This window comes from Hirundo rustica, chromosome Z (assembly GCF_015227805.2).
Source record: "Hirundo rustica isolate bHirRus1 chromosome Z, bHirRus1.pri.v3, whole genome shotgun sequence".
In the NCBI taxonomy this organism is placed as follows: Eukaryota; Metazoa; Chordata; class Aves; order Passeriformes; family Hirundinidae; genus Hirundo; species Hirundo rustica.
In genome coordinates this window covers 13,077,625-13,149,713 of record NC_053488.1, presented here as the reverse complement: position 1 = coordinate 13,149,713, position 72,089 = coordinate 13,077,625, and the positions used below count along the sequence as shown (strand labels likewise).

At 40.1% G+C, this 72,089-nt stretch overlaps 1 protein-coding gene across 1 annotated transcript; it reads right to left on the bottom strand.

Annotated features, from left to right (window-relative positions):
• Positions 1-34,508: 34,508 nt before the first annotated feature.
• Positions 34,509-71,344, bottom strand: LOC120765713 (chondroitin sulfate proteoglycan 4-like). The gene is given in 11 exon segments (XM_040090860.1): positions 34,509-39,001; positions 39,003-40,141; positions 40,640-40,823; positions 45,103-45,275; positions 49,371-49,502; positions 53,473-53,671; positions 59,315-59,491; positions 60,596-61,066; positions 61,910-65,467; positions 66,065-66,228; positions 71,303-71,344. Coding segments are annotated over 10 exon segments (7,074 nt in total). The 5' UTR covers positions 66,194-66,228; positions 71,303-71,344; the 3' UTR covers positions 34,509-38,089.
• Between the last annotated feature and the right edge of the window lie 745 nt (positions 71,345-72,089).

Below are 72,089 nucleotides of genomic sequence, written 5' to 3'. Positions count from 1 at the left end.
GGTTTTCTGATTCTTAAACCAAATTCTTAGAGTGTCACCATTACCATAGAGTATGTTGTGATAGGAAAGAGTCTGGCAACAATTTAACTTTAAGCCTAACAAAAGCAGGAAGCAGGGAACATAGACACCACATATTCCTAGGCCTGCCAAAGCATTCTTCCGGAGATTTGCTGGTGAGCAGCAGGGGAGTCTGGCCAACTACACTGATAAATGACCTCTACAGGGAAAATTAATGTTGCTTGGAACAGGAGATAACCCCCTTTCTTTTAAAATACAGACCATTACCATGAATTTAGCCAGTTACTTTTGTAGGTGTGTTTCCAGACAGCACTTGTGTTTAGCATCCTGGCACTGAATTATTCCCTCTCTGCCTTCCTGGCATGTAAATGGAATCTGTTTAACTGCTTTTGCTGATTAGATAACAAAACACTCTCTAATGAACATTATGAAGCTAAAGGTTATTTGTCAGAGCTGGTTGAAATCTTTCCAATGAATATATCAACAGGGTTTAATCTAAGATCCCCTTTCATAAAATATTCACCAACAGTGTAACTCTTCAAAAGGATATGTTGTGAAAGTATCCTAGAAAAAAAAAGAAATTCTTAAAGAAAAATGTCTAATATCTTGGGTTTTTAAAAAATCTCTCCTTTTTTCCCCCTCTTTCTCTCTTTCTAGTTCAATTTCCTCCCTATTCCTTATTGAAAATGCATTTAAAATATGCAACATCTTAACTGCTTATTACTGAAGCACACAAAGCAGTCTCTGAATTAAAGCTGACAAAAAAGAATCAAAACTGTTCTGCCATGCAGTTTACCTCCTTTTTTTTACTTTTTTGTGCCTCAAAGGAAAAAAACTATTTCAATGCTGGGTTTTTTTCCTCAAAAGACTAACACTAAGATACTGTTAAAATATAATTAATTTTCTCATGAACAATTACAATATTTACAGAATTTTAAAGAATATAAGAAATTAGGAATTCGCATAGAAAAAGCTATCCCTCTGCTGTTCACTAACTCACAAGCTTCTGACAGCAGGGGAGGCTTTGCATGAGGGTAAACCCTACTCTTCAAAGACAGGGATCCAGTAAACACAGGGTTATACCCAATCCTCTGCCTGGATTCTTGCCTCCATCTATTGGCTTATGTTGAGTAACCAAAGAAGTCACATTTAGGTCCAAAAAAGCAAAAATGTGCTAGTTGCCCAAATGCAGATCCAAGGAAATCTCTGAAAGTATAGGGGTTTATCAGCTGAGTTTTAACAATCTCCAAGGAGAGAAATTTCATGGCTTTTCTGGGAATGCTTAATCATTCTTATCATGAGGATTTCTTGTTCCTTTAAGTCCAATTGCCATTTGGATATTTGCTTTTTGCCCGTTGTGCTCTGGCTGTGCACTTCTGCTCTGCTGTCTTGGTTTGAAAAGACAGGTATCTGCTAGGGAGGGGCAGGGCCTCTCTAGGAATGGGGAATTCCAATCCCTTCCCTCCAAGTTATCATGATTTGGAAGATTAAAAAGGCTTTTTCAGTCATAGCTATGGGGAAAGGAATAACAGTCCTTCACTAGTAAATATAACAGGACAAACAAACAACAACAACAATAATAATAATAACAGAACCAAGAACCCCGAGGGGCTTTGTCTCACGAGCCCTGGGCAGTCGGATCCCTTGGGACCCCGAGAGCACCAAACCGAAACCGTGGAACCTCGGGGGCTGGTGGCTGGAAAGGGTGGGGTGTCCCGGCAGGCAGGGGGTGTCCCGGCAGGCGAAGTGAGCACTGCTGGAGAAGCTGCGACAGCTGGACCCGGGCTGACCCAGCTCCAGCAGGGCAGGCGAGGGGCTCCGAATTCCTGGGTGCTCCAGCAGATGATGGAATTCCCAGGACCAGACCCTCCGTCAACAGGCGCCCGACCGTCCTCTCCGAGAACCGAGGGCAGAAGAAACCACCCTCAGCCCCCGGAGCGCCCGAGCCTTTCCCTCCCCGCCAAACTAAGTGATCTACCGCCCTCAGGACTTCTTTTGTGGGGGTCAAGTACCCTTTAAGTATCAGTATTTAGTCTCTTAGGAACTTATGGGGGAGGAAAATTCTATAGGGAAAGGAAAAAAAACAAAACTAAACTTAACCCCCAACATCTGCCTTTTCTATAACTTCGCTTTTTGTAGGATTATACTAGAGCTTTTTGTTTTTCAGGATGAGCACTGAAAATAATTCTCCTCAATATGTACACTTTTTTACACTAATACTGTTCAAACATCAAAGAATAAAATTTTGTCTGTTTCACAATCCCATTTTTTTAATTCAATGGAATTTTTCTTGTATAAAGTTTTTGAGTCCTCTTAAAAAAAAAACAAACAAAAAACAAACAAACAACAACAACAAAAAACCAACAAAAAAAAGTTCTTTCAGGGTGTTGTTTTTATTTCACTTCTTTTCCCCCCTGTCTCTCACATTTATCTGAAACCCACAGGGTCAGCTGAAATTCTCTTGTAAGACTGAAGATTGCTTGGCTCCAGTTAAAGTCCTGAAAACCCTTGCTTTTTTGCTTTGATAGCTAGAGACAATTTTTCTTCTTTGTCATCTTGGCTCATATTTTTTTGCCAGGGGATGTGGGCTTTTTTTCAGGGCTTGTTCTACATTCAATACTTGAAGTAGGCAAGAAGTGGCGTGGCTGAATCACTAAACCCACACTGCTGTCCACAGCTTCTCTGTACCTTTGACATCAGTCTGGAAGCCATCTGAAGGATGGGAGATCTGCCCTGGGCTGCTGGTCTAGAAGTGGAGGAGTCAGCACTTCTAGAATTGTTTCAAGAGGCCCCTGGATGTGGCACAGGGGTTTAGGGTGATTGTGGTGGGATAGATGATCTTGAGGGTCTTTTCCAGCAAGGATGATTCTGTGATTCTCTGGAAAGGAAAATAATAATAATAATAATAATAATAATAATAATAATAATAATAATAATAATAATAATAATAAATGTTTGCATAAGTTACTCCTGCAGACAGAGTTTTTGTCTCAGAACTCCCTAACAAACTTTCTGTGTGTCATGGTATGTAGGTTTCTTCCTTATCCTCCACATACAAACTAAAAATTGACACACTTCCCTACCACACACTGCCAGAGCTTGGAAAGAGTCATGATGTTTCTGGGAAATACAGGTATTGTAGTAATGTTGGAAAGGAACAGAACGAGAAAGGAGAGGACATGACTCTTCCCTTTCTATGCCAGAAACCCCAGGACTAATTCTACTTCATTGCAAACAGCTGAGATTTCAAAGATTGATTTTTTCCAAAGCTATTCCTGAACCATGAAACTCGTCTGAGTGTTCTGAGCTGTACACAAATTCTGATCCAGCACCAGTCTTTAAATGCATGGCTAAACCTGGTCTTTGAGAATAGAAAAGCCTAAGCTTGTATTTTAACAATTATAAATATGCGACAGAGGGGAAAAGAAAAAAAAAATTAAATTGTTTACGATGATAACATGGAAGTGTCTCCTTTGTGTACTTCCTTGGGGATGAGGCGCATGTATGCGTATGAAACCTAATGATGCCAGCAGGCAGTGGACTGGAGCATCTGACTTAGTTCCCTTTGAAGGAAATCTGATAAACACATGAACAACTCAGAGGAAAAACACGGCACATGGCAAATAAAGGAACAAAAATCTCCTCAAAAAAAATTGCTAATACAGACACTGGCTGAAAGATGTGTAAACACAGTAGGTACTAATGTCTTTTTCCTGATGAGTTTTATGAGCCAATTATTTCCTTGGAAACTGCTACAGTTATATGTCTAAAAGGAAAACTCTGCAGCTTTCAAATTCCAGCGAGAAATACACATTTGCCAGGAAACAAATACATAGGAGAGTGACATGCTTTAGTTAAAAACTTGCAGAAGCTTGAAAGAAAGAGGACTTGGAGCATGAGAGCTCCAGTTCTGCCTTCCTTGGTCACAGAGACTGGTACTGTGACATTCTTGTGAACAAAACACATTAAATTAACCAACCTATTAGTGAACAAATCTTTGGGTTGACTTAAATAAAACCAACTTCTATCAGAAGCCCTTGTAAGTGTAGAAGGAAATAAGGAGAGATTCTCATGTTCTCTACTGTCCTGTATATTTTGGGCAGTGCAGAATTAACTGCAGTTATTGAAGATAACTCCTTAGACATATGAAAAATAGTAACCCTGTTTTTGTGAATAAGAAAAAGCAACCATCCGTTGGCCAGCCAATGCTATCTACCTGGACTTCTGTACGGCTTTTGACGTGCTCCCAAGGGACATCCTTATCTCTAAATTGCAGACACATGGGTTTGAAAGGTGAACGGTTTGGTGCATAAGGAATTGTCTGGATGGACACAGCCAGAGAGTGGTGGCCAATGGCTGTATGTCCAGCTGGAGGCTTGTGATGAGTGGTGCCCCTCAGGGCTCTGTCATGGGACCGGTGCCTTTTAGTATCTTTATCAGTGACACAGGCAGTGGGATCAAGGGCACCCTCCACAGGTTTGCAGATGACACCAAACAGACATGTGCAGCTGACAACAGAAGAACAGGACACAATCCAGAAGGACCTGGACAAGCTTAAGAAATGGGCTAACAAGAACCTCATGAAGTTTCACAAGGCCAAGTGCAAAGTGCTGCACCTGGGTTGGGGCAATCCCAAACAGGAGCAGAGACTGGAGAAGTCACTGAGAGCAGCCTTGCCCAGAAGGACTTGGGGGTGCTGGACATGACCCAGCCATGGCACTCACAGTCCACAGAGCCAAACATGTCCTGGGCTGCATCCAGAGCACCAGCATCCATCCACTACATCCATGTGCAGCAGGTGAAGGGAGGGGATTCTGCCCTCTGTTCTGTCCCTGTGAGACCCTACCCAGAGTGCTGTATACAGCTGTGGGGCTGCCAATAGGAGAAGGGCACAGATGAGGCCACCAAGATGATCAGAGGGTTGGGACATTTCTCCCATGACGACAGGCTGAGAGAGTTGAGGTTGTTCAGCCTGGAGGAGAAAAGGCTCTGGGGACACCTTGTTGAGGTCCTTCAGTACTTAAAGGGGACTTCGGAAACTTAGGAAACAAAGGGAGAGGAACTTTTTACATGGGCAGATAGTGATAAAACAAGGGGAAATGTTTTTAAATTGAAAGAGGAGAGATTTGGATTAAATATTAGGAAGAAGTTCTTTACTGAAAAGATTGCGAGGCAATGGAACATGTTGCCCAGAGAAGTTGTGATTTCCCCATCCCTGGAAATATTGAAGGCCAGATTGGATGGGGCCCTGAGCAACCTGACCTAGTGTGTGGCATCCCTGTCTGTGGTGGAAACAGGAAATGGGTGATATTTAAGGTCCCTTCCAGCTGAAACCATTCTAAAATGTTCTGATCTCTCGCGGAAGCTTTGCAGACTTAGCCATGTATCCCCAATGTGCTAGATTTCATAAAATCTAAGATCACCCCAGCACATTAGAGACACTTTTGTGACGATGACAAGAAATCAGTGTGTCCAGATGGAGAGAGTGCTGCCTATTTCCAGCTGGTGAACTGCCAGGTTTGACACATCTCATTCTTGCGAGGCATCCACACTGTGCTGTAAACTGCTGCTAACAAGGCGAGAGCTTTCCAAGAGCATTGGTTGATACCCACTCTATCTAGGATTATTTTTGCTATTACACTGGAAATATATTCTGGCTAGGAGTAGCATGAATCTCCTCTGAGAATGAGCAAGGCATTCCTCTGTGTATCCTCTAAAGTGCAGAATATAAGCCAAGTGTTTCAGAAGCATATCCATTGCTTCACACTGGGAATTGCCACAGTAAAGTATTAAACACAGTCAGGCTGAAATAATAGCTACTCTAAAGGACTCCATTGTGTTATCAATCAAATACAGAGGGACCAACTAACGTTATGCAAACTCAATATCTAGCCAGAAAAATTTCTAGTAGCTAAGGTCACAACAGAAAATGCCTCCCAGAATATAAAGGATAATTAGGCTAAAAAGGCTTAAAATCTCCCAAAGAAAAATTGCAAATGTCAATTAAAAATATAGTTTCATTGCAAGCTCTAAAAGTTGGGGTTTTAAAATAAAAATATTTGGGACTCCTAATGAGCCTAGTAAAGACATGTATTTGTTGGACATTGTAAAGAAATTGTATGATGTGAGGAAAAAAAAACCCAAAAAACCAGGAAGGAAGGTCCAAACACATACACATTCATACAACTAACTACACAGTTTAAAAATTCTAGTATCATTCAGGATTCATATATGTTTTTCATATCTTAATAAAATCTAGAAATCTGACCTCCATTATGATATCTTCCTTGGCTGTATGGGCTACCTCTTAAGCTTAACTAAAAACACAGCATGAAAAGTAAACTTCCTCCAAGGGAAATTGAACATTGGATGCCTACAATGAATAGGTCTTCAGATGAACCAATAATCCTGAGCTCCTTTATAACACTAGTGAAGAGAAACACATTTTAGACATAATTCACCTTGGCCACCTCAGGAAGTGAATTAAATCCAAAACTTGTCTCTTTCTACTCTGTCATTTATTGCTATCTATACAGGGTCATTAGCTCAAACCATGGCAAAAATGAGATTATTCCCATCAACTACACTCAGACTAGCTCAATAGGTTAGAGAATCGTGTTGTGAATCTAATCCTTGTATTCACTCTCCCAACTCATTCACTTACGAGCTGAGCTTGATGATCCTTCCAGCTCAGAGTGTTCTGTGATTCTGTGTCACCAAGGGTTTCAAAAGAATTATGTCAAGGCTGGAAAAAAGATGTCTTAAAATAAAAGGCATTAATTATACACTCATGGATTTACTTTCTCTTCCTATTATCTAGAAAATTTTCCTTAGGTCTCCTGACCTGATTTCATCAGGTGCTTGTTTGTTCTGCTAGCTCTGACATGTAGGAATAACTTGCCACTGGATTATAGAGTGATAGAATGGCTTGAGTTGTAAGGGACTGTAAAGTTTTCTCATTCCAACTCCCCCTTCCATGGGCAGGGACACTTCCCTCCTACTAAAACTTGTTGCTCAAAGTCCCACCCAGCAGGGCCTTGAACACTTCCAGGGATGAGGCATCCGCAAATTCTCTGGGCAACCAGTTCCAGTGTCTCACCACCTTCACAGTAAAGAATTTCTTCCTAAAAATAATCTGAATCTTTCCTCTTTTAGTTTAAAGCTGTTGCCCCTTGTCCCATAAATTTCCTGTTAAAAATATACCAAAAGCCTCTCTATGAAAAAAAAATTAGAAATAAACCATCTCCATGAGCACAGCATTATAAATACAAACTATACCTGGTAATGTCAGATGGAAGTCTTAGCATCTGCTCCAGTCACAAGAAGGAGAAACTTGCCCCAGAGTGGCTCCCAGGCCACTTAATCTACTCACCAGTAGGTCCCACTTGACACCTGCTAGTGATCTCCACTCACTTGCTCCAGTTGCTGGCCCCATGGACACACAAGCCCAGTGACCAGGGCTCTGACTCCAGCTGCTCATGATCAGACCCCAGTCCACACAAACACACACACACACACAAACACACAGAGTAAATTGAAATGGCACCAGGGGCCTCTGATGGTGCTAAAGCACTCACAAATAGCAAAACTTTGCATAGACTGTTTAAATCTGGACACTAAAATATCTAAAAGCACTGTATTAGTAAAACACTACAAGTGAGGAAGCAGTGGCTGGAATTGCCTTTTTTGTGTGTTTAATTCCCAAGCAGATGGAGCGTAAGATGCATAAAAAGGTGAGTGACTTAAGATGAATTATTATTTGGCTATATCTAATCACAGCCTACTGAATTCAACGCAGGCTATCATTATCATCCTTACAACTGGGTAATACTGTGGCTACTCTACCAAATGAATAAGCTATTCAAGCCTGCCACAAGAGCTGTAAGAAACTGGCCCTTGATATCAATCAGCAGCAGCACCACTGGCACGCTGACTGCCCGTTCCCTGCCTTCCCTGCAAATCCACATTCCTCTTTTGCTGCTGAGCACATCAAAATAAAAATCTATTTACAAAGAGTAACAACTGCTCTTGAGATATGCATGCAGAGTGGTGATAAAACTACTTGAGAAAGCAGGGTAAGGCAAGCTCGGTAATCTGCTTGTTTTATTTTTTTAAGTAGGGCCTGTTTCTCTGCAGTGCATCAAGACAACAGAAATCTTACTCCCCATGAAAATATTTCAATAAAACAGCCTGTTTGTTCTGTGTATGTCTCACCCTGCTTCACAAGAAAGGAAAAATTTATGGATGTGTAGACCTCAGTACTGCAATCAGACAAAGAGCCTCTCAAAATTATGTGACCTTGCCCTTCACTTCCCTCCACTGCAGCAAATATTCCCATAATAACATGGCACAACTGCTCTAAGGTGTGCTCAGCTGCTTGACCAAGTGTCCCTCCAGAAATGGTGATGAAAACAGCCAGCAATGCGTGCTGCAAACACTAAATTCAGGAAGGTTACAGCCAAAAGGTCCCGCCTATGCCAGTGTATTGGGCTGAGCTGTGTCTTTCCTTTGGGAACCTGCCAGTTACATTCCACAGCCTTAGGAGAAGAGAGAGATTCTAATAAAACACTTTAGTCTCTTTCTCAATTGGTTCTTAAACTGTCTCCTTGAAGGATTTTGAGATATACACACTCATCTTGGCTACATGCCAAGTGGGTGGATTCCCAGCTAGATTCTCCAGGGCTATAATCATTCAAGCTATTCCAAATAACCATGATGCTGCTCTTGAATTTTCTTCTGTTGTCATGAAGTTACTTTTTCTTTGCACAGGTTTGTAGAGCTCTAACACAAGGGTCAACATCCTTCTTAATGCTTTGTTCTTCTAAGTAGAATAATCCTCTTCCACCATCCCTTTTAATGCTTTCTTCTGGCATTAGCAATATGCAAATATTGGGCTGAAGATTACTGCGTTCTATTTTTGCTGGCTATTTTCCTGAGAAAAGTATTCTATTTATGGCACATGTTGACACAGCTGATTCCAATTTTCTTTCCAGGGGAAACTTGCCATACTGCTGTATGTAAAAGCAATCATGCCAGGGCTTTGTTTCGGAGAGCAAATGGGCCCTCTCTTCTGTCTAGGGAGGCAATCCTTGTTTCGTTTGCCAGCTTGTCCTCAGCTTCCTCAGCAGATGTCCCCAGATCTATCACCAGGGTCATGGCCAAGGATAATACTGAGAGAGAATGACAATGCTTCTCCAGCTTAAGGACTTGTTCTCCACCCACTATTCTGGAATAGGAGTGTCCACACATGGAGTTAATCAGGGGTAAGTCCCTTACAGACAAGCCCTTACACTTAACACGCCACTCTGAAGGATGCTGAGGCTTCTAACCACATCCTGGGTACTAGATGTTGATCACAGAACCCCTCAGCACTGTCCCTTTGTGCTCCAATCTATACCTGAGCCTTCAATCTTTGCAAAGATCAGAGAGCGCATACCTGCAGTTCTGCTATTACATTTTTAATTAAGAATTTTTACAATTATTATAAATGTGATAGCTGTCATAATTCACCTACACACTTAAAAAGCCTTTGAAAATAAGTAATTCCTCTGCACAGTACTACTGTAAAGCAAGTTATCAAAATGTCTCACACTGCAAATGTTTCACACCATTTCACACCTACATTCAATAACTGCATGCATACATCAGGAAAGTCTGTGTTATTTTTCTCTTGATAGCTGAGCTGACACAACACTAAGGAATTAGCTGCCCTTTTTTTTTTTTTTTTTTTTTTTTTTTTTTTTTTTTTTTTTTTTTTTTTTTTTGTGGGAAGCAATTGGGAAAAGGATTCGATGTGATGACCCTCTGAATTCCTGTGGGACTCCATGTTGAAAGCACACTTTTTTCTACTTTGCCATTTTTGGACAAAATTAAAGGCAAAGATCCAGGTTCAATTCCCAGTTACTGTGGTGTAAAACTGGAATAGCCCCACCAAAACCATGGGTATTAAACTAGATTTATGCTACTTTGAGAGCAGACTTTGGATGGCAGACTTTGTGGTCAGTGCTTGACTATAAAGCTTTTTGACTAGAGGCTTTTGTAATCACGTTTCCCAGAATTCTTTCCAAATGAACTTCAGAAGTCACTTTGACAATGCTGCGTTTTTTCTTTTAAAAATTTTTATTTTTATTAGTAAGCAAATGCACTTGTAATCTTACAAGTACAAAGTAGAATGGAACTAGAGCAAGGAACCAGCAAGTCTGAGCTACTTTCATTTAGTCCCTTGTACTTACCTAGGGTCGCAATCAGATGGCCCCAGTTTCTTTGATAAGGCAAAGGGTGGCACAAAAGGCTGAGTGTGAGAGGGGGTATAATGGGTTGTCCTGTACAGGCTTGGGTGTCTGTCACCCATTTGGCTGACCAGAATGGAGAACACCATGCACATCACCATTACCTGTGTTTGCAGCCCTGGTACCAGCCATGGGAAAAGCAATAATTGATGTTGTTTTGTGGTGTTAAATCATCCAGCTGTAGACCAGTGTGCATTAATCACCTACCCATTGTCACAGGGCTGTAGATGCAATGTCTGTTGGTTCTTATGCCCTTGCACCAGCAAGAGCTGTACTCGGCAGCATCCTGCTCCTTGCCCAGGTGCTGGTGGACACAATATCATGCTGCCTAAGGATAAAAACATCCCAAGGACTGTAGCCCAGCTGCTGATGCTCCGTGCAGAGTCGTCACAAAGTGCTCTATGTATGTGCTGTTGGAGTGTTGTACAACAACTCTCACAGTGGAAGGAGCTGGAGGTGTTATTGTTTTATTTTTTGTGGTCTTCAGATAGGGTAGAATAGGAAAACGGTGAATCCCATTTGGGTTTTTAAACCTCACATGTAAGAACCCAACTGTAGGTTTCATTTCTACCGCTGTGACAGTCAGCATTCTTCACATTTTTGAGCTGTCAAAAGCACTCCAGAGTTTATTTATATATACATTATATTATACATTCCTTTCACTCTTGCCCCCTCTCTCACACATGAGTACTCCCAGATCATGTGAGGCTATCTTTAAACTTGTAGGCAGTTCAAGTAGTTACTGGGAATCACCAGCTACTTTAATTTTAATCTCAAGTCTAAAAAAAACCCCAACAAAACACTGTGGACCAAATTTTAACATATCACAAGCTACCAAAAGTGTATGAATATCTGTACAGTTTGGAGACTTGTGACTTTTCATAAAAGCTTGAGCAGCTTAACATAAGCTTTTTTCTGAAAATTTTACTGCTATCCCTGCTATGCATTACCACCCTGCCAATGGAAACGGCAGAAGACGAATAAATTATAGGAAAGACTGGAGAATATCTCTAATGTGGAAAATGCAATAGTTCTATTGGATATGCATCACAATATCCACACCAACTACACTATTTAGGAATGGAGGAAAAAGGCAGTAATGCCTATTGTGGAATACCCTGTTGTGAAATATCCCATTTTCATTCAGCAATCACCTCTACTCTTGGGTAACAAACATGTTATCAAAGGTGCAGAGCAAACCAGATATTGAGCTGTTCAACTAGACAGAGCTGAGTCAAATTTTGCATGTTTATATAATATAAATTAATTTGAGTAAGTATTTTATTCTCCATATTTTCTAGCATAGGTACTATATTAGAACCCTGACGTGGGCTCTTCTAACCAACATTCAAAAATTAATATGTACAGGGTGTATTTTAAGGGTGACATATGACTAAGCAATTACATTTAACTGTCTGTGTTGAAAAATTACTTTTTTAAGAGCACTGAGCATATCATCATGAGGATGATATCCACATCCAAGCTTCTTTGTAGCCTATTCCATAGTAAGGATATTGTCTTAGATTCTTGCTTTACTGCCAGGCTCCATCCGGCTCACATCTTCCCTATGTGAGCAGCAACTTTCTACATGTATTTTCATCAGACGTGTTGCTGTATGGCCTCATAATTTTAATTTCTTTGCTGTGAACTCAGTTTACTTCACCATTTCTTTTTCCTCACTGGGGAAATCTACACTCACATGCAACATCTGTCACCTACTGACTTCTTGGGAACAAAGGCTGATGTCATTACAGTTTCCACCCAAGTGTCAAGCTGCCAGTCCACTTGTGCCTGTCTCTTACCCACACCTCATTTTCCTTTTTATGAGAGTGATCTGTTCTGTACCTCGCCACAGGAAGTGGGATAAATCCTTTCCCTAGAACTAACACAGCTACAGCCTGTGCACCTCTTTCCCAGAGACAGGACAGCTCCTCAGAGAAGGCCATGGCCCCAGCCAGTATGGAACAATGTGTTCCTTCAGGCAAGGTGAGTGTGAGGCATCCTACTGTGGCTGATTTGTGCTTATTGCTGATGGCAGATCAGGAGGAAACTAGCTGAATGGTAAAGCCTGAATTTAAAATTAAAAAGAAAAATAAAAAATAAAATAAGATAGTTAAGATAGTTAAGATAGTCCATCAGCCACTTCAGTTTTGCTTGCAAGGCAAGAAGTTCCTTCAAATCCTGATTAGGATACAGTTCTCAGTGCTTGTTCTTGCTCCACAAGCAAATCTGTGAGCTACATGTTAGTCTGTGTTCTACTCTTGTCCAGGATTGCCCTGACCCAGGTGCAGCACCTTGAATTTGTCTTTTTTTTAAAACCTAATGAGATTCCCATAAACACACTTCTTAAGCTTGTCCGTGTCCCTCTGGCTGGCATCCCATCCTTCAGGTGTGTCCACAGCACCTCTCAGCTTGGGGTCATCTGCAAACTTGCTCGTGGATGCCCTTTGTCTACATCATTGACAAAGACGTTAAATAACGCTGGTCCCAATACAGACTCCTGAAGGCACCACATGTCACTGACTGAGATTCCGAGTCCTTGACCAAGACCCTCTGGATGTGACTGCACAACCAATTCTTTATCCAAAGAACATTCCACACATGGAACCCATCTCTCTCCCACTTAGAGTAGGATGTTGTGAGGGACTATGTCAGAGGATATTTCAGAAGTCCAGGACATCCACAGCCCTTCCCTTCTCACTGATGGAGCCAGTCCACCACAGAAGGCCACTGGCTTGGTCAGGCAGGACTTGACCCTGGTGAAACTGTGCTGGAGAAATCAGGATCTCCCTGTCCTCCATGTGCCTTAGCACAGCTTCTAAGAGGATCTGTTCCATGATATTCTCAGGCACAGAGGTGAGGCTGACAAGTCAGTAACTCCCACTGACTCAAAAGGTGAGGGAAGAGATATTTTTGTCCCTCGAGACATTTTCTCACCCTTGAAGAGGGAGACAAAAAAAGTTGTTGACTCACTCAGCCTTGTCCTCATCTGTCATTACGAGTTTCCCAGCCTTGTTTATCAGGGGTGGTATCTCTTCTTTGTCCTTCCTTTTCTGGTTAACACACCGGTAGGATCCCTTTTTAATGTTCTTTGCATCACTTGCCAGCTTCAGCTTCAGCTTCATCTTCAGCTTGGCCTTTCTCACCCCATCCCTACACAACTGAACTTCATCTCTCCATTTGTTTTTTTCCCTTTAGTATTTCCAGCAGGTCTCTGCTCAGCCATGCTGGTCTCTTGCCTTCCTTGTCCAGATTCTTGCTCCTGGGGTTTGTTAGGCACTCTGTGGAAGCTTTCCATAGAGTTGTTCCACTCCCTTGGCCATCAGGGCAGTTTCCCAGGGGATCCTCTTCACCGTCTCCTTGAAGAAATGGAAATGTTCTTAGGTGAAGTTCTGAATCCTAACTTTGCTCCTTACCTGACCCATATCCCTCAGGACTGCAGATTCCACCAGTGCATGATCACTGCAGCCCAGCCTGCCTCCAGTCTTAATGTTCTCAATTAACTTCCATCCAGAGTATCTATGACAGGAAAAAATTAGTCTCTTGGCACCTACAATGATTTAAATTTTGACAGTATTTTCTGAAATCATAGGTGTTTCTTCTCCTCTTTCCTGGTCAAATTTCCATTTAGACAGCATGCTGCCAGCTTTACTTTATGTAAAGTTTTCTACAGATTGGAATCTTTTCCTTCATTTTTGCTTCTCCCAGATGGAACAGTTCCAGTACTCACCCAGTACCATCTCAGAGGTGTTCATGGTATCTGAAGACAACAGTAACTACTCACATTGCGGTCTAACTTGCAACTTTTTATTCCTGCAGCGGTAGTACAACTTCAATACAAATCAAACCTTCTCTCATATTAGCCCCTCAGGGGCCTTCATATATCTTGTTCACCTCCTACAAAACTTTCTGCACCACTGACTGTTAGAACATTTTACTGTGGTTGTTCTTGCTCCATCCAAAACTCAAAAGCAGGGTCCACAATTGCAAATAAAGGGAATTACAATGTTTGGCAGGTCAGTAGAGGGTGAGATGAGTAACTGTGTGATGCTGCAAAGCCACTTGCTGAGCTCAAAGTGGCCTTGTTGAGCCAGAGTAAGATGGTTTTGGCGTAAAAGAGGCACATTTTTCTCTTGGGTTCCTAACTTGAGATGGTTTCTTCAGTATCTAGGTGTTTGGATGTGAAGATTATAGAGCTGAGTCCGCATCCTACCCCTTAACTGCCCCCAGGCCCACAGGGGCAGCTTAACATCCTTCTAGCACATCATAAATGGGTCTCACTCTCACAGGAATGTCCCAGGGTCTCATCAGCTGGGCCTGAAGTTTACGGACTTCATGATTGATTATGAAGTGGTTTTGTTGCTCAAATTATGTTGCAGTCTAAGAGATGTTGATCCTGTCAAAAGGTAATTACAATTCTCTGAAGTTCACAGAGGAAATAGAATTTTAAAAAATTATGGTTTGTAGATGCTACTGGTGGAACAGTATCCATTTCCCTACATTGTGAAAATATGGATACAAAATAAATCAGCTTGACAGGCATCAACCATTACATCATTACATGCTTCTACCACTATCTCCAGATTTCATGGTTTTGTGGTTTTGCTTACAGACACTCAATAGTGACCTTTTCCTATTACTTTTTTGGTGTTTGCCGTTTTTCTGCTGGTACTATTCTTCCTGTTTTCTCGTGAGGCATTAGGTTATCTACACATGACTTCATATTATTTCCTCCTAATTCACGCCATGCTTATTTTAGCTGTTTTTTCCTTCCTCTTACTTTTTCTACCAACTTCCTATGTATATCTATGTATTACTTGATTTTTTTTCCACACTTCAAGGAGCTGACTCCTCAGAAACCTCTCATATTTTGATACTATTATGTGAATGTGATTAATCGAAAACATTCAGAAACAAGAAAATTTTCAGCCTCATAAACAATGCTCTTATTTGATTATGCCAACCACAACTTTTGCCCCTATTTCAACCATCTGTTTAACCTAAAACAGAAAATCAGGTTTCTGACTCAGTGCAGCACATGGGAATCATTAGGGCAAAGGAAAGCAAAGCCACCAGGAAGGCTGGCGGTGCCTCTGACCAGGTCTAAGCCAGCAGGGACAGCTGAGGCCAGCCTAAACTGATGATGAAACCAAAGCTCTGCTCAAGGTGACTTTTTTGCTTTCTGTGCCTTGTCATTTCAGTAGACACATGACAAAATGGAGCTCAGGCCCAGGACTCTGACTTCTCAGCTGAAAGCTTGAATATTCAATACTTTGATTCCACTTTTGCCCCAGCCCCAGTCAAAGCTGCATCTGCCTGGAGTTAGCTTTCAAACCAGGTCAAACTCATAGTGACTTTTCTATCAGTAGACTATTAATAGACTGCATGCATTACTTTCTTCACATAAATGCATTTCTCCTCTACCTTTCTACATAATCTTGCACCTAGTTTCCATATTTACCCGCTTCCTCACTACAAATATCAAAACTTTATATGGAGCAGAGTGAAATAAATTAAAGAATGCAGAGTGCACATAAAGCAAATCACAACTGTGGTAACCATTTTACCAGGCTGTCTTGTACTCTACACAGCAAGTTAAATAACAACCACATAAAAAAGGTCCACATAAATTTAGGATAAATTGTTATTTTCTGTAATTTGATTCTGCATTTCAGAATTTCAGTGTTTTATTCCTGCTGCCCCACTTCACTGGCCCTGCAGAAAATGAGAAGGCTACACTAAATCCCACATATTGTACAAAACCTTCTATACAGGCTTACTGTTTACCTTAGAAGTAGAGTGTGAAAAACTTTTTACAGTGTAGGGCAAATTTTTTTCCCAAGGAAAATAGCCATGTAAAGTATTGTAATACATCCACACTGCATGCAACAGCAGTATTTTTGAATATATAGCATTTAATTTCTTATAAACAAAAATCATTCAAAACACAGCATTTTGAATATTTTTTTAATGGGAAAATATTTTTTTTTTCCCCTTTCTCTACCATTCTGGAAAAAAAGGAATAATTGAAGGATTAGATTAACTATCAGATTATAGAGGCTTTTTCAGTCACCAGCTAGAAAGAATGTTTACCTTTTCAGGTTAAGATTTCTCCTTTTCACTTGAGCCCTTCTGCTAGCCTACTTTGCAGTGTCCGATTATGAACCCAGGATAATTCTCCTTCCCCTACTTGGCTGTTGTCTGGCATTTTTTGTGTTGTGCTATTCTTCTTCCAACTTGAATAATTCTAATGTTTGACAACACACAAAAATTAGAAATTTTATTTACATTACTTTATAAGGGTTATTACATTCATGTTTCTTATTGGTGTCACTGGAAGTGAAGGATGAATACACAAGTAGTATTAACCAAAATATTAACCAAAAAAAAGCTATGCAGAAAGTATGTATAATATTATTACCTATGCAAATTCAGACAGCTGAAGTCCCCATGTCAGGAAGCTGGAACAAACAAATAAATATGCATGATAAATGAGGAAATGTGGTGGGGTTTTTTAGCATACTGGATGGTAAATATCTGGAGGAAATTATCAGGAAAAGTGATACAATCAAATGAAATGATGTGTCCTGACAGTTCCCTGACGGAGTTCCCTTACAGTAAGACAGGAATACTTGTCACATCCTGTAGGACCAACCAGATCTTCCTAGCTCTGGAGTGGGATGGCACACCCCACTGATGACAGCACACAGCCATAAGGGCAACCACTGATCCTTGCTCTGTAGGACAGGGCCACAAACTTGGCAAAGGATTCACCATACCATCTTGACCCTACAGAATTTCTCATGTCGGTAAGAGACACAGAATCAGAGGTTCAAGATGACAAGTGATTATTGAAGAGGTTACTGAAGAGGAGAACCTGGAGGGGTTCCCAAAAGCAAAAAGTACAGGCAGGGTTTAGAGCTGCTCAGGTGGCTGGATTGCAGCCAGGACATAGCCAGACTCTTGCATTGTGCAGGGTGTGGCACTACATCCCCAGCCTCACCACATCTCCAGCCTCACAACGTTCCCAGGCTCACTGCATCCCTGGCATTGCCTCTTCCCAATGCCAAGGAGATCAGCACAGCCTCACAAATAGGTGTTAACTTAGTCCTGGGTGGGAATCCCAAGTGAACTGCTTGAGAGCTGCCAATAACTTAGGAGACCACTATAGCCCTTCATTGTTCCAACAGAAGGGCTTCCTGTGTTATCCACTCAGTCCCAAAAATAGAGATAAATCTTTATCTTAGACATAAAAAAATAGCAGATACTGTGTGGGCTGGGCACACATAAATAGGGCAAAATTCAGAAAGATGCACAGGTTAATGTGCCATGTGAACCAGATTTCCTTTCAGATTACATTTTTGCACGGTCTGGGCTTTTAAGGTCTTTTCCATCTGGGACGCTGGATAATTAAATCAGAAAATTCACTTCCACTCAAGACCTCTTTCATCTTTTGGAGGTAGCACAGTAAATGACAGCCCAGTGAGCCACAAGACAGTGGTTCTACCTTCCACCTTGCTCATCCATCAGACTGACAAGAGCACATCAGTCTCCAAGGTCTGGAGTTCGTCTTTGCTCCCCTGGCAGTCTGGCCCCAGGAGTGTGAGCAGGAGCCAAGCAGCTGAAACAGAGATAACACCAAGCAGGGAACAAGAAATCTCCATGCCACTGGAAATGCACATGCAGAGAGCAATCATGTGTAGCCTGCAATTGTGTTTGTGAATAAGTATTTCAGCTATTTTCTTAATATGAGTTTATTGCTGGCAGTGGCCTTGTGATGAGCAGTGGTGTCACTGGAACTCAGCTTAGTATTCAAGCTCAGCTGAAAAATCACAGCAATGCATGTTTTCTGCCAATTTTAATATGAGCTCAGCAATTAAGCGCAGTATTGTTTATAGATACTGCATTTGTGGAGCAGAGGGGTGGTTTTGCAGAGCAAGTTAGATAATTGGGATTACCCAGGCCTCTCTACCAGCAAACGTATTTTCTTTTACAGGCATTCCCCAAGGGCTAAACCACTTGAATTTATGTGTTTGTGACATGCCTTTGTTCTCTAGCCGTGACCAGGATTGCCTGCTTTGAGGGTGGCACACCCTCCAAATGCATTCAATACGCATTTCAACAAAGAGTGCTATCCTATGAATAAGATCCTGACTGAACTCAGATGACTGAAAATACTGAAGAACCATATAGACTGGGACTGGAAAGTGGCAAATCAGAAGAGCTGTTAAAGACTTTGATAAGCTCATGAATACCATTTAGAGATTTAGGATCACACTCTTTTTTAATAGCTCAATGAAGTGCTAGTTGTTTAGTCATGTACCACAGAAACGTAAGCAAAAAAAAAGGAAAAAAAAAAAAATCACATGTTTAAGAAGCAACTAAACGAAATAGCAGAGAAAGCCACCATAGATTTCATAGATTTTAGGAGCACATAAGCAAATATTATTTATGCATCCTCTCTTGATTTACACTTTGGGTAGGTATCCAATATCTTGTGGCCAGTGGTGGACACAAGATAATGGGGTAAATGGAACTTTGCACCAGTATGGCACTTGCTACATATCTACCTTCCAAAATTGCCATCGGAATTATCCCAGTCTTCATGGGTTTGTAAATCATGTGTGGATTTGGAGCGCACAGGATATCTTGATAAATTGGTGATAACATGGAAGAAACTATTTTTTAAATTATCAGCACTATTTTCAGCACCATTTTTTAAACTGTCTGTGGGAACTACACCTCTAAACATCTTAAAATTCTTACCCAAGTGAGAAATTTTGAGAAGATACTATGTCTCCATCATGTACAACACATTTATCTATAAATTAATCTGTTTACTCAAAAGGAAACACTAAAAGAGGCCTTCTGAATTTTAGAACTAATCTGACTTCAGAGGAATACTAATGTTCAAATGGCACATTCTGCCCTTTGTCAATTTGTGTAATGCTTGTAAATCAATATGTCACTCTGTCCTGAAAAAGGTTAAGTGCAGGTAATGGATTAATTGGATTATTGGCTGTAATGAAAATAGTCCCAGGAGGGCACAGATGTAAAGACACATGAGCAGGATTGTGGACTACCACAACAGCTGAAAATACTTTCATTTCAGACATGTAGCTCGTGACCTGACTTTTAAGTGTAGTGATCCAGCATATGGTTTACAGCGGAGTCTTGGAGGAATAATCACCACTGGTGGTTATTTTCTGTAATGTCAAAGCAGATACATAACTCCCCCAGCATCACCAGCATCATTCAGCGTGAATATTTCAGTCTTCCTGGATTAGCACCATAGCTTTACTGGTGACGAGTATGACACCGTGAGCACTCTTCTCCTCCTTTTAAGTAACTCAGACATTATATCCTACCGATGAAATGACGGAAGTAATTTAAACACATTTTACCATGGTTTACCATTTTTAATTTATGATCTGTCAGCTATTACTATGAGGTTCACAAGCAGGAACAGAAAGTCAAGCCAATTGTCAGCAGGCTTAAATTCCCCCTAAATGAACTGCATTTTTCCACGCAGTGGAAAAGACTGGTGACATCTGCAGATGAACAAACAAAATGGAATAATTTTGTGCCATTTCAGATAGAGCTTTTTAAACACCTAATTTTTTCCAAAAGCAGCCCCAGTTTTATAAAAGGCAAGAAGGAACTTATTTTCCAGTTAATTCAATACTACCATACCTCTCTGCAGAGAAGCAGAAAAGGGATGCACTGTGCTTTTGTTAAACATTGCTCAATATATGCAACTGCACACAGAAATTGATGCCTTCCCTGTGTTTTTACTGGTAATGCATAAACCAGCACAAACTCTCATGACCTAACATCTGCATGAGGAACTTTTGTGTTCTCTCACTTCTTTCTTTCATATTGGGAGTCATGGAGGGGTTTTTGTTCACACTACCTTAAAATATTATAATAAAAAGAAGAAGGAAGAAAAATCAATTTAGGCAGTCAATCTGATATAAAAGATCCTTTTCTTCACACTTTTTGAAATGTCTAATGTATGTAGGGCCAAATTCTAAGCCTTTTAAAAAGTGAAGGCAGGATGAATAATAACAATAACAATAACAATAACGATAATGATAACAATAACAACCATAACAATAACATTAACCATAACAATAACTTTTAAAATGTCTTATTTCTACACAGAGAAATTTCCATGTTGCTCAGATTAATTACTCATAATTAAAAAATCATCCATTTCTATTAAATAACTTTAAATCATTGAATCAGGCTGTCCAGATACCTCTCCTAGGCTCCTAATCACACTAAAATGATGTGATCATCTGCAATACTAGTTCTGAATATTTAAAACATACTTTTAAAATTCTGCCCCCAACTAAGGACAGAGTAGCCAGTATGGAACCAGGAACCAAATATGTATAAAACAGGTTCTTTCCACTGAGGTGAAATAATCTGAATTCCCTAGGAAGTGTCTTCAGTTCTTCATTTTTAAATGTGGGTCCTCATTTCTAGGAGCAGGACTGTTAGATCATAGTGCAGATGTACTCCATCATTCAGTTCCGCTGTGTGCAACTAAAAGATCAACTTCCCTTGTTTCTTCCAGGAATCACCCTGTCTATTCTCTTCCAGCTGAGCAAAATTACTCTAAAAGCCCCAGGTTTTAACACTCAGTTAGCCAGGTTAAAGTGAACCTTGCTGAGAAACTGAATTTAGGATAGGTAGCCTCAGTAGCTCTTGGGATGGCTGGTAATTGAAGGATCAGACCTTTCTTTCAGGAGACAAACCCCAAGAATTTTGACAATCCTTTTACAAATATATCAGAGCTAAGCCAGTAAATTAGTTAACAGTTCCTGTTTGCTGGCAAAGAAATCTTTTCAAACTTAGTCAGCACTCTGTGTCAGATGCTGAATGTCTGCGGTCATAATCTTAAATTCCTGTTTGTTTTCAGTCAGCTGTTTTTTCTTTTTTCCATAAAAACAAGTCATTTCACAGGACTCAGTTTCCCTAGATGTCATACTTTTCACAAACAGGGTGTAAGCCCGTTGTCTTCCTCAATGCTGAGGTCATGAAAATCACTCTGATCACTCATTTCTCTCCTGTTTCCTTCACACACAACATCCTCTACAGCATACCTGCCTACTAATGGCTTGTTTCACAAACACAAGTACAAAAGTCATTCCCTTCATGTTCTGCACAATAATTCAGTGCAAAGACCATCAGGAAGCCAAACACTACATATGAACACATGTATTTTTGAAAGATTGGCTTCGACAACTCATTGATGGAAGCTATATATGACACTGAAGTCACTGGAATTCTATATATTCTATATATTCTCTTATGATCCACTATCAGTTTAAGCATTTTGTCAGTGTATTTTGCTGGCGTAAACAGTCTTTACACTTTTTGATGATGAATTGTGTCCCAGATTGATTTTATATGTGGAAATCTTTCTGGGGATTTTGCAGTCACACAGAAGGTGGGGCTATTTTTCACACGACAGTGCCAGAACAGTGGAATATACAGCTGCAAGCCACAGGGCACAGCTATACCTGTGCTGTCATCTCCTCCAGTGGAGTCTTCCAGTGCTCAGGGGAAAAATCTCTCTTTAGAAGTTGCTTAATATTTTGGAGCTTATATACTTCTTTCAACATAAGGTCCAGGAACAGAAGCATTGCCCAAAAAGGTGATGTAACCTTTTGCAATAATGTGTACTGGGGGTTAGCGCTGCACTGAAGCTCAGGGAATGCAGTCGTGCTGAGCAGGCCAGTGCTAAGGAATTGAACAGTGATGTGGGATTTGCCTAGGCAGTGACACTCAATAGTGTTTGATCATTAGGATCAGCCTCAATGTGGTCTTAGTTCAACAAAACAAACAGACTCCCAAAACCTCCTAGATACGGTAATTTCCAGTTGTGGCCATCATGTTTAGAAACGTATGTGAGGTCAACAAGCCGTGAGCTCAGAATTCTAAGAGGATTGGCCACTACACCATTAAAAATCTGTTATTATTGATACACAAGCATAGATGTAATCAACAAATGGAATTCTTACTTCAATTATTCAATAATTGTGATCTTTGGGTTTTATTATTACAATAGCTGGTATCTACAAATCATACCATGACTCCCAAATCTGTCCCAGAGCACGCATAGCAGAGCAGGGTAAAACCCATAACAGCAATGCCTCGTCACCTGCAACACTCCTGACTTAACGTTGGGTTAAATCAACCTTTTCCATCTTCCTTCTGAGGCTGACACTGATGATGTGAGACCTTGTCTCTCCATGAGTATGTTCCAGTGAAACTGATAACTGCACTGGCAGGACTTGGTAGCCCTAGTACACATCCTTCTGGACAGCTAACATCCTGGACATCCTTCTGTTCCAGCTAACACAAGAAAATGGAATTTGTCTTTGGGGGGGAAAGAAAAAAAAAAAACAACCACCCACAACCTGACAAATTCTTGTGCTTTTGGAACGAAATTTAAAAGTATTTTTTCCTGGAGGGGAAGAGAGAACAAATACCAGCAATAAGAACTCAGTCCAAAGAAGCCAATAGAAATTTTACAGTTGGTATTTTTATGATCATACCACATATGAAAATAACCACTCATAAAAACTGGCTGATATTTTTCTCAGTTTTGCTTTTCAGATATAATCACAGCAGCAGCTCCGCAAAATGTCATGTTATCAATTTCTTACGTCAGAATAAAGAAAAAGAGTACAGGTTTCAGGAAAAAAAGTGAATATCATGTGGGTGGTCATCTTTAATCATTGTATCATCCCTCTAAGCCAGCAAGAGTCCTATAGAAATAAGTAACTTGAAAATAATAACAGATAAGGACTACCTTATTCTTTGTGCACTTTGAGGCTGCCTTGTTATTTAAGCACTGGCACAATTACTTTTCCCACTATACTTTTTCCCCCCTGTATTTCTCTTTCATTATTTGTTTTGTCATCAGACCAGTGAAAAATAAAATTGGAAAGCATAGGTGCCCATGGAAAAAAAGGGAAAACAAAGCACTGTGGAGTGGAGAACAGAGGGAATCTACAGTAGTGGATTTAGTGTAGTTTGCAGCATCATCTTTCCAGACTGTCCAGCAAGAGGTCAATTGCTCAACTCATCATGTTTCAATGAAAGAGAAACCCATGACTATTGCAACGAGGAAGTGCTGACATAATGGAGTTACTAAGAAAACCCAAATCTTAGTCATTCCCTGTTTTAGACACATTGCAAGCAAAGTTACACAAGTTTTATACTCATTAGTACCACCACTTTTTTTTGTTGTTTTGCCTTGAAAGGCCTTATGATAGTCAGGCAAAATGTTTTTTTGCCCTCAGCACACAAACATGAGTTTTCCACAAACAGATGAAAAAGAACATGTTGAGCCTGTAGCATGGTTGCATCCTTGCAATGTTTCCAGCATCACTGCAAGGAAGGGGAACTGCCAAGAACTGCCACGAGGACAGATTCAGACACTTGTAGGTATGCCTGACTCCAGTTGCTATCATTATTGCACGTTTAATGGTCTTGAGGAGATATTAATCCTGTACTCAGGAATTCTCTCTGTATTGAAAATTCTGGACAAATGAGCGGCCTATCAGACTACAGCACTACTCCACCACACTTTGAAAGAGTCACTAGTGCAAGTAGCAGCAGCTGGATATACAGAAGACTGAGCCAGTTAAAAACTAAAGGGAGCTACAATTTAGGCAAGGGCTCTATGGCATAAAGCAAGCAGGAGAAAGGCAGAGTTAGCTGTGTGATTTGAGCAGACTGAGCAAGGCAAGGAGAGGGATGGAAAAATACATGAGCAGGTGTGGGACCTCATGCCCTTGTATTACAGGTGTTCCCACTGTGGTGGGAAAGGAGGGGGTGGATGGCACTGCAGGGCATGGACCATCTGCCTGCTGCCCACTGGGGTGATTTGCACGAGAGGAAGTGAGAACATGAGTTGCAAAAGGCAGTACAGCTGTGCCTGTGCCCCTCCCTTGGCACCCCAGACTGCTGTTAAGTCCTTGCAGGGGCCTTTGCTTTCAGACCACATTCAGATCTCCCACTCTTATCTTCTCCTATTAGCAGCAATTCCCTTTCCATGCTCTCCTCCTTTTCTGAGATTGCAATATGGCTGAATTGCATAGATTTAATAAAAAATAAATGTTAAAAATTATTTAAGAAACATTAATATGTAAATCTTTGTGTCAAGTCAGTGAAGATGATTATCATTATGAGTCAAGAAATTTTTGGGGGGACAAACAAAAGATAAAGTGCAGGCGTTTATTTAGCTATTGTTTTCTGATGATCTTCATTCTTAGAAGATGTGTGCAAATGGTCTCCATATGAATGAACTTCAGATAAAGACATCGACTAAATGAGAAGCCAGGATTTCTAAAATCTTGAAAGGCGTATTTAGTCTTATCTATTTCCTCTTACATACTTCCTCCTATTCAGAGCAAGTGATCACAGATAAATCACAGATCTACACATTTTGCACATGATTTAAAAATTGTGGAATTAATTGAACTGAAATATGAGGAGCATATAAACAAAATTTTAATTGCCTGCCTGCTGCAATTTGAGTTTGAATCCTTGAATCCTCTGCTCTTCTAATCAATACAGGAATACAAAATGTGCCTTTGGTTTAGGAAGTCCCTAGTATATACTTCAGCTGAAGTAAGCAGAAATGAAACAAAAGCTTATGTTTTCCTGAAAAACTGAGTGACCAGCAGTAAATTCTGGGTAATGAAAGGGGTTTGTTTCATGACAGAGAGATCTCAGGCAGAACTAACCACAAGTATGTCATTCTTTATTTATTGTGAAGTTGAGAGGGAAAGCTACTCTGCCTCTAACATTTGAAAGCTAGAAGTCACATTCGAAGTATTTTCAAATTATTAGTAAAATTATGGTCCTTACACCTAATATAATTTCCCAAATATATAAATACTCTGCTTTGAATAGGTACCTCAAATATCTTGCCATTACTAATGTAACTCAAATAATTTGGTACTTTTTAAAACAACCCATTAGGAGTCTTTCTAATTGATTGGCAAAGAGGTTTCTGCTGGGATGGTATCACAAAATGGCCTTAAAAAGCATAAAACTACTGAATTAATTAATCTAATTTAAATTCTACTAAGAGGCAGAAAACCCAAAACAAACCTGTTCTTGATCAAAGTAATTTTTTGTTGTGAATTTGCAACTTAAATGTCTAAAAAATTTTCTGAAACCTGATTTTATTTGTCATGCTTGTAAGATACTGCATATTTTTATAATGGGAAAGGCTCGTGTAATTTACTTACTGAGATGCAATTAATAGTACACCTGTTATTTCTCGTATTGCAATAATTTTCAATGTTTTCACCCTAATAGTTTAGCTATTATAATTTAAAATAGTAGTGTCAAAAGACAAATAAGAAAAATGAGCTTTCTAAAAATAGTTCATTTTGGGCTTATTTGTATTTTCTATCATTTAACACAAATATTTATTTCCTGATTAAGATGCTCAGAACAAGCACACAGCACTCACCATGTGGGGCTCTGAGCAGCTGGGTCCAGTGGAAGATGTCCCAGTCCATGGCAGGGGCAGTGGAACTATGAAACTTGAGGGCCCCTTCCAGCTTGAGCCATTCTGTGATTAGAAACACAACAGTATCAAAAACTTGGCATCACAGTGTTTCACAACATTTTTGTCGGGGAAAAAACAAAGCCAAAAAAACCAGAACCCCAACTAAAAACCATACACAGTTTAACAGTCTAAAAAATTAGCGAAGGAAAGGTTACTTACCCTGCATATCCCCAGAGATTCTGGCCTCTTTATCAATTACTTTGGTAATTTCCACTGATATGTTCTTTGGATGCCTGTTCAGACTATTGTCCTTTTTTCACTGAGGAACTAATCAGCAGCTAGGTGTTATAGATTAGAAATGCCTTTTAGGAAATTGAAAAGAGTGGGAAGCTTATTTTCTTCATTTTTCCAAGAATGTGAGCTGTATACAGTGTGAAAATGCAGGACAAAACATGTAGAATATTTTTCTTCAGTATCGTAGACGCTTTCTGGCTTTGCTCATTGAGGTAGATAGGCTCATTTTCATGCTAATGACATTTCCTTTTGAAAAGGAGTAGTGATTTCTTCTGTTGAAACATGGGGAATGACCTAAAGGTCTCTGCACTGGTCAGTAGGAGAGCTGCTGTGCCCAGGGAGCACAGCACTGTGAGGACTGTCTGCTGGGCTTTGAACAGGCACCCAGCTGCAGACAGATGGGTACTTGACCCTTCCAAAAATAAGTATTAGTTAACAAAAGCCTAAGGAAGTACAGGGCAACTCTTCCAGCTTTGCTCGTTCCTTCCAAGCTTCCTTCCCAACCCAAAACTTCACTAGTCTTTGAGAAAAACATCTGCTATGACAGAGACTGAGTGCTCTAGGGCCAACATTTAAATTTAAGGTGGCTTTGATTAGATTCCAAAATGCCTGGTGGAATAGTTACACCATAGACACCAAATAGTTACACCAAAGAGGTAAAGAGCATACCATGGCTCTGTTATTTTGGGAGAACCTTTGACACCGGCCTGTTTGTCAGAGCAAAGTGTGAAATAGTGAAGACCCAAATGATCACCACACCACTGCAGAGATCCATGTGTTCACGCAGGCAGTACTTACCTTCACTGCATCCAGAAACTGGAGATTGTTGGGATGGGTGCTGTGCCCACGAAGATGTAGTCAGGTATCGGGACAGGACAGCCACTCATTTCCTGCTTCCTCATGGAGATGAGGTGAATAGATCTCTTGGCTGCTGGTATTCATTTTTACTTTATTCTTTCAGAGGAGCACTTCAGCTTGACAACATTTTACTCTGTCCTTGAGTTCATGATTTTTCAGACTTTATGTCTGGTTAAACATGTGAATATCTTCAGGTCTTAATTTAAGAACGGCTTAATCTGCAGGTTTAATTTGAAGACTTCCAAATAAACAACAGTACAATGATGTTTCCACGTATGTTTTTGCAATACTTAAGCTGTGCACCAGAAATGTTTTCTATTTGCTCTACCTTGTTTACTTGTTAACCTACCACAAACCATCATCAAGACCGATCTCAGTAATTTTCTTGTAAAGCAAAACATTTGCGATACTAATCTTCTCACAGGAGGGGGAAATTTGATTTCCTCAATTATCTCTTCTCACTGTAACGTTCTGGTTTAGGTTCCTTTCCTATTTCAACAACCTTTTCAAACATGGACATCAGTATCAAAAAAATCTGCTTCAATTTGCTCCCATCAATGCCGCATGGAGACACTTCTTTCTTAAGCTACTAGAGTCAAGGATTATCCTCTTTGATCTAAAAGACTGGACTAGTGGATCAGGTTGAACTGATGAGATTTTCTGCTGTCATCTGCATCCATGTGCAGTTCCTGTTCAGTATCACTGATTTCCAGGAAGAGAGAAAACTCCATTTTGTCTTTTTTTGGTCTTTTTCCTCAGATATAGTTATGTGTAAATACGCTTGGAAGTTTTTCCAAAGCTCACTCTCCTCTTGTAACCAAAGTATAGAAATTTAAAAATTGAGTCAGAGAGGGAGAAAAAAACCAACCCAGTAACTAAGAGTACCACACAAAGAAGAAAGGGAGGGAAAACTGCAGCAACATGTTAATAACATCTATCTTTGACAATCACAGAACACTCCTTAAAACACAGTTCCTCACTCTTCAAATATCTACAAAAAATCTATCTGCTAAGTTATTTCAAGTTCATTGGAAAATTAACAGCCTAAAAGAGGAAAGAAGCCCAGTCTAGTATCTCATAGTGAATCAAAGACAGACCTCAATGTTTCTATTTGAAGAGGCAGCAGCTGTCTGGCCAGTGTGCGGGGACATTTTGGCTGGTTCATCAAGACACGGAATCACAGAATCACAAAATCACAGAATTATTAAGACTGGAAAAAATCTCCAAGCGTGATTTTGACTGATCACACCTAGGGAACGAGACAGTGGTACTAAGTGCCATGTCCACTCATTTGTTGAACACATCCAAGGACAGTGATTTCACCACCTTCCTGGACAGCCCATTCCAATATTTAACAACCATTTCCGTGAAGAAATTTTTCCTCATGTTCAACCTGAAACACCTCTGGCACAGACTGAGGCCAGGTCCTTTCATCCTAATTCTTGTTCCTTGGGCAAAGAGGCAAACACCCACCTGGCCACAACTTCTTCTCAGGCACTTGTAGGAAGTGATAAGGTCATCCCTGAGCCTCCTTTTCTCCAGGATGAATACCCCCAGCTCCCTCAGCTGCTCCTCACAGCACTGGTGCTCCAGACCCTTCCCAGCTCCGTTGCCCTTCTCTGCACTCACTCCAGCACCTCAGTGTCTTTCTTGCACTTGTCTTACACAAGACAAAGAAAACAGTTGAATACAACCCATGAAGACTTGAAAACCAAGTAAGCATTGTTGCAAAAGCAATGGGAAAATGTATCTGTCAGGTAACTGCTGTGTGGCAGTAAAATGCTAGAAAATTTGTTTTGCCTGGGGCTCCAGGAATGTATGATGATATGATTTCTGTGGGACCATTTATGTGAGAACTGAAAATAACAACAAAAAGAAGTGGTAAAACAATTGGAGAAGAAAAACCCTCAGTATTACCATCTACAGGTGGTTGTCTGGAGAAGAAAATGTATGCAATGCCTTTGTTGCAGAACACCTGAATATTTAAACAAAAACATGCTGGGAATCAGTACCTTTACATCAAAAGAAATTGCAAATAAAAGCAGCGAGGTAGTATGTTAGACACAGAGCATTAGATATCTGAAAAATATTTTCATAGTAGCTACTGATACGGACCTGGAGCTGCCCGTGCCAAACAAAAGGAACAAGGTCTGTGTCATGAATGAGAGGTTGGTTCCCAGCTGTGGGCTACAGGACAGGGCCAGTCTCCATTCCCCATGGGCTGCCAGCACTCACCAGTCAGTGACTCAGGTAACAGCTAAGCCAGCTCAGCAGTTCTCCTCAGAATGCCCTGGAGGATCCTCCACAGGAAAACATATTTTCCCATGCTTTTTGCACATAGTAATGGAAAAAGAAGTCTTCTTACTGAAGTCTTGACCCTGGTTCTCTGGAGAGCACCCTACATGATTTAGTCCTCTTGCTCCTGCGGTATTTTTGCAAAGAGCTTGTGTGGCTCACAGGTTTGGATTCTTTTCTGGAGTGGAAGGGGACATTTTCTCAATCAGAGATAGAGGGTTTAATCTGGATTTCCCCAATATTACATGAATGCCCCCATCACCGTCCTTACCTAACCACACCAAGACTTTCCCAGTGTATATGGGATTTGCAAACCTAGTGGCAAGATGTAGGCTAGAGCTGGATCACTTGAGACCCTGAACTGCCAGTCCGGACTCTCTACTCCATCATTCAGCAGAGTGTAAATCCAAGGCAAGCCCAAAGAAAGGCCATTCTGATTTCAGCATTTTCCAGTGAAACCAGGCACTGTCAGGGCTCCTACTGGAGTGCTGAAGGTTTGGTGGGTGATGGTGTTGGTCATCAATGGGCAGGTATGGCGATTCCAGGTCATTATTCTTCTCTAACCTCAGAGTGAAAGATCTCTCTTGATGTTCTTCCACTTTATCAGTGGCTTTGGCCTACCCATGAGATTTCACAGGCTGAGCAACATCCTAGTGCCAACAGTGCTTGCTCCCATTACACCCCCATGTGAGACCCCTCTGAGTCAGGTTTGACAGAGCAAATTGATGCAGAGTCACTTCCAAGCAGAGAGGCTACAGACTTGCTGTGTAACTATCCACATTTCTGGGATCCATTTTCTTTTCAAAGAATGTAAGAGTCCTGTTTGTCTGTCCTAAAAGCAAGAGAGGCCATGCCATTTCCTGTGTCTGTGGAATCTTCAAAGGCAGTTTGCAGAGACTTTGAGTCAAGCATCTCCCTCTTTTAATATCACATGCTTGTGCGGAAGCTATTAATCACTTGTGTCATCTATTCTAGCATGGGACAAAAAGTTGAGCTCAGTTAAATACTTAGTAAATATAAATATCTCCTAATAGGAAAACAACTTCCATTCCTCTATGGAAATTGTAAACAAGAAAACAAAACCTTTTTGAGATACTTGCTGGATCCACCTTTGCTATTTTTTAAGCACATGCAGTCAGTATAACAAGTTGGATGATTTACCCACACAGCATCCAAACACATTTCCAGTTACAGCTGGTCTGCACTTGCTAAAGAAAGGCACTCGGTTTCAGTGGACTCTGTATTGGCTGTACAAACAACTGGCTTCATAATTTTTGCTTTATTTTGTTTATTATATCAATAAACAGGTCCATGTCTTGCATACCAGGAAAGAGCACGAAGACAAAATAATTTTTTCTATTTATTTTGAATTATTCTACAATAGAATGCATAGCAGGGTTGGTGTGTTTTTCTTCCAAAGCAGTAGAAGCTGGACAAGTTGCCAACAGCAGCCATGCTATTCCTTGAAATACACTTACCACTCCAAGAAGTTACAAAGACTTTCAAACATCTGAAGTACCAGAAACTTTCTGTTCCAAAATCTATGCAGAGGAATCTCTTCTCATTGAACTTTCCCATAAAATAAACACACATTGGTGATTTGTGGCCTATGAGCAATTAAACCATGTAACAGTTCCTTAACACAGACAAGTGAATTCCTAGGCAGTCAGACTTGTTGAAGAAAATGACAGCACGCACAAAGGAGAATGACTTAAACTATCAGTGAGGTAATGGGCAAAACTGCATTCAGTATGTACATCCATTCTACACAGACTAGCTCTAGAGCCTGGGAGGAGAGTAGAACTATTCCAGTATCTGACAGAGAGTCTGATTTATATATGTGCTTATATATTCTTCTGTGTTCATGTTAAAAAAGGTTTCTTGGGTTTTTTTCAAGGAAGTTGAAACTCTAAAGCAGAACATGTACTCGCACGTTTCTTAGCAAAATACATCCCTTTGCTCACAGCTGCCAGCCTAAGACCTCCCCAGCAGGATGGCAGTAGGGCATCTGTGAAACTAGACCAGGACTCCACTGCACGACAGCCCCTGAGAGCAACCCCTTCTTCTGCAGCTGCACTGAAGATGCAGGAGAGGACTTCTCCCTGGCAGCGCTGGAGGAGCGCAGAAGGGACAGGCAATGAAGGCTCTCATCCTCTGTCCGTGCAGCAGCCTAGTGGGACATGCAATAGGCTGCTAAATGTTGAAGGTCTGCCAAGCACAGCACAAGCTGAGCTCGGTGTTGAGGGAACAAGCTGCTGCTTGCTGAACTGTGGAGCCACAGAGAGGCTCCATGAACCCATTTTACAACCTTGCAGGTGTTTTGGGGAACCAAGGAAATGGAAATGGGTTTAAAGTGCCTCTAAGTTTAAACTGTGGGTTCAGAATAGAGTAGGCCATTACAGAGATAGTGGTGACCAACCATTACCTCCCTCCTTGCTCTTGAATGGCTTGCACAGGAGTACTGGTCTTCTGAGGGCAGATCCCATGCTCAGAACCAAGGAGATGCCTCTGAATCACAGAAATCAGCACCATAGGGAAGACTAAGTGAACCTAAGTGCTGCAACCAGGAAAAAGGTGATTTCAGGAAGGAAAATGGGCACTCACTGATGATTATATTGCAGCATTCCTATAAGTGTATAGGACTTTAAATGGCTAATACAGACTGAGACAGTCAATGTCTCACTCAGACAGTCAATGAAAAAGGCAGTTGTTTGTTCTAGTTGATTCATCCCACTTTTGCTTACTTCTACACCAAATCTAATCTTATCCTAGTGTTGATTTTAAACAGTATTTTGTGCAGCCATTTGTAAATGAGATCAGCTCTCCAGATACATTCATTTCTTTCAAGGATTACTGGATCTTAATTAAGATCCATTTTTGTCTGTGTAGTTAGCTTAGTGCTCAAAATCAAGACCTCTGTTGCCTTACTCATAAATACCTTTCAGTATGTGATTACTACATTTACCATTAATCATTAACTGCTTCCAAATAATACTATCAGGCAAAATCCAAATCAAGTTCATCCTTTTCCTTTCTGCACCTTGACCAAGACCCTAGGAACACTACAATTCTGTTTTTAAGGTAACATTCATGCTAACAGACCTAACATCTGAATTACACCCTAAGCAACTTAACTCAGGCAGTCTGCATGGTGGTTATATAAAGAAGGATTTTAGTGATCTGATGAACTCCACAACTGGATTTCTTGAAAGAACCTTCTTCAAGTCAAAATTCAAAATGTTAATGCCATAGATTTATTTCTAATAGAAATAATAGCTCTTGCCAGCTGCAGAGGGAAACAAAAGAAAAGGCAAACTGAGCTTCTAGGTTTTGACACCCCTCTCTAAGCAAGACTCTCCCTTCTAGTAGGAGTAAAACTCACCTTGACACTTTCTCTTCCCAGGCAGTGTGGCAGATCCTAGCCTGTTTGCCTAAGGCACAGCCCAGCACATAATTTTGCCTTTCAAACAAACCCATGGGTCTGCTTCCAAATGACCTTCCCATTTTTAGAAACTCCATCATTTTCCTCACCCAGAAAGCTTGCCTCTTTAATCCTCCCATTTCCTCCCGTCTCTCTAACCAACCCCTTCCTCAGCATACACTGCCAGCAAAGCAGCTTCCCAGGGGCTTTGTATGTCTCAACTTCCTATGTGCCTCTCCCTTAGAGATTCAATTTCATTGATATGTACTTGAATGTCTATACTTGTATAGGAAATGCAAGCTCTTGATTACTCTTTCTTCATTTTCTTGTGAATTTCCCCAATAATGTGTTTTCATGCACTACATCTTGTACCTATGCAAGGTAACTGGAACAAATCACTGTGATCGTTTTACACTCTGATCTACTGCCCATCTTCATGCAAGGAGTTCAGACACCCCCAACCCAATGCTCAATCTGCTCCTCCTTTGTTTTTCCCCAACAAATTTATGTAAACTAATGCCTCTCGCTGTGAAGCTGTGCAAATGCTTTGCAGCTAAAACCTCAGTCTGCAAATAACTTCAGGTCTAGCAGTGCCTATCAGTATGTATAAAGCATTCACACAGAAATAACCAAGCAGCAAGACTGGAAATGAGGAAATGATCACATAAACCAAGGACTTCACCATGTAGGATCTCCCTACAAACAGATGTGAAAATATAGATTTCACCAGTTGCAATGAAAGAACATTTTGTTCTGGGACTGCACTTGGGATATGCAAGCTCTGGCAGAAATAATTCAGCTTGAAATGAGTGAAGATAAATAATTACAGTTTCCATTGACTATGCCAGGACAATTATTTTCAGCCCATTTAAAAATATTCACAGAACGTACTTCAACATAGGATCACAAGGACTGACTTCAAAAAAGTGGTGCAAAGCAGATTGGAGGCCACGTAAGTAGACTCTGCTGAATTAGGAATTGTAGAAGGTAGCAAAGGCTACTGCAGCAAAAGTTGTAGCTGGCCCTCACCCGTATTTTAATAAGAGGAAAATGTAAAGAGTTTATCACCATTTCTGTCGTGTTTTCTCTTCTTTCTAAAGCAGTATTTTCTAAGGTGTAGGAGGGAGACATAACTCACTACTGCTGACAGATGTCTGTGCACAGGGCACTGATTCACAGTGTATGGGAAGCTGCCCCCCAGGGCCACCAGCATTTCTGATGTCTCTAGAGGAAGTTCCTTACCTCAGTTTACATGAACAACTACAAACTAGCTACATTCTGACTGAGGGGAAAAAAATTGAGTTGAACAGTTCATTTGGTGTGAGGCTGAAGTGAGGGGGTACTTTTGGTCAAGATGAAAATCAAAGAATAAACAGCACTGATGTATTAATGTATTTAAGAACCTGATATTTTAAAATCAGCTGCAGTTAAATAACAGAAAATATTTCTGAAATAAACTCAGCGCAGTCCTGTTTGAACAAGTTCAAATCAATGCATTTATTTTGAGGTTACATTCCTGCAAGTGCTACTAGACCTAGCCAGGTTAGGAGCACCTGATGAGATGTCTCCCCTTTTCCAGCCACACACACCGAGTTGCACTGGGCACAGGATAGCAGCCACTGCAGCACATGTGCAATTTTAAAAATACATTAGAAAACTCAGAAAAATGCTGTTACTGGCAATGGGATTCTCTTGTGTCTCTGCACTTCGCAGGTCTTAAAGAAAGCACAAAAGCATTAAGTGCATGGATTATAAACAAAAAGTTTATTGACTTAACATACGTTTTCAAGGCACTTGGATGCAAAAGTTTAGAACTCCATTTGGTAAAAAGGGGAAGCTTCAGAAACCCCATCTTCACTAAATAGAATGAACAACTTCAAGGCCAAGGGAAACAGCCAATATTCAAGCCAGATTCTGACCATAAAATATGTGAGTTCCTAGAATCTCAAAAGAATCCATAAGCACAAAATGGGCTGGGTTTTTTGTTGTTTTTTTTTTTTTTTGCATTTTCTAGATTGACTGTAACTTAGGAAACCCAGTATGAGATTCATCCCAGCTAGATATATCACCTCAAACCCGGACTAGCTAAGCCAGAGCAGACTTAGCTATATCAAACATCTATATATGAACAGGATAAACCCTCCTCTACCAAAGACTATTCACCACTGTCTACAGGGAAAGTTTAACGCAATCAGAGTTTTTAATTTTGGGCGTTTTTTTATTAGGGGTTCAGGGTGGGATTTTAAAGCTAAATTCATATGTAGTTATCACTTACAATATTACCTCTGCATTTTGCATTAAACCAAGCAATCACTGATCAAAACTAAACTTACATTCATATAAAGTTTTCATCAAAACATTCCATAATATGGCAGGCACTTTGGCACAGTTGACTCACAGCAGCAAAAACTGAGGAAGAAAACTGAATACTGGCACACTTCCCTAATTAATTATGTGTTAAGGCTGATTTTAACTAAGAAAACAAAAACAAAACTGAAAAAAAAAAAGCTCAATGCTTTAAAAATTGAGCAAAATGCACAAGATACAATACCATTATGGCTAATCTACTTTAAATGAGCATCTGTTGTCAACCAAAACCATGTCGGAAACAGAACAAGATTTCAGCTCCTTATGCTAAAGCCAAAAGGGCCAGCACAAATTCCACCACGTTTTTTGATCTTCTTATGTAGTACTTTTTTTTCTCCTAGAATGCCAACACTCGAACGCAAGAATCCCCATTGAGTTGTGGAGTTATAACTGCACTGGGGTTTTTTTGACTATTGTCATGGTCTCATTTTTTACATCAACAGCACTACACACGTTCCATCTCCACTGCACACTGAACACCACAAATTCAGGCACACCTGTCTTTACATTGATACATTTAGCAAAATCTCACAAAGAACACATTTCATTTCTGTATATTTGTTCACCATGTCACAAGCTGACAGTGGATTTTGTCACCAGACTCCAGGAGTTTTCAGCAGTGCACTATTTTGATATCAAACTGTAGGCATACTGGCTCAGTAGGATTTGGAGCATGAGGAGTCTTTTGCTGTTGACAGGAAGGTCTCAGGGCTAGAAAAATGCTAGATAAGGCAGGCTTCTTGATGTGTCAGGAAAGTGCTGGGATTAAATTCTTTACTCCTCCTTGGAGTGTGTCCTGGAGAAGGTGTAAAGGAATCAGGTTGCTGCTACTGCATAGAAGGTGTTGGAGGCAGGCTGCATCTGAGAGCTGAGATGTGGAGGAAGCTGATGTCTGCTTGGTGCTGGTAGAAGAGGTCCCAGGAAATGCAACAGACATACAGCTGTACCTCCACAAAGGGTGCTGGGGTGTCCCTGTGGTGGCTGGAAACACCAACTCTCCAGCTGAGAGTCACTCCAAACAGTCCCAGAGATCTTCTTTGGGAAAGCAGAAAAGGTCCACCACGCAGATCTACAGTGATCCACCTGAGACAGCTGAACACCCAGAGCCCTTTACACTGATCACACATTTGAACTCACACATGGGCATCAGGGAAGATACAGTAATGACAAACGTAAAAACTGTGTGACAAGGCTCTAACACATTTTGGTTTGAACTTATGAAGGGTTCACACCTTTAGTTTTTAGTGCTGTAACAACCAGACCAGCTGAAGATGTGGCTTGTATATTTTCCACTGACATGGACTACTCTTCTTGAAGTGGGCTCTCAAAAATGCACTACAATGATGTCTGCCCACAGCAGAGGTGGTGAAGATGAGGACTACCCCCACTGCTCCTGTGTTCAGCTCCCAGAACACAGCAGTAAGCACAGTTTTCAACTGGCTCTCTTTGTGGGTGAAAATTTCCCAAAACTGCAATCTATAAATGACAGAAACACAATCATCAACAATTTAAAAAATCATCCAAAACAAAGTAGTGTGAAATGAATAGCACCAAGGATCTTGAGGTCAGTAAATCCATTCAATAAAAATGAAAATGACAGTACCTAAATAAAATTAGGCCTAAATAAAAATGGTATTCCAGTGCTCTTACTGAGTGCTGAGACTGCTAAGAACAGTGTTTTTATAAAGAGGCTGGATGGAAGCTGTAGCAATTTAAAGGTAAAAAATAGATGAGAAGTTCACTGTTAATAAGACATTGGTTATGATCACAGCACATTTCCTTGAAGTCAGTTCATTTTCTGTAGTCAACGGGAATTTTATTATTTGTTCTCAGTGGAAATAAATTTGGGCCTTCACTGGAGACTGCACAACACTACTGAGCTTGGATTTCCAAAAATAGTGAAATATTCCCTTTGCACAGAAATTATTGCACATTTTATAACCAGAGCAAAGTTGGAGTACATAGCACTTGGTAGTAGTGCATAAGGCTTATTTGTTCAGTGTTCTGGAAGATGAAGGGTAAACAGAAGTTTCAGAAGAGGATACACACCATATTGCAGGATTGCTTCTGTCAGTAGCTCCAAGACACATGGCAGTATGCAGCACAGGACTTGATTCTACTGCCATCTGCTTGAGTACATAGACTCAAGAGAAAGCTATGTTTGCTTCACTGAAAGCAGAAATTTACCCCTTTTTTCTGGAGCAGGAAATTTTACGCACATCCAGACATAATCTAAGCCTAAAGGTAATTAAGCTGACAGGCTGACTGACAGATACTCAGTTTTTGCCATGTGGAATAGAAGGTAAGATGTCTTTTACCAGATTTCAGACACTAAAGGCTAGAGTTCAGTACCAAATAAGGAAAAAAGAAACCAAAAGAACAAACAACATCTCACAGTATTCCACCAGAATCCTCATTCACTGTTGTACTGTTGTTGCTGAATTGAATTCTGGATATCCAGTTCAGCAACCTGACAAAATATTTAGTTTGTTTCTTTAGTATTGGCCTCTGAACAGCCTTCAGGTCAAAAATACATTATTGAAACTAGCACCATGGAAAAAATATTGAAACAATTTGAAGTTCTTCAAAGAGAAGTAGTGATTCAGAAGGAATAAAAGACCTTTATAGCGAAGTTCGTTTCGTTTTTTGTTGTGATTTTTTAAAAATCTATTAAAAATATATAAACCTTGACAGAGCATTCTATTTTACTTGTCATGGGAAAAAAACACTGCATATATGGGGTGCACTCAAAATCGATGAGGCCAAATTCCCCACTGATTTAAGTGAGAATTTTGCTGATGCACTAATGGCAAATCTTCTATTATGGCCACTGTAATCAGTATGATGATGATGATTATTTCATAGGTATTTAGATTTCATCTAACACACAGTGTATCATTTGACCTATATAATAAATGAGTGTATTAAAGAACAAATTATATGTCAACAATATAGATTCACTTTTCCATACTACATCAATTAGCATGACCAAAACTTGTGTAACTATACCCAGTACTGATTGCGCTTCAAAGTTGGGTTTGTTTTTCGACAATATTGGATCATTTCAGGATTGAGATTTAGAAAGCTATTTTTCAGATACCTTTCTGTAGTTGGAGAAACCACTGTAGGAAGCAGTTGTTCATGTTTTACTGCCACAAATGTTGAGGCTGTACTTCTCTCAGGCCCCTTTAGGAGGGGAGTCACTGTGACAGCGGGCACAGTCAAGCTCCGTTCCAGACATTGATCTGCACTACTGAGGATTGCATCTGTTTGACTTTTGACTAAAGGTTTTGTCCTCTCTTTCTTCTGACACATTAACAAAATGCACACAGAAGTAACAGCAACAATGAGTAGCACAGACACCAAGACTAGGGGGATAATGATGTACCAAGGGTTGCTTTCACCTGCCTGCTCTCTAGGACTCCTAGCATTAACCTGGTTTGTAGTCTTCAACTCCACAGACACACTTGTCTCCACTGCCTGATTCAGCAATGGACCTTCCTCATGTAGGTTTTCCCAGTGATTCTGCTCTGGCCATATAGTTGGTTCAGTCTTCTGTGGTGCTATTGCAGGCTCTTCATTCTGTGAGGAGGCTAGTGCCTCATCCTTTGAGGCAGAGTGAGCCTTGAAAGTGGTTGTGCTGGTTACAAAAGGCACTTCTGTTGTTAAACTTTGCACAAGTGGAGGACTGTGTGGCACAACAGAATACTGAAAACAACCAATAGCAGGCTGCACAGCATCTGCCCTGAGTACAAATGTAAATGAGTCATTCAACAGATCAAGGCCCGTCATATTTGTGTCTATGTCTAGCAGCAGAATACCACTATCAATGTCAGCCTGGGTGAACACCTGAGTATCTTCAAACACTGCATCATTCACAAATCTTTTCTTTACAATCCTTCCATGAGAGGGGGGGCACTATCACTTCAAATCTAGGATTACTGTTTGTCAAATTGGCTAGCTCAGAAGCATCCAGGTCACTGCTTCCAAATTTGTAAGTTGCTTGATTTGGAATCCGCAGGCCAGATACAATTTGTACTAAAGGCTTTGCTGTGATATTCAGCACTTGTCCTGTTAGATTGCCTTCTGCAGTATAAAGCATAAACTCCAGTACTTCATGGGAAGCAGTGAGATTTGTCAGGTGGTAAAAGAGCCTTCCCGAAAACAAATCTGCCTGCTCAAATTTAGTAACCTGCTCATCTCCAATCATGAGGTGCCCATATTTGAGTGGCTGAGTTATTTCATACATGATATTAGTGCTTCTTCCATTTGTGACAGCTGAAAGCTGAACATCAGTAATTGTGACAGATGTCTGGCCCTGTGGCAGCACAATATTGGTAAGGTTGACTAGGACAAGTGCAATTGGTACGACTTCAACACTGAACAGTTTGTATAAAGGGCGATGTTTACCATCAGTCACACTGAAATAAAACACTCCAGAAGATGAACTTCCATCCTGTACAAACCAGACTTTACCACTGTCAACATCAGCTTGTGTGAAATCTTTTATAGAGACACTAAGATTGCTTTTCATTGCTAAATAACCGTTATTGGGGTTGCTAACAATGGTGTATATCAGCTCAGCTGGGGCATTATCTAAGTCTTCAACTTTCAGATTCTCTGCCCCCAGCATTGACACATCTCCCTGCAGGACTTTCAAGTGCAGCCTTTTAGTCTTCAGTTCTGGAGATTGATCATTCACTGGGAAAACAGTGATATTAAACATCTCCTCTAAAACCTCACTACGGGGTTTCGTAGCAGGCTTGCTCTTTAGGTTTAACCAAACAGCAAAAGTGAAATTGTCATTTAGAGATTCAGAATTATCATGTATGTACAAAACTCCAAATTTGTCCAGTACATATTGGGAGAAGTTAGGCTTTTCTTTGGTAACATTTCGTTCTCCAACAACCATCATGCCATGTTGAGGTAAGGACAGAACCTGATACCAGACTTCATACATGGAGCGCTGTACATCAGGTAGCTTAATCAATAGGTTTGAAGCATCTAAATTTGTTTTGTTGATTAATACTCTACCTCCTTCCTGGACAACGGCACCTAGAAATGAAAGAGAATCTTAGAAACTGAACATTTTATAGTTGCACTATTTTAGAAACTACATATCAAACACTGATGATGCTCAAAAATTTTTCTCGTTTGTGGTATCTTTGATTTCCATACATCATGGCTAAAAATATATTATCACTACTTTTAAAACACAATTAGATATAAGAGACAAGATTGTTCACTGATGCATACACTAAGATTAAAGAAATACCAGTACCTCAAAGCTTCTGATAGTGTTTTGCATCTACCACTATAGAAAACAAAGTATCTTCTACAGCAGCAGGAAGCATCAAACATATGTAGCTAAGACATTTCTAAGAGTGAAGTGAACATAGCTTTCCAAGACACTACCCTATAGTACTCTGTGTCTCAGAAGTATTCTGGTCACTGCTTACTGCAAAGAAAGAAATTTTCGGTTTTTCGCCACTTTTCAGTGGACCTCTCAGAGATCCAAAACAATTTTGAGCCCAAAGAGTAAAGCATTTTTACCTGTATTTGCTAGAAGACGACTATTCTGATCATGCCTGTCAATTTCATATGAAATGACAATATGGAACATCTGTATATCCAGAGCTGATGGTGGAGAGGAGACAGTAAATGTAAAGAAATCTTCCGCACTCCAGTCAGCTGACTTAGAATATAAGTGTTCATACATGATCACACCTTCATCAACCTGTTCCAGGTACAGAGAACACACACATGTAAGAGGAAGGTGATTATAAACAGAGGAATGTTAAGGACAGAAGAAATATCTTGAGAACATTGTTCAAAGAGACCTTTGTACCTTAGTCCATGCACAGTGTATAAAGAATGGTTTACATTGCAAAAGACCTGTAAGATCAAACCCAACTGTTAATCCAGCACTGCCAAGTCCACCAGTAAACCACGTCCCATGTGCCACATCTACATGTCTTTTAAAATATCCAGATTGGTGATTTTTTCTGGACAGTCTGGTTCAATACTCGGCCATGTTCTGCAGAAGAAAGCCATTAAATTCCATTTAAAGCTCCCCTGGCACAGACTGAGGCCATGTCCTCTCATCCTAATTCTTGTTCCTGGGGCAAAGAGGCAAACACCCACCTGGCCATGATCTCCTTTCAGCCAGTTGTAGAGAGTGACAAGGTCACCCCTGAGCCTCCTTTTCTCCAGGATGAACACCCCCAGCTCCCTCAGCTGCTCCTCACAGCACTGGTGCTCCAGACCCTTCCCCAGCTCCGTTGCCCTTCTCTGCACTCACTCCACACCTCAGTGTCTTTCTTGCACTGAGGGCCCAGACCTGGACACAGCGCTCGAGGTGTGGCCTCACCAGTGCCCAGCACAGGGGGACAATCCCTGCCCTGCTCCTGCTGGCCACACCACTGCTGATCCAGGCCAGGATGCCATTGCCCTTCTTGGCCCCTGGGCACACCCTGGCTCACGTTCAGCTGCTGGCACCAGCACCCCCAGGTCCTTTCCAGCCACTCTGTCCCAGCCTGTGGCACTGCCTGGGGCTGCTGTGACCCAAGGGCAGGACCCGGCCCTGGGCCTTGTTGAACCTCACACCATCGGTCTCAGCCCATCAATTCAGCCTGTATGTACACAGATTATCCTGCATTTCTCTTTCTCTTAAGGTGGACTCTGTGTAGCCAGATAAACACCTGAAAGTAAGTGAAATGTTACTGGGCATGAACGCTTAATAAAAGCCTTACATGAAGAGCAGAGAGATATAGAACATTGAGAAACTATCTCAAACTAGCAATGGTAATGGTGATCATGAGCTCAGATTGATTTGACTCATTGGCACTGTATTTTTAGTAAATCAGGGTATCGTATGTCTAGAGTTTTCTTTGTAAGGACACTAACAGGGTGGAATTACTTGTCTTGAAAAAGCATATGAAAGGCTGAATGCTTTAGAAGGACTTCGATGAAGTTATTTCCTGCAAATAGCAAAAGATATTTGGTAAGACAGGAAAAAATCTGGTTTGTCCTATCCTAGTCTGCACTGCCATTGCAGATCATCATCCTCAAGGAATCTAACCAGTCCACTGTGCATAATCAAGCCTCAAAGTATTGCAAGATACTGCAGTAAATCTCCAGAGAAACAAATGCACATACAAGATAAAACCATTTATCTCTTTAGACCTCAAAGCAAAAGGCAGTATTTTCAGATTATTTCTCATCAGTTGGAACTATACCAAAATTTCAAGATCAATACTGTAATACATTGGAACTGCAATAGAATTTCTAATGATAGCAAGACTAGAACACTTACTGAATCCAGTAGATTCAGTGTCTGACCTGCTTGATAATTCATTCGCTGGCTGGAGAGATGACAGCTACACCTATTAAATCCCTGGCAAGTTTCCAGACAGCCACTGACCTGACCTGCACGTTAGTTTGTAATTGCCAGAGAGATCTCTGTCTGAGATGGTGCTGGTTTTAAATTTACTATTTTAACACACTCCTCGCTCCCTGCAAACACCTTGGAGGGACTCATTAGTACACATTTCTATCACATATGCTTGAAAGATGTGAAAAAAGAAAACAAGACCCCCCCTGCTTCTATCACAGATAAAGCATTTTAGCTGTACAGAATCTGAAGTGTGAATACAGAGAGACTGAATCCTGAAATTCTGCAACAGCCCCCACTGAGATCACTACACAAACCGGGCTTTCAAGGTCATTTGTCTCAGCAGCCTCAAAACCATCCCAATTTTTCTCTAAAAAATTTATACTGATGTGAGGAAATCCTTCACGCACATCTCCAGGTTTCTGTTTTCCCTATACCAATTTAGTTCTTAATGGCTACTACAGGACAAAAATAAGAATAGCAAAAGGATATGTTAGTTCTGGGTAACTTTCCAAAATCTCTCTAGGACTTCAAGCTGAGGACAGCAAGTTTTTGTAAAAAATACAGGCACAATACACATCCCTTAAATTCAGTGGTGTTTAGTATCAATCTTAATTGGTTGGTTGGTTGGGGTTTTTTTGACTGCAAATCCATTCTAATGTCTGGGCTAAGAACAGAATGGAATTGGTGAGATTTCTGTGTTTACCTCTGCAATGACTCTATTGCAGACAGAAGAAGCTGTGGCTTGCTGCAAGATGAAAAAGACTCCCAAGATATCACAGAAATTACTGCAGAGAGAAACAAAAAGCAAACATTATGTTGAAAAACTGCTGTGTTACTCAGGAGTGTTTAATGTGCAAGTAATTCTCTTGTATTAGCTGAACAGCATCTGTTCAAGAAAAATGTCTTGGAATGCAATTAGTAATTCCTGTTTCTCTGTTTTTGTTCTTTCTTTTGGCAATGAAGCAATAAACCACAGAGTATATGGAGGAGTTCAGCACTCCAGCAAAAAGAATAACTACTTTTCCAATGTGAAATTTCAAGTTCCTCAACACAGAATTAAGCCCGTGAAAACCCAAAGACCTACACTAATGCAACCTTTTTTTCAATTCAAATCAGTTTTACAAGCTTATTCCCAAACAGAAACCAAATGCTTTAGTCTCTGTTACATGGTAAATGTACAATCTCTGTAATATAAATGCAATTTTCTTCACTCATATTTAACTCCCTGCGATTACAACACAGTGGACTGGAAGTTTATTTAGAATCTCTTTTCTCTCCCTTGTATCTCCTTCTCTACCAGAATAAAGAGCAAGCTTGTTGGGATACTTGAATTCCACCTGCAAGAAGTTGTTTAGCTCTACTTGTCTGAAATTAAAATGGCCAATAGAAATATCTCCAACAGACAAAAAAGCATACATATTACTTCAGCCCAAAACCTTACACGACTTACAAAGTTAAAAAGAAAGTTAGCTACACATTAGCAAAAACTAAAGCTACAGAGAATAAGTGACATGTTCTGACATGGTACTGTCCAACAAACACACATAATGGTCATATCCATAGGCAAAAAGGGTGACACTTCAAAACCTTAGCTGAAATATTTTCTGTCTAACATGGTTAACTGTTTCATCTAATACTCACACATTTTGGGATCAGAAAGGTAACAGTGTCATTATACAATTTATCTCTTTCATGAAACAAGACAAAACTCAGCAACCTTTGGAACAAGACCAATATCATAATGGGATTACACATGCTTTTTATGAGAACTATTCTGTGTTCATCTTGATTTATAAAGTCCAGGAGGAGACCCATTCCACAACCATCCTTGCTCAGGTTGTTTCAAAGTCTGATGATGGCAAATAAAAATGTCAAACCTTTTTCCAAGTTTTACTGCCCAAGTTTCAAATTCTGGCCAATCCTTATTCCTTCACATACAAAATCAAATAGCCACATTTAAAATCTGTAAACATATGTTTTCCCATAAACATAGTCAGAAGTTTGACTCCCTTATATCTCCCTCATTTCAATTTTCTGAGAATAACTTAATGCATGCTGCAGATAGTTATATCCAGATTCTGCAAGTGTACAAGTAATTCCTTTTGCAAAATCATTTTTCCATCAAGTTATATAAGCTGCAACATTTTAGTCATTCAGTAAGAGAACCTGTATCACAGTTAGGATACTTCAAACACTAATACCACAGCAAATCCAGTCAATAAAAGTCATCTTGGGGACACTCCTGAGGACTGTGTTCAGCTGAAATGAATCTGATACTTGGACTTTTCTGCTCCTCCTGTCAAAAACTAAAAGCTTCCAACCTCTCACTGCTGGTTAATGGCACCAGAACAGTTCTTCTTGACAAAAAGTGTTTCAAGCAAAACAGTGGGAATTGCCAAGACCCTACTAGCATCCAAGCAGAAGGGAACAAAGGCTCCTCTTGTGCTCATTACTAGATGCCAGATATTTAATAACAGTAAATCTGGGTGATTGCACTGATGGGTCACATATGCCTAGTTACTTAACAGATATAAATGGATCACACAAAGAATGAACAACTGAGATGCCTTCTGAAGTAACCATCTACCCCTAAACTAGTTGTCATAAAGTAAATGCTTACCATAGACTGTGTAAAACTGAAGATTTCCTGAGAAGTATTATCAGAATCTACTCTGATCAGCCTTCCAAGTTTTGGGGAACTTACAACCACAAAAGTTATAGTTCTGTTTCCTGCATTGGTCACATCATTGGTTACAGCTTTCAGATCTTGTTGTGAAATAGGTTTCCTGGAACCTAAAAAAATGTCAAGTATAGGAAGAAGATTTACAATAGCATTTTTTTCCAAAGTCAAGGTTTTGTATGCACAACTCACTCTCATGAAGGTATTCTACTTAGCATTTTAACAACATTTTATAGGATCAGCAGGGTTACTCTTTTTCTAGTTACCTTCTGGTTACAACCCTTCCACAGCTTTTTCAAATAAAAGGCCGATTAGTAGGTTCTACCCTTGTTCAAAAAATGCATTCTCTTCAGCACATATAATTGCTAAATACTGGCTTCTTCAAAAACTACCCGAAGTACAGAATAGAGCATGAATAAGAAGCTCTGTTTCTACATCACATGTCTAGAACCTAATGCAAGCTCCAGTGTTTTTGGTATCCCCAGCTGCCACAGAAGATATAGGTGATTCAACTGAGAGAAGCCTCAACACCACAAAGTTTCTAGTGAATGCATAAACCAAAATCAATCATCAACAAAAGTACGCTTTATCAATATGAAATAGGATTTTCATTAAATAAAATTAAAACATAAGTACTGAATTTAAAAAACTAGGAAGAACACCACATAACAGAAATAAGAGACAACTGAAATAATGTATTATTTATTAAGATAGATGGAGACTTGAGTGGTAACAAAATCCTTTTAATACATAGCACCACACAAGCCTTACTAAGGTTACTACCTTCTGGCTTAAAGATTATAAAGAGTTTCCTGGCATTAGTCATACTTGGACAATTTTTGACAGAGCTGGAGCAGTAATTTCCTAAAAGCTAGTAATTTCCTAAAAGAAATATATATATATATATGGCTTATTTTTGATGCAGTTTCAGGGTACACCACCAGCAAACTAAAATTTATATTCAATGACAATTTTGGAGGAGCAAGATTCCCATCATCCTACTGCCCCTCTATCCCCACTTCTGCCTCTGTTTTTCTCTTCTCCTTGAGCAACAAGGTTATATAGGTTTCAATACATAATTTCAAAGACTATATGGTAGTAAATATACTTGAAGTCTGAATTATCAATCCATCTTAAATAAAGCATTATGTTCATACAAGAATAACACAAAATAACATAACATAACATAACATAACATAACTAAATAAATAAATAAATAAATAAATGCTACACTATTCAGAAGAAAAAAAATATAGTAAGGACAGTGAAGAATAAGGATGCTTTGAAAGCCATTATTAATACCAAGAGTCTGCTTGTTCACACCTGCTTGTGCTCTGGTTCAAGTAACAACTACTTTAAAACAAAGCTATTATCTTCTGTCTCTGCCGGTTTTCCCATTTTTACCTTCCCATGTCTCTTTGCGTCCATACTGTTTTGAAAAGTGAAGGAGTTTCTCACGTTGAGAAAAACTCTCTCAGATAGTATCTAATTCAGAAGTCTCCCATCTCCTCCTCTCCTTTTTCCCTTTTTTCTGTGACAAGGAGGGAGGGAACCATGACCTTGTGCATACAACAGATGTGGTAAAGAATGTACAACTTAGCACAACAGTTAATCAGACTACATAAATCTGCAAATGCAGTTATTTATCAATATCCTGCTAGTTATGCAAATCAAGCCTTATTGCCTTAACAGAGTAGGACAGAATAACTCTAAAACATGGTCACACTGGAAGTTACTGCTCCAATTTTTCATGACCACACCAGGCTATCACACCACCCGCATCACAGAGTAGGGCCATGGGGAGCAAGGACATCTGTCACAAAACCTAACAGGCCTGACCTCACCCACTGAACACCACAGGCTGAAATACAGTCTAGAGACAGAGACAACAAAGCCTATCATGCTCTTCTGTAAAATGGTATCCTCCCCCAAACACCATCTTCTCTTTCACCCACTTCTGACCTGAGAATTGAGAACCTTCCCTGGCACCCACAGTAGTTTTCTGGTCTGACACCTCAACAGGGAAAGGAAGGTTATTTGCCAGCCAGTGGACTGGGTGAAGGAAAATGAAGTGAGAACACTGCCTGTGTGTTCCCAATCACAGAAGGAGAGGTCACAAAAACACCACTCAAACACATGGGACAGGAACAGAGAGAGGAGGAAGACACACAACAAGAACAGGTGACACTGAGTAAGGCCAAGCTAATCAATTCAAGTAGAGTGCAACAGCATAATTTGGTGCCTAATAATTTTGTTACGCATTTTTACAGTCTACATTTAGGATTTGGAAAATGCTTTGTTTGGCATGAGCACTCTCCCTATCACTGTTAAACAGTTACGGATCATCTCATCTACAGACTCCTTAGACAGCTCTGCTTCCAATTAGCTACGAGTCAGGCTTACTCTCCTCAAAGAAACTCAGCTTATTTCTTGTTTGAGCCTTCCTGAAGAAGTAAATCTTCCTACTGCACGTAACTAGCATGTAGCAGAAAAAGCCAATATATCTAGCAGTCAATTTTCTGAGTATGCTGAACAAAACAAGCTTCTGTTAAAACAGAAAAAAAATCTATAAATTATATAAACAGATCTGGTATACCCAACACAAAAGAAGACAGCAGTTCATGCTCTTACAAAATTGCAGAACAGTATGCTTTAGAGAATAGTTTACATCCAGTCATGAAGACATGGTGAATTCTTCACAATAAATTAAATTTTACTACTCCAGAGGGAAGATTTCTCAAGCTGGCTCAAAATTAACCTTTTCCAGTTGCACTAGAAAATTTAACAGGACACTGGTTGTTGCTTTTATATATATTAACCATTTGGCACCCTCATGGTTGTAATAGTCATTTTATGATGGCAAAGTACAGCTGGAAGTCATACAGCTCCAGAATGTCTCTAAAAAATACCATAAAGAGAACATGTAAAAAAGCTAGTAACACTTTAAAACATCTTAAAGGAATTTTGCTAACCCAAAGTAAGTGAGAAGTCAAGAAAAAAACCTGCAATCTTGGATGAATACATTTTGTAGTGCTGAAAGAAATACTGTATTTTGTAAACTGAAGAACAGATTGACAGCCTAGAGACTGCCTTCTACAGAACTATTCGGCAAACTTTTCTTACAATTATCATAGGCTTAAGATAGAATTCCAGTAAATCCCTGTGCTTAAGGCAAGCTTACACACCGAAAGTGCAGGTTAATAAGCTTTGTAAGTGGATTTATGTGAATCTCATTTATATTGACTGAATTAGAAGATCATGTTGCTAAAATCTCATTTTTTTGTTGCCCGTATTTAAGTAGCTTTTGTTACAAACCTTTGTTTATGCAACTTATATTCAGGAAGTTTAAGAAGGTAAAGTGCTCCTCTTCCATATCCAATTAATAAATCAAGGTACAGATTACAACCTCTAGAACTCTGCCAGTTCTTAGTATCTCTCTGATTCTACAGATCACATTCAGAGGCAAAAAAAAAAAAAAAAAGAAGGCAGCAGAAACAAAAGTGGGATGCAAGATATTGCTGAGAGAAAACTAATCTTAATTTCTCCTTTAATCCCGCAATAAATGTTATATTCCTAACTCAATGAGAGATTACTCTTGCCAATGCAAAGGAGTAAATAGCTCTGGTAAGACCTCTTAGCACATCAAGTCCTTCAATGGTATGATTTCATTAAAAAAATACTCAGCTGCTGAACCAACTAGCTAGAAATGCACAAATGTGAATCAAAGTTTTCAGTCTTTCTGATTCCTCATGAGTCTGTGCTGCTCTCTATAACTCATTTTAAACAAAAGAAAAGTGAACTAGCAATCTGGAAAACTTACATGTGCTATTCAGAATCTCATGTACACAAGCTTCACTCCTCTATTGCTTTTACGAGACGCTTTCGCAACCACCTAAGACATCTCTTAAGTATTTGAATGGACTACAGAGATTTTAAACAAAGCTGAATAGAAAATCTCCAGATCTTAGGCAGGCAGTGTTATTATCACATTGTACTTGAACATTTCATTGCCAGTTTATAGGACTCCAAGCATGCGCACAACAAAAAGTTAAAGACTACAAAGCTAAAAAGCAGCATGCTGTTCAAGAAAACATTAACCCTTTTTTTAAAAACACACACAAAGTTTAGTCAGTTAAGTATTTCACAAATAACTCTACATTAGGCAATATTTTAAGTGGACAAAATCATGATCATCTCAAAAAACAGACCTGGAAAGACTCCGAGTCCTTTGTTCACTTCAAGGCTAATGACCAGCATCTGAGCTGTGATGCTAAAAATCTGTCGGGGTGCAAAGTTCAAACCATCTGTCACCTGAAAGTTGAAGCCTCCAGACATTGCTCCTGTGGAAATCAAAATCATAAATTTATTCTTGTACTATTCTGTCACACAAAACACAAACATACACTGGACACCTTTCACTCTCGGCTACAGTGAAATATTGTTGAGGAATACATGCATTGCATGTAGCTCTGGGTGCAGCTGCAGTGGAGCTGCAGGCTGTGCTCTGAGAGGCAGGAGCCTGAGACAAGAGGCCCTGAACTGCTGACCCTGCTTAACAAAGGGCACCGGGACCTGCTGCCAGGGGACCAACACTTAGAGACAGGGCAGGAGCTGAGGACTCCAGACTTTTGTGGCTTAGATTGCCGAGTCTTTTGGTCAGGGTCCCCTGTCAGGGGCTCCCAGCCAGAGCTGTTATTCTGTTGTTGCACAATAATTAAATTATTTTAAGGCTACAGGCACGTGAGATTCTGCTAAGGGAAACCTGAGGTCAACTCAGTGAGGAAACCTTGTCTGACTGTGTGAGTGTTGGGTATGAAGAGAGTCAAGCAGGGCTCACTGGAGCCACCAGATGTGAAAAGGGGGTCCATCTCAACAGTCTTGGGTGGTGTCAGTGTGACTGCCAAAGTGACTTCTGGACAGGCAGACAGGAAAGCTTCCTCAGCAGTATATCCAAAATCACCCTGAAAGCAACTTTTGATCAGAGCCCTTGTAGCTTAACTAGAATTAAATAAATTGATGATGCAATTAACACATTCCCCAGAAAGAACTACTGGCTGTTGTTTCTAGTGAAGGCCAGACACCCCTTAGATATACATCAGTAAGAATGCCTCCTTCTCCTCTTTCTTCACTGACTCAGTGGAGCTGAAATCAAGTTAAATTTGCGAAGACTATGTCTCCCAGATTTCCAACTCCATTTATGTCTTAGGAGGGTCCAAAGCACTTAGGCACTCACATTTTGGCAAAGAAGGAATTTGGGGAGAGAAGTAACTAGAATGTTCTTTCATTTTGTTTTAAAGATTTGAATAAACTCTCAGGTTGTTTCCTTAGCCTCTTTGCTGCACTTCAGCTTTGATGAAGAAGGTATGTTGTCACAGCTTAAACTATTTCAGAGGTTATGTGTACTCATAATAAATGCACATTTTTCCCTTTAATCTTAGGACTTGTATGTACTTTGGCACAAGCAATAGCAAAATTATCTCCAGGAGTTTGAGTGGATTCCTGTAAAAATACATCTCAGAACTGACAGGCTGCTTTTAAGCAGAGGTTTCCCATGTTGTTCAATCAGGTAAAAAGACAAAACAAAAAAGTCAAACATTAACTTTCAAAGAATTACCGTGCCCTTCTATTTGCTTTGCCCAATTTAGCCACAAGATATTGCTACAAGAATATAGATACTGAAAGCCAGAGAGTACCACATACTTTCATGTAAAGATCATCATACCTTGCCTAACTATAAATTAACATATCAGAAGAATCAAATGCAGGTTCTGAAATTATAGTTAACAATACACCTAAGAAATGCTCTTATGCCAGGCAGCTGAAGCAGTTCTGGAAGATCTGGTCATATTGTTTTTATTTTAATTTTAATTATTTTCTGACATATTCTCCTGATAAAAAAGAACCAACTTCTTATTTAAAAAAGCATCTGGCAGGCTACTATTTTTACTAAGTTGAAAAAGAACCCAAACAAATCTGCTTACGCAGCCTCACTTGCTTTTTTGGCTGAGGCAGGTCAACTGCTTGGTTGACACAGACATTCTGTCATCAACAGAACTCCATTTCAAAGTTCTCCTTGGGTGGAGCATTTATCATTTTATCACAATTAATTTTTTAACATGTATCTGTTCAGAGGTAATTAAAAGGACACCAGAAAGAGGTTTTGTAAAAGCTGCATTAAGAAGAGTCAAAGACTTCAGAACCAACAAGAGTTCAATTCATTACTTCCAAATATATACAGCGAGGAAGAAAAACAGTGAGGGTCTAAGGGAAGGGCCCATATTGCAAATGCAAGAAGGGAGCACCCTAGAGTGAAGCAACAGTGAGAAAGAGAAGGAATTCTTACACTCAAAGAGGGATACAGAAAAGGAAAGGTGTGTTCTAGTTTTGCATTTATGCTGGTGATAGAACAATCAGGGATTATGAAGGAAACAAACAAAATATTCAAGGGGAAAACATGAGAGCAAAGGGGAAGATTTGCAACTCATAGCACAAAATAAGGGGCATAATGTAACTTGTAAGGCTGAGCAATGTGAAGGGAAAATTCTGAGGTCTAATTTAGAGGCACAAAAGCAAAGTATGGTAGTACTTTCATTGGCAGTAAAAAAAAGACACTGAGAATGGAGAGTCATTGCTACGTACAGGTGTAAAAAATGTGTAGTGCCATCTGGAGTAGGCAGACAATGGAAGAGCTGCCTCAGCCAAGATGCTGCTCTTCCCTTTGGAAAGGGCTTAAGTGAAGAGTAGATGGGGATACTTCCAAGAGGAGACAAAGAAGCCAACACACACCCTAAGACTGATGACAAGGAACAGAAGAAACTTAGAGAAAGTGATAAAAAGCAGAATAATAGTAACAACATAAGGAAGGCCCCAGGTCAAGGCTGGGGGCAACAAGATGGAAGTAACAATTACATCTCCAGCAACAGGTCAAGATGAAGGAGGGAAGAAAATAGCTGACTAAGAATTGCAAAGAAGCAAAATAACCAGAGTACTCTGTGAAGCACTGTGGACCGTAAAGGTGAGCAGATGGCAGAACCACAGCGGCTGCAAGACCTGACATACAACCTGGGTTAATTTTACGTTACAAATTTACTCTACATTCCCACTCACTGGAAAATGAAATTTTCTGTTCTTTTCACTTTTATTAATCAAGTTTCACTCTCTATGACTACAGATGTGCATTTGCCCTTTCTGGAACACAGAGTGGATTCATTTCCTCACACTGAGAGTTACCACTGTCCTACCATCATAGGCTTTTTTACATGTCAAAATCTCCCTTGGAATAATTTAAATAGCTTGGCTTACTTTTGTCATGCTCTTGACCTTTCACTTCCTGACCAAATTATTTGAGCAGGATATTCACAGCTCATCAGCTTGCAAAGCAATTTCAGCAACACATATGCGCTCTACAAGACGGTGCATCATAAGGCAGAGTACTTCAACCTCACGAAAACAAAGCACAGATCTGAAGCGACTGCTGCACCCAAGGGGGCACTGGAATTCCAGCCTGCCTCAGGGCTGGCAGAAGAGCCCTCTATCTATCTCTTCTATCTCCATCCCAAAATAATGGTTTTATTCCTTCCATAGCAACTCCTCTCTTCTTTAAACTGAGGTAACACACTAATACAGCTAGAGCAGGAATCAGGCAGCTATCACCCTGTGAAATCCCTACCTCTTCCGACTGGAACCCCACTAGGAAGTTCACTCCTGTGGCTTCCCACCACTGCAACTCAAGGATGCACGAAGCTGCCCTGACTTCTTTTTATTCCCCACACATTCTATCAAATGCACAAAAAAACCCAATCTCTAGCTCTAGACAATAGGAGAAAGAGTCAATGTTTAAAGTTTATTCCTTTTACAGCCTGAAAGGGACACTGACATCACACAGATGAACCATAACTTCATCATCCATCACTGCACTATGGCAGGTGTCTCTGAGACTGTTGGTCCATGAACAGCTCTGCACTGTAGCAAGACAGAAAGGCTTCAGGAAATTTTCAATCACAATAGTCAAAAAAATGGATTTCCTATCTCTGAAAGGTGCATGGAAATGTTCCCTCACTGCAAAACCGCTTTCAGAAAGAAGGTTGCTATCTAATGAACCTCAAGAACACCAAGGTTTCCCAGTGAGCACACATTTACGTAGATGTCAGATTTTTGAGATAATGTACAACCAGTGTATAATACTTCACATAATCATTGTTCCGAGATCTTTATGATGTTACAATGCGATCGTTAACGGATTACAAACACTAATATACTGAATAGGAGCAGTATTCTGGTATCAGATGTGGTATTTCTGAAATCACATACCGTTGTGTACAAATATCAGCTGTCCTTTAATTATATGAGCCTGAGTAAAAGTAAGGATGCTCTTGTTTGGAGAAGACTTCAGAGCCAAGTGCCCATTGCTAGGTGGAGTAATGGAATACACCAGTTCCGATGGTGAGGAGTCCTTGTCTTCTGCACAGAGGTCATCAATAGTTATTTCTGTGACTGAACCCACCCAGACCTAGAAAAGCAAAAATAATTTAAAAATAAGGACAGAAAATGCATACAAAAGAAAACTGGGACAACAGGATATGAAGGATGGGGATGATGACACATGACTCCAAGAAAAAGAATAAAGATTTGCTAGTGTTGCTGTGCAACACTAGCAGCTGCAACAAGTTTCCTTACTGTCCATCCAAATCTCTGATCACAGACTGGCAAAGTTCATCCTGGCAAATCATTTGCAAAATACAAGACCTTGAAATAATACAAGCAAACACTTCCAACACTAGTTAAGAGTTTCAGACAGTTGGAACACTAGTGCTTTATTTGTCAAGCATTATACAAACTCTTAGAAACATAACGAAGTAGTACTATGATAACAGAGTCAAGGAGCTTCTTTCCAACACATACACATGAATATTTCTGTCATCTATTTCACAGCAGGTAAGGCATTGAATATGTTCCACTTTCACCAGCAGAAAAGATATAAGAAAAACAGCCTGAGGACAGCACAAACTCTAACACAAATGGAACACTTCTTGTAGCAGCACTGTTTTCTTCCAGCAAAATGCACTAAAGGCCCTTTTATAGCGTACTAAAAACCCAGAGATGCTCAGTCCAGTGAGAGATGAAACAACCAACGCCTCCAAAAGCTGCCTACCATTTTGCAAGGTTATGATCCCAGAAAAACAGTTCACTAGTTTTTACAAAATGGTATAAAAAACATTATTTACTTCTAGTAAATCTGAATCTGGAGCTCATTCTAAGTCTAATTCCAAAGGAGAGCCATGAGACTGATAAAAGGACTGGAGCCCCTCTTCTATGAAGTCAGGCTGAGAAAATGGAGGTTGTGCAGCCTGGAGAAGAGAAGGTTGTATGGGGACCTCATAGACACCTTCCAATATCTGAAGGGGCCTGGAGGAGGTAGAGAGGGATTATCTGACAGGAACTGGAGTGACAGGCAAGGAGGAATGGGTACACGCTGAAAGAGGGAAATTTAGCTAGATATAAGGATGAAATTCTTTACTGTGACGCTGGTGAGATACTGAAACAAGCTGCTCAGGGAGGCTGTAGATTGCCCAACCCTGACAGTGTTCAAAGCCAGGTTGGATAAGGCTTCAAGCAGCCCGGTCTAGTGGGAGGTGTCCCTGCCCATGACAGGGGGAATTGGGACTAGATGATCTTTCAGGTCCCTTATTTCAAGCAGAAAGGACTGCTCCCTGACTGGATCCCTATCTGACTGAATAATTTCTCATTTGGAAAGTATAAGCAATGGCCCATTTTCTTCTTCATCTCTGCTGTATATATTTGGAGTACAGACAAAAGTGCTAACCAAGAACAATACATATTTATCTCAACATGAAGTGAAATTCTTAAAATATTCACTACATTGATACCAATTATTTTCATGCAAAATTTATAATTTTTATAGCATAAAATCTTAAGAGCCTAAACCTTTAAACACCTCAGCTTGAGCTTCAAACCACATACTGCATCATTCCTTCCTGTCTTCCTAGGGTCTCAGTACACTAGTACTGAGTAACATCTGGTAGTAACATCACACTAAATGGTAGAAGAGGACAAATGATCCTTGACAGAGGGCATTTTTACCTCTGCCAAAGCCTAAAATCACAATTCACAAAGTATTACTTCTACTTTTTAAGATGAACCATGAAAGAAGACCTTTAAAGAGACTGAAATTTGTGCCACCACACCTCAACAGAGGTAAGATTTCGTTTCATGTTGCGTCACAAAACATGTGCCATGGAAAAAAAGATACTAAAATGAAGTTTGATTTTTTTTTTCTAATCAGAAGAAGTTTGAAATGTAAGTTTATAATAGAAAATATCTTTCAATTAGCAAATAGTAATTTTCTGTCCTGAAATATACATTTTGCTGTAATTATTAATATTAAATTTTGATAAAGAATGACACTTCAGACACAGAACAACTAACAGCACAGGGTGACTCAGTGAGTGGCACCAATAAACACATCAGTGTCACATGTTTTGTACTGAGACCTTTCAATTCATCTCAGTAGCACTTGCATAGATTATTCTATGAAGAAAATAGAAGATCACATACAGAATATGCAAAAATACAAGAAATTATAATGGACACGTTATTACATATGGCTCATGAAGTTTCAAATTATTTTCCTTACTAAAGGAAAAAAGAATTAAAATTTCTAATTACAGAAAAAGTGGTTTTTCTCTAATGTCAGTATTTAATTCTGTTGTCCCAGCACAGTACCACTTAATGCTTTTTAAGTACTATACATGGCCTGCAACATGATCCTTGAGGAATGAAAAGAGATCTGAGACCTAAAAGGAATTGTAAGGAAGCAAACTGAGAACACAGCAAGACACAATTATACAAACATCTTATTTTTCTTATCTGAGATCAAAATCTCCCAGAAGAGCGCCATGAAAACTGTATCTGAACTTCCAGGATGTAGCACAACACTGATTTTTCACATGCCTAACATATTTCACAGGCAGAGTCCAAAAAAAGGTTCATGACCTTGCTGATGTGAAATAATTTATTCTGCTCTATTTACAGGATTCAGCTCATCTGTATCAGCTGATCATGCCACATATCCTACCAGACACTCTGTATCCACATTTTAACATTCTAGAAAGCAACTTAGAGAAAACAACAAAAATAATCAGTTTAAATTTGTGGGGTTTTTAAAAAAACTAATTCCAGGAAAACACAGCCCTCTTGAGGCAACAGGAGGATACAGTCATCTCACAGCAGTGCTACCCATGTATTTAAACACATATAATTGCAGCATATGAAGACAGGATAGTGATTTTCTGCAAAACATCCTATTTCCTTTACCCATTCCCATTCCAGAAAGAAAAAAGTCCACAGAACCTGTGGAAATTTTAAGAAATTGTATCTAAAATGCTTCCTAGAGAAAAAACAGAGACAATTTTCCAAAATGGCTGGATGTCTGTCACCCTGAAACTCCTGCCATGGTGCTCATAACATTGATAGCAACAGACAATGCTGTTTGAAGAAGGTACAGATGTCTCTGAAGGGAGGAAGCTAGAGTTAGACTTATTCTAACATGAGTTAGACGCATGCGTGCACATGACCAATAGTTTCTTCCATTTGGACAGAAGCCGAAATTATCTTCCATATGCCCACACCAACATCACTGCCCATATAATGCACCTCTTCACATAAGCTACTTGTCAGCAGCCACATCCTAGCCTATTTTTTTAAAGTATTCAGCAATTCTTTCTAACTCTGTGTATATATATATATATTTATTTTTATATATACTTGCAAAATTTCTGAGGTCCTAAACTTCAGTCAACTCAAACAGTTCTACTGGACTTCAGCTTTCACAGTACTGGTCATTCATTTTATACTTTTGTATATTTCCAACCTTACAAAATATATAGAAGAGCAACTGAGTTTTTAAAACCAACTTTGTTACTCAATATCTACCACTAGCAATGTTCTTGAGGAGCACAGACTGTTTGGCTAGAACATGGGACCAGCCACCATCACCCTGCACAGGAATGAACATCCATCTCATCTCAGTATTTAGCAGGACTAAGAAAAAAACATTTTTTTCCATCTACTGATGATGTGCAATTTGATTTGAGGAAGAATCATCTCAGTGTATTCCTCCCAGCAGATAACTTGACTTCCAGATTTGTTTTAGACTGCACATGAATCCACCATATGTGTACATATTGGTAGCCACTCACAACAAATACAAACTTGATTCTTCAACGATAGCTTGTGCATGACTAACAAAACCACTGGCACAAAGGAAGCATCCTGGTTCTGGTACACAGACTGGCTCCCCAGTAGAGAGGACCAGCTCTGTGTAGGTGAAGCTTTGTCATCCCTGCTCTTGGGAAGCCTAGATTCACAGATATTTTTAGAAAAATCCATAAGCTGCATTGCAGTGCACTGCACAGCCTTAGTTCTGTTAACAGATTGCAATTCCAGCAGTTCAATGTCAACAGTTAAATGCCAACAATATACCAGAACAGAAACCCAGAAATACTTGACTGAACGTTGTGCTCTCCTCTCTGCGACTTGACAATTACTGCGAGCTGTGCTGATGTCTGTGAAGTACCACTGTAATTACTACAACCAGGGAAGATTTTGCCCTGTGTCACCCAAATTGTTTGTGAAGGCAGTCTGCCCTTCTACCAGCAGTCTCTGCACAGGGCAGGATATCTTCTGCTGTGAGCATCTGCAGATTATCTGCTGCACTGTGAGGCTGCACAATACTACCACTACGGTGAGTTTAAAAAACACATATTTTCTCATGTGAAAAGGCTAAATACACAAGCTTACAATCTTCTTTACAGTAATACACTCTCCCTCTTCAACACACAACTAACTACATAAAATTAAATGCATGTTTTAGTACCACCCATTTATAAACTGCATCATAGAGCACTGGGAATTATCGCAGCCTCAAAATATCCTGCTTAGCTTCTTTCAAGCAGATTCCTAAATATCTTCATGGCCTTGACGTCTTCCGGCTAGATTACTGTGCCCACAGGTTCATCAGCTGACCCATGTTCATTTCATCCTGATTTTTGGAGCTATTTAATTTGTTTTTACTCATCAGACCTCAGACTGGAAGTCTTCACACATGGGGGCTTTTTGGGCACAGAGTCTTTACTAAAATGGTTCTGCTTATTGAGTGCTATCACAACACGGACAGATACTATACAAATATGTCCTGGTTTAAATAAGCAAGTTAATTAATTAATCAATCTGAAAATGTACTGAAACTAAAATGACAGTAGTCACCTCTGTAGTTGCAGATAACTTTTCAAAAATCAGTAGATTAAAAAGTCAGCTATGGTTACCAATAGCTAAAGGTAGTATCAGTCAACAACTTCAAAATTTTCTTCAGGATTTTCTGGGGAGAAGGCGGTTAGAAAAAAATTAACATGTTTTTTCTTAGCTCAAAGTATCACACAGTAACAGCTTCAGTGACTAGACTAACATTCTGATGACCCTAGGATTTCACAGATGGCATTACATTATTTGCAACTTTTGAAAAGGGAAACACTCGAGTTTTGTGTAAGAAATACCAAACACATAATAAAGTCTCTCCTGTCCCATCCCACTGGCATATGTGGACAGGAGCAGGGAGCAGAACGTACTTCAGCAGGTCTGATCCTTAAGTGCACTTCATGGCAAGAGGCATAGGGTTAGAAGGCTGTGCAAATACAATAGTGAAAAGCTGGCATTTTCATCATCACTATTCTTGGTACTTTTCTAAGTTATATGTTCATTTACAGTCCTCAAGACACCACAGTAAACAACACAAAAACATAACAACCATCCAGGTGCAAGCCATCCATACTCACAAGCCCTACATCAGTCTAACAGATTTCATGTAACTTTAAGATTAAAAGAATGCTCATTCAGCCTTCTTGATAAACCTTGTAACAGCCAAAAGAGTTCTCCATGTCTAAAATCACCCTAAATACAAATAATCTATGTACTGCCTCCTTTCACTAGCATTAATTTTTCTAAATCCAAGGACTACTACATATTATACTGACAATCCTACCAGAAACAAACCTAATAGTCTGTTCATGACGGTGCATTAAATAGCATCAGAATTAATGGAATTAATTTTAATACTTCAAAATGTTGACAAACATACCTGAAGAATTCTGTTTACTTTTACAACAGGAGCTTCATCATTTACTGCAGTAACCGTTACAAACACAGTTTGGGGTAAACTTTGTTTCCACAACTCCGTGTTATTTACTATCACAGTAAAACTGTCCATCAGTTCTTCACTGTCATCATGAACATAGTAAATTAATTCTTGTTCCACCTGAAAAATATAACAAGCTGAAGAACTAAAGAGGCTAGAAATAAATGTCACATTGAAACATATCCTAGTCATGGCTCTCCATATTTATTGCATGAACATTTTATGGCTTCAAAAACTTTATTTATGTTGTAATATCAGATTGTTCCTCTATCTTTGCTCTATTCACAACAGTTAATTTTACTGCTCATCTGTCCATTCCTCTAGTCAGAATATCCTGCCAGTCTTGGCATTCTCCCTTCCTCGTGATGAAAAAATGGAAATCCAACCCCACTATATTTAACAATGCTTCCTGGAATCTGTAAACTGAACACAGTGCTAGTAGATGGTGACCTACGATACCATTTTGCTTCTTGGAGCTAAATGACTGAAAATTAGCATATAGTGGCTGCCTGTGAGCAAAGAAATTCCCTAAAAAATTACTTTTTTCCCACTTTTCTACTTGTTCAATCTACATACCGTTTCCTCTGGTCTTTTCAAAATGCACCCACAGTCTCACATTTCAAGAGTATCTACTACTCTGCCTGAATGTGAGTGGCCCATCAGTTTACTGTGGCTATAGCACATTAGTCTGTGTCAATACTGCCAACAAGGAAGTGATGTGGTTCACCACAAGCAGGCAGCCTCCCTCTTCACTACAAACAACCAGCTAGAATCAGCAGATCTTCAGTTCAAGGCCGGAATAAAGCTCAAATTCATGTATCTCACTATTGTAGTGCATTATTTGCGTTTATGTTGTATTTCTTTTTATACGAGGTTTTGTAATGGTTTCTTCTGTACCCCGTTCCCATGGAAAACATATCACAAGTTTTGTCCCTGCTCCTTTTCCCTGCCCATCCTCCCTTGCTGGAATGTAATCCAGCTCTGTTCGACTCCCACCTTACCCCTGATTGGGTAGTGGTCCGTCCCTGCCTCCAGGCCCTGCCCCCTGGATAAAAGCAAGGAGAAGCATGTGGATCTCTTTCTGGGGAACAGGGATTGGACTGGGCTCTGGACCCTGCTGGGGCAGGACCCCAGAATCTCACCACCTCCCACAAAATCCTAGTTTTCGGCAAAGCAAAAAAATAATTAATCAAGACTACATCTAAGAAGATCTAAAAACATTACCTGTTTTCTGGTAAATGTAGCTAACTTTATTCCAGGAACACGAGAGTTTTCAACATACCCATGTTTTGGCTGCTCAGTTAAAATGAATTCACAGCTGAGTCCTGCAAAGTGTCTACTAGAAATTTTTAGGTAGTCTTCCACCAGGGCTTTTGAGCCCCCTTCAAATACTGTAAAGTTCTGTACCTCCAGTGGAATCATTCTGGGGATGATGTCTACAGAGATCTCTATTCCACTCACTGTTCTGACACCATTGGTCACATCCAGAAAAAAATGGTCTTCTAGTTGGTCAGAAACTGTCTGCACATACTGAACTTTGCCCTCGTTGACATCTTGTTGTGTGAAGCTCAAAGCTGGCCTTTGGTCAGAACTGAGATAACTTTCTTCTGAGGAAAACCTCCGAATATATCCGTGTACTGGAAGTTGTCTTACTGTGAACACAATCTCAGATGGAGAACTATTTTCATGAACAACCTTAAATTTAAGAACATATCCCAAAATTATTCAAATGGAAGTGGGAGAAATTCTGTAGTTCTCTTCTGAATCTTTCAGTTTTAATTCTGGGATTGTCTGCCTAACTGAACTGACACTTCTTAGGTACATTGTTCACAAAACAATACAATACTTTAAGCATGTCAAATAAAGGTGGCCTGTGGACCATTATGTAACCCCAAATACGTTTTTTAAGTTTTGAAAAGGAACATACTGCATAATTAACTACTGGCCTCACAGCTAGAGATCCCTGCCTGAAACAAGGAATTCAGGATTTCAGCAACATGCAGCCGGAGCCCTCTTGTGGTGGTTACTGGAAGGCTACACACAAAAATTGGGAAGGAAAGAATTAATCAAATAGAAATAGCCCCAGGTTTGTGATTTGATTTGTTTTTTAAAAATTTTGGATGTAACTCTCAAGCAATTTTAACCAGGCTAGCTCCAAATTAAATCAAACAAACCCCTTTCTTCCTTGGCATTTCCCACAAGCTCAACTAAGAACATTACATGGAGCACAAATCATTGTTACACCTAAAAGAAATATATACATGCAGAATCCCCAAATGATAATTTTCTTAGGCATCAATATGTAACAGAATCAAAGACTATGGGAAGTCTTTTTCTTTAATATAATCAGTTTTCCCTCCTAAAAATGGAAGCTTGCTAGTCTCAGTCTCTCCTGAACTAAGCACCTGGAATACAATCATATTAGTGGTAATCAAAAGGAGTTGAAGAAGAGAAAACAAACTAAAGACACTGTAATGCCTAAAAAAGTGAGGAAAAATTGCTACAAGATTGGAGGAATGGACAACATGGTTAACCTACTTGCAGTTTTCCTTTACTGATTTTAACTGGTTTTCCTTCTTCAACCAAGAGATTGCTTTTGTTCACAATCCTTGGTGGCTGCTGATGACTCTCCAAATATACACGAACCTGCAGTCCAGCATCTAGATGGACATCTCCAGCATGGATTGTAAAGCTCAATGTGTCTATAAGGTTGTTGCTGTCATCATGTCTGTAGGTCACATGCCCTTTTATCAGATCAAGCTGAGTAAAGGAATCCGTTAATACATTATTCACATATATTCTTCCACATTTTGGGGAAGAGAGTATTTCATATGTAAGCTCATGATCATTTCTTATGTCTTGGTTTGTAGTAGCACTTAGGTTAGTGGTTGAAATAGTTTCTTCTTTCCCTTTTTGAACCAACAATCCTGTATTATTTGCCAACCTAACATAAGGATTGGTGGCATTAACTTCCAGAAGCAAGGAAGTATAGTGCTTGCCATCTGTCACAAAAAGCACAAAACGCCCAAAATCTGCACCATGATGTATAAATAGGACTCGCTTTTGCGCCAGGTCCACTTGTTTGAATTGGTAGACTCTATGCAAAGTATCATTTGTTAGCACCAAGTCCCCATTGGAAATACCACGTCTAATATATAGCAACTGTCCATCATCAAAATCAGAATCAGGGTCATGATAGCAAAGATCTGCCAGAGTTAATAATCGCTGCCCGTTCCTCACTATGTCAAATATCTTATCAATTACGCGAACCGGTTTCTCATCATTCTTCAGCTGGACAGAAATACAGAATCTAATTTCTAATGACAAAGGTTCTACTTCTGGATCAAAGTTTGTCCTCTTTCCTGACTCTTTGCTGAAAGCTCTGACAAGAAATTCGTCAAACATGGTCTCAGAATCATCATGCACATACATAAGGCACTTATCTGTTATATGTTTATTAGTGAAAGTTGTAAGATTGCCACTATTCTCAAATGAACCAGAAAAATTAGTAAGTTTTAACTTCCCATGTTTAGGAAACTGTATAACTTCATATTGGAAAGTTTTATTATCTGGTGTTTGCACAAACAGTTTCGTGCTTGTTATTAATTCTCCTTCCCCTTCAGTAACATTAAGGCCATTGTTAGTCAAAATAATGTTTCTGAAATCTGATTTGATGTAGACTTCAAACTCATAGAAATTTGAATCCAGATACTTTGTAGAAATGAAAAATCTAAATGAATCATAGTCTTTGTGGTACTGGATCAATTCATACGCCACTTTTTGATCAGTAATATCTTTTTGGCTAAAGACTGAATCTTTTTTCAAAGGCTGGTCATTAAGCAGTAACTGTCCATTCCTGGGTATGGACAGAAGTTTGAAATGCAGCTCATCTTCAGGTATTTCTAGATCTTCAATCACAGCAAAAAGATGACCAGAATTCAAGTACTTCTTTTTTGATTTTTCAATTTCTAGAGGAGCATGTTTCAATAGACTGTACCGTAACCATTTCACTTTGATCGGAAATGTGTATTCCTCACTGGTTCTGTTTCCTATGCTAACTTTGAACTTAAATTGCTCCATAACGTTTTCCAGCTGAATGTCTTTAAAAGTGCTACAGTATCGCACTCTGCTACGCTGCAGAGAGCGTTGAGAAAAAGAGCTGACTTGCTTCCAAACCCCCCTTGAAAGCTGCCTTTGGACCTCACCAAAGTGAGGTGGCTCTGTGATCTTGTACCGTATCTCCAGATCCTGGAGGACAGCATTTGTTTCAACTGCCAGATGCCTAGGTCTTATAAGAGCTGTAACACCTTGGAGGAGAGTTATTCCTGAGTTGTTGACAACTCTGTAATCCAAAGGAACTGCCATGACACGTAACACAACAGTGTTGCTCATCTTCTCACCATCACTTGCCCTGAGAACAATCCTCGAGTTCTTGATGCCTGTGTGGACAAAGAAAACAGTGCCTTTGTTTAAATCCTCATTAGAAAAAGTAGTGATAGCTTTTCCAGGATGCCTTGAATTTTCTAAATATCCTGCATCTGCATTCAGATTTCCAAGCACTGAAAGTCTGAGACCCACAGAATCTGTATCTTTATCGAGAACTTTTATCAGGTCATTAGTCAAGCGTTTCTTTGAGTTCTCTAAGAGAAGAAGCAAGTTTCCCTCAGGAAGTATGATCTCAGGTGCATCATTTACTGGAGTAACAGTAATGCTAAACATATGCTGCTCATTTCCTTCCAAATATGGAGAAACAATCTTCTCACTGCTGATAGAAATGGAGAAATTAAAATAATCATAAGTGTCCTCAGAGCCATCATGGACGTACAGAATCTTCCCCTGCCACACATCCTGCATAGTAAATGTATTTACCTCCTGCAGTGGTTCAACATTCAGTTTCAAGTGTCCATGAGAGGGTGGTTCCTTTATATCAAAAAGAATTTGTGACTGATTAATTCCTAATTTCTGAAAGTCTAAGTTAACTTTAATATGCTTAGATTCAAGTGAAGCCTGTTTGCCCTCTAGCACGATCAAGTTACTCAGAACTAAAAGGTGGCTTTTGTCTTCCTTGCCCAGAGAAATTGAGTTTTCATGGGAAATGGCAAATACAGGAGCTGCTTTCACAGGAGGGTTCTTTACAGTCATCTCTAAAGAAAGATTTGTTTTAGAAGAACTCTGCATTTCACATCCAGCTGAAATGTCCTTAGTTACTAGAACATTCTTCAGTGATTTCTTTTCTGAATTGGCTTTCAGGTTCCTTAAGCAGCCTTTGAAGGATCCTCCTCTGGCATACTTCCCAGATACTGAGATTAACTTAATCACTTCTGATCGTATACTGTCATCTACACCGCCTACAAAGAAGGATCCCTTCAGAAGTGGCAACTTACTCTTGGGAGGTAATGACTTTTTCACAGTTTCTTCATCCAATGTTAGCTGCAAATATTCTGCTGTGAATTTCAGTTTGATGTAGTGCCAGTGGCTATCACTGACTGACCTACGAGAAGAAAGATGGGTTCTACTTTTATGTTTTCCAATGTAAGCTTTAATTAAACCATCTTCCATTTCCATTGCAATGAAATCTCCTGCTTGCCCAGGGTGGAAAAGCAGCAAACCACATGCAGCTGAGGTCTGTAAAGTATACTCGAAGACTCCCTCGTTGTCCACATTCCAAGTTGGGAAAGAAATATAGGACCTGGAACTGAAGAAACTAATGGGTTCTTCCTCACCTGCAAAGAATTCATCACTGCACCCCACTGAAACATCATGGATGTTTTTGAAGCCAGGAAAAGGTCTCAGAGGCATCAGAATGTCTAACTGATTGAATGATACACCATCAATACATCCTCGGAAACGGGGTAGTGCTCCAACAAGGTAGGGGACATCAAGTTTACCAGTACCACCTATGTAGAATCCATAATCAATGTTTAATTCATAAAGAATTCCAGGCATTTTTGCAGTAGTTCTATCACGTTTGTCAATTACCAACGTGACATTATCTTGTTCATGACATAGTTCAACCAGGTGCCAAGCCAAATCATTCAGCTGAGATCTTTGCTGAGAATGCAGTACTCGTTCTCCCCCACCAAAGTTAATTCTCAACTGCAAGAGACAGAATTTTAACTATCAAAATCCAAAGTGATATTTTTCACAATCATATATTAATATATAGTCAGTACATTAATTTTCATCTATTTTAATACTAAGCATACAATTTATAAAATATATTAAAAAAATAAAATCCTGCTAAACTTCTGGGTAGGTTTACTTGCAATCACAAATGTTTGAATAACTGCAGAAGCAGGAATGGACTCCTCTCCAGTTCTGCTAGGAACTACAGCTCCTGAGAGCCCAACTGAAAGGGGATCTTTCAAGAACTAACCTTGCCGAAAAACAATTCCTCACATTCAAGCACTTTCTGTGATGCTAACATCATCAAATTTGAAAATTTGCATTTACTGAATCTCATGCTTTGAAAACAATGCTCTTAAGATCTAGAGATGTCAAAGGCTATAGAGATATAATAAAGAAATAAAAGCCATAACTTGAAATTATCAATTATACTAAGCGACTGATCCATTTCTTTAAACAGAAACTTCTTTAGATATCTTGTTATAAATAACAGCCGTAAGAAAATCTCTGAGCAGTACAGGCCACACATATGTTTCAGCTACAGCTATAAAGCATACTTGTACATACTTGTACATATCCTGAGCGTAGCTCCATTAAACAATAATCACTCTTCCCAGCTGCAAGAAGAAGTAGTCCCTGTGGCTTGCTTGTTCGAAACTGCAACTGTAAGAATGTCTGCGAGGATGCTTCTGCCATGTTCAGCTCCACAAAGCTATCACCATAAAATGATACTGAAAGAAATAAAGGAAAATAAATAAGAAATGGAATCACACACACACACAAAAATATTTTTCTTATTCATACCTAAATATATGTAAACAATTTATATTATTCTCTATATAATTATTCACATACAAATGAAAATAAATCTCAGATATCAAATTCACCAGTCCAAACAATACAGTAAGAGCCCAATGGCCATAGCAGAATGGACAAAGGATGGATACAGTCCAGTCTTCTTATCTCCAGCAGTGATGACCGGGAATGGTAAGAACCATGCAATTATACCAAATAATTTCTTTCAAATACTCCTTCATTTTTGTTCGTTTGTTTCAGGTGTTTTCCTGAGCTTGTCACACCCCAAGTGACAATATACGCCAAGTATTTTGTAGCTGCCATAAAATTTCTCTCTGAAATATTCCTCTAGTTTCCCTTTGGAAACATTTTCATCTAGAACACACTCTTACATCTCCATCAGAGACAATCTATGCCATCTGCGCACAGAAGACCCACAAGTCTCCTGCCACCTGTGTCATTTTCAAATGTTTTCATCCCTCTGTTCCAGACACAACTGCCCTCTTGTGCCCTGTATGCAACCCCCAACACCCCTGCCATCCTGTTAACCAGTCACTCAGATCTGTACAAGCTTCCTTCATCATCTCCTCCCCTCTTTTCTGCTCTGAGGAACAGTAAAAACAGTCAGAGTTCTCATCTGACTACTCACTGCTTTTACCATCCCCATTATTACTGTTCTGAACAGCAGAGCTCCTAAGACCAAATCCTTCAAAATTCTGCTGGTAACTTCCCTGTGACACATTAAAAAAATACATCAATCATCTACCACTCCTCCTATTTAATCAATTACTTAATATACAAAGCCCTGCACTCCAATAAATGCTAAAAAGCCTTTGAGAGCAAACTTCTTATAAAGTCTTCTGAAACTCCAAATCTTGGACACCTTGCCCATCCCCATCAAGAAAACTCCAAGGGGTTTGTAAAGAACTCTTTAAAGAAATCTTCTAGACTCCTCCAAAACTGATGCTTCTCACATGGGCATCTTTTGTCTTTGTTACAGTACCTATAAATTTGAGTTATGGATGTTTGGTTTACAGTCCCCTGGTTATTCTTGTTTTAAATATTGGCATAAAATATACCACCATCCAGGCTTCAGGTACGAGGGAGTTTAAGCACAAGATCAGATATTACCCTTAGCAAGCAAATTATTTTGTCACCAAGTTTTTTGAGGTCAACCCCTCTCCTCCCCTGCCACCACACCAAAAAAGGAATTTCAGTTTGGGAATCTTCCCAATTAGCAATAAATGCCATTTAGTTTAGGTTCTCTGCAGCAGCCATGCCTTTTCTGAGTGTTTCTTTTATACTAGCAACTTAATCAACTGGGTACACAGACCCTCTGCAGGGTTTTCGCTCTTGATTTAAGATTTAGGAGCAGGATTTAGTAAAAGCTTTGATTTCTTCAAGCTGATCCTTGACCTTTTTTTTTTTTGATCCAGACATGTCTATTTTCAAATTCTGTCTGCCAAAGTTTATGATGCTTTCAGATGTGCTTGGATACAGCTTTTAAGAACACTACCAGTTAAACATTTATTTTGCAGTTTTTAGCTTCATTCTGAAATAATTTTCTCATTTTAAAATCAAGCATTACTACAGAGGACTTCTGAAGTTTCAGTGTTCCAGGTCCTACATTAGCTGTCCCCTTGCTTAATCCAATACACTCTGACAATTCTTACAGTGTGGCTTTAACTCCGAACTGGGTTATGTGCAGAGTACCAAATCAAAGACCTCATTTAGCAACTCATTCACGAAATAACAATCAATAATAGTATCTAAAAATTTATTACAGGATGTATAAGAATTCTAGGTAGCTTTCCCATGAACAAGATTTCAGCAAACCCCACAGCCAACAACTATGTAATATCAAGTTACAGTCAGTACCCAGAGAAACATAGGAAATATCTTTACATTACTGAAATATACATATTTCTTCCAAAGAAAGAGTCACCATTGTGCCTAGAAAAATCGATCCCAAGGGGAACAAAAAGAGATTCTTCCACAGCAGTTTGCTTCTAGTTCAAACGACTTTTTTGTCAAATAGTTGAAATACACCTTGCAGGTTTTACATTAAATTTATCCACTGAGAGGACCTATGCCCTTTGCTGTACATAAAAATGTTATTCTGTGAGGTAAATAAACACCTCCTCTTTAAAGCAAGTATTAGAATAACATAACTGGAGGCAAATTCCCAGTGTAAGCAAGGATGTATTAATAAGACAGGAAATAGGTCAAATAATTATAATTTTTTATATTATGATAAATTCATACATTGGATTTTGGGGGAAGAAAGTAAGCAGAGAAATTATGGATTACTCAGTGCAAATTAGAATAACTTAGAATGAAGCTGTAAATACTTTGCACAGAGGTTGCAATAGACAACAGCTTGATATTTATACTATATATGAATTTTCTGGAAAGAAAAAAAGAAACTTAATTTAATCTTCTGCCTTCCATAAAACTCTTCAGAGGCAGAATCTAAAGTCACTGACGGTGGGGCAGGTAGACACTGATCCACCAGAAAACAAGATTTTGTACCACCTACAGTGCCTTGGCATGATTTCTTTTACAGCTAGACAGAACCATATTTTCAATATTCTTTTTTTTCTTGACACATTACTTGCTGTATCACAGATAAGATCAAATTCAACTCTTGATATTGAGAAACATCACCACTACCACAGAATACATAATATGCTTACAAATCTGACAGTGTTGATATTTCAAAAACAGGAGTTGGGTTAACGAAGCTTTACTATGAGGACAAATAGCGAAAGTAATGCAGCAGAATGAGAGCAGTGAAAAAGACCTCCAAAGAATCAAAACAGGACACTTCATAATAAAAAAATATTCCTCCATTTTTGTCGGTTTATCTAAGCTCGTAGCAGATGATATATCACCAGCACATTAGAGACACAGGAAAAATGGAAATGGAAAAGGAAGCTGTCAGATTCATTGGGAATGCCCTTTAAGGCTAAATATAACAATTATTCAAAAGGGAATTATCAGAGTTGATTCACACTTCCTCAGTGTAAAATTTAGTGAGATTTTGGAGATAAACACTACCAGAGTGTGTAACCCTCTTACGCTCACCTAAAATGTACACCATGAAGAATATCCCCATGTTGCATCTACAGATGTTTTACACACCAGAAACAATGTTTAAAGGTACCTTCCAAACCAAAGCATTCTATGACATCCTGGTAAAAGACAGTCCTGTAGTTAAAGCATTGAACATTAAATTAACGGTGCTGATGTTATTTTCTGGTTCTGTCACAGAAACTCACTGAAAATTGAAGAGTTGAGAAAGCCACTTAAAACCTAATTTCAATGCACTGCCTACAAGAAGTTCGTGGGTTTTCTTGCCTTTTGCTGGATTACCCCTGGGTGAGGTTATAGATGTAACAGCACCTGGAGTAAATGAAGAGAGCTGGATTTTAACAAGCTCTCCTGGTGGTGATGGCCTAGCAAATCTCAGTTTGAAGGCAGCTCAAGCAGATCATCACAGGCTGGTGCACCTAGAAGCAGCAGGTTTGTGTCCCTACCAGGTGGTTTGGAAATGTATCGTCAGCTTTGCCTTGCACTGCCTGCAGCGCCAGGAACAGAGGACACTACTCTAACAGTGAGCCATAAAGCACTGGTTGGCCTAACACCCCTAGCAGTAAAATCCACAAAACCCTTTTTTCATGTAATTTAAGACAATGCTACTATTACTAGAGACTGCCATTTCAGTGGAACTCAGATCTTCTGACATCCCTGATATGTCTGAGGCATCCCTATGAGGAATAAAAAAAAATCATCCACTCTGGCTCCAGGGTCTTCAGCTCACAAAACGGATGAAAACATCGTTTAGAGCTCCATGAACTGAAATTCCTTCATGGAAAGAAAAGATTTCAGATTCTTCATGAAAAGAAAAGGTCTATTTCATTTGCAGTATCTGAATTTAATCCTTTCATTAATCTCTTCATTAACTTCTGAAGTAAAAATTATTTTTTTAAGGTTACAATTAAATATTAACAGTTCATTTCTGAACAGTCTTTTCTGCTAGTCAAAGATGTCACACAACCACAGAAACTGACTATTTAACGTGTAAAGGACGTTACAACTACCGGTTTGTCTCACATGGGATTGCAGTCAGGGATAGAAGGTGCCTGAAGGTGGATGAAAAACCGCACTTCTTCAACTGCATGCTGATCCAATAGTTCTTAAAACGTATTTAAACAGTAAACTTTTATTACCAGACTTTTAAGCCCAAATTGCAATGTACTTCAAGTTAGATCTCAAGAAGAAACAGAATCTGCAGCTCAAGTTTTTGGTGGCTTCAATGGTTTTGATGACTGCCCGAGGCCTGCACCTTAACGTGTATCACTGCTGGAGAGGTGATCAGCATGCCTTGAAAAGCCAGGCACAAGACAGCTGAAGCCGTATGCTAAAACTCAGGCACCTGCATGCTGGCTGATATTTATCATGGGGGCTACTAGTTCACATGCATGCAAGAGCAGGGGAAGCAATTGCAGGGAATAGTCTTGTTTATGCCTCAGCACTTTTCCTCATGACATACTACAGTTAGTGTAAGGTGGAGGGAAAAGGTTTACATTTACGTTGCTTGCAAAGCATTCACGCTGTTATTAGGAAGCGGTGTCAAGTCTCAGCCTCTCTGCAGCAGGGAGGCAGAAACAAGGCGGGCTCACACCCGAGCGAAGAGCTCCGCCTTCACTCTAAGACAAGAGGACACGATGCCTTCACAAAATGCCCGCTGTCCCATCACCTGTGCGGCCGCCTGCGCCGCCCGCCCGCCCGCCCCCGCTCCCGGCCAAGGGGCTGCGGCGGCTGCCGGCCCGAGCGTGGGGCCCCCGCCGAGCCGGGCAGGAGCGCTCCCCGTCGGGCTGCTGCTTTCGCGGGAACACCGGCAACGAGCCGCTCCAGCGCTCCGAGCAGCGCCGGCGCCGGGGCTGCGGCCGGGCCGCCCCTTCCCCCGCGGGCGCAGGTGCCTTCCGGCCCCCGCCACGGCCCTACCTGCGAGAGCGGGCCGGCCGGGGGCCAGCAGCAGCACCAGCAGCGCCGACCGCAGCAGCGCGGCGGGCGCGCCGGCCATGCCGGAGCCGCGGCCCGGCCGGGCTCCCCCGGCGTGGGCGGCGGTCGGGCCGCGGCGCGGCCCTGGGGAACGGCGGGGAGTGCCACCGCTCCCGCCCGCCGTCCCGGGACGGCCTCCGCCCTCCTCCCCTCCTTCCCGCCCTCCGCACGGCGCAGCCCCTGCGCCGGCCCGCCCCCTCTCCAGGGGCACCGGCCGGGGTGGGCTCTGCGCGGCTGTGGGTCGGGGTGTGCTTCGGGCGCGACTTGCCGGCGTGTGGGTTACAGCTGTCGTTCACCCACTGCACGCTCTCTGTCTCCATGGCCTGCCTGTCGCGATGGGAAGCTGCTCCGAGGTACCCCAAACCTTCCCCTGTCCTGGCAGGAGCATCTCCGTCCCTCAGAGTGTTTACATGCTGTCCATAAGGAAACACACTGCTTTAGGGAAAAAACGTGTTACAGGTAGACCAAACAATAGTTTCAACAATTAAGATGATCACAGAATCAATTAGGCCGGAAAAGACCTCTGAAACTGATGACCAAACACCACCGTTTCAACTCTACTATGCCACTGAGTGCCATATACAGCCTTTCCTTAAACACCTTCAGAGAAGGCGACTCCACTATCTCCCTGGGCACCCCATTCCCCTGTCTAATCTCCCTTTCTGTGAAGAAATTCCTCCTAATCTCCATCCTGAGCTTCCCCTGGCACACTTAAGACCATGTCCTCTCA